The sequence below is a fragment of the Gossypium arboreum genome, chromosome 7, assembly GCF_025698485.1.
Source record: "Gossypium arboreum isolate Shixiya-1 chromosome 7, ASM2569848v2, whole genome shotgun sequence".
Classification (NCBI taxonomy): Eukaryota; Viridiplantae; Streptophyta; class Magnoliopsida; order Malvales; family Malvaceae; genus Gossypium; species Gossypium arboreum.
In genome coordinates this window covers 1,822,281-1,894,119 of record NC_069076.1, presented here as the reverse complement: position 1 = coordinate 1,894,119, position 71,839 = coordinate 1,822,281, and the positions used below count along the sequence as shown (strand labels likewise).

Genomic DNA, 71,839 nt, shown 5'->3' with positions numbered 1-71,839 from the left:
AAGTTGTCTGATATGTCCGGTAATGCCTCATAACCTCGTTCCGGTAACGGTTTGGGGTTAGGGGGTGTTACAAATGATCTAAACATTTATGTACAAAACTTAAACATATTCAAACCATCAATTAAATAACTTGCCATTTCTTTCTATATTAAAATCCTAGCATATAAATATGTCAAGTGTAAATTTGAAAACATCACCTAAATAAAATCATCCATAGCTTAATTTATACATCATTTGATACACAGACTAGTTTCACATGCTAATTAATCTTTAAGTCAAATTCAAGCATACCATTTCACCAAAAAATTGACCAATTCCAAAACAACTTATCCTTTTATACATGCCACAACCTTTAAATCAAAATAAACATATTACTCCCAATTCAGTGACAATGGGAGCTTTTGCGATGATCTAGCTCAGTAAGTTCCACAAGGTGGCAATCTAAAAAGGAGGGAAACAACAAAGTTAAGCATTAAGAATTCTGAGTAAGTTCAAATGAAAAATACTACACTTACCTTAATGTTGTGAAAGTATAAATGTAACCTTAGTTTGGCATATTGTTGGCTAGAACATAGAACTTAAAGCACAATCAATTGAGCAAATAGCAATATCCATAATCATTAGATGTTACATATAATCTAAGCATACTAATTTTCATTACTTTTGATATACTTATTACTATGATACATTCCATCAACAAACCATAAGTTCATACCAAGTAAACATGATTCAATACATTCACCTTTTTCATTTTTAATCAATCAGATGCATATATTACAAATAAATCCATTCTATGACATTCTACTTGTCTATTAAGCACAATTCATTAGATTTTCAATTTTTTAATTCCATTTATAACTTTCACTTAAGAGAACCCTAGTAAAACAGACTTGGATACACAAGTGAACTACACCACACCAAATTACTCGTCTGAGCTAAATATATATATACATCAGGTTACCCGTCCTGGCCAAACCTATATCACGACACATCAAGTTACTCGTCTAAGCTAAACATGTGTCATATAATACCCCAGAATCCACAACGAATATTGGATCTCGCTAAAATCTGTAATAATCCCCGTACAAGACGCACAAGACACTATTAGCACGTCAACCATATCCTAACATTGTACTAAGATCACACAGACATCAATTTCACATTTTTTGATGTTATCTCTATAATTATCCATATTTCATATTGTACCCTATATATAATCGCATGTTTCATTTACATGTCCTATACACAATCAAACTTTCATTTTTATACCTTACACTACTTCATTATAACCAAATATCACATAACATTTCAATTTAATTCATACTAGCCACATATGCCAAATTCACTAATTTTCTAAATTTGTTCACATATATATATAAATGGAATCAATGTAACACCCCTTGCCCGACCTGATCGCCAACATTAAACTCAATATCTTTTCAAATCGATGTATGATTCCTATCAGTCAGATGTAGCTTTCAAGGCCCCGAATAATTTTGACTCTATCTTCTGTTTCTCGCACCAAATTTGTTTCTGCTATCTTTTTTTCACCCAACTATGATCAGCATAACGGTGTTCGACATTTATGACAATATAAAGCTTCTTAAGGTGCCATTTTGATGCTCAATTGGTAGCTATTGTTGTAGGCAAATTTAGCCAGAGGTAAGAATCTTTCCCAATTTCCTTCAAATTCAATAATGTAACAAAGCATGGTGTCTTTAAGTTCTTGGATTACTCATTCAGATTGATCATCAATAAGACCAATAGGAGATCTATATGCCTAGAGTGAGATTAAGAGGAGAACCTAGGTGGTATCTTTTAGTTTAGAATGAGACAAGAGGAGATTCTTAGCTAAGACTAACAAACAATATAATTGACATAGGTTTATTAGCTTAGTTAGCGATTAACGAATCAATCAACTATCATTTTATCATTTTCATTGTCACGACATCGATGGCAGTATGCTCGTACTCAAGGTAGCTTTAGGGGTGTGTCGCGACATCCATTGGCTGTGTTGCGACACTGAAGGCAGTCTTGGGATTCTTTTGCTCTGCTCCCTATGTTGTGACATCAAACTCCCCATGTTGCAACACAACGACCAATATTGAGTTGGTACGTCTTCTAATGGTCTCTTGCACACTCAAAAAATATATTAGCTCACCCTTAGGCCTCATTCGGCCCCTAAGGTCAATAAAAGACTCAAATTACACTTTTTATTGAATGTAAATGAAATTCTAAAAACTGAACTAAAACAAAATAAAAATGTTTGTATTCAAACTCCTCAAAAGCAAAAACTAGTTTAATCTGCTACATTGAATTACGGCAAATCACTCTGGTAACAGAAGTAGCATTCCGTAACTCAGGTTCGATGATCGGGTCGAATGGGGGGTGTTACACATTCAGGCAAAACGGTAACGGTTAAGGGTGCCGGAGGAGTCACGTCGGTGATGAAACTGTCAAGAACTGTGACTGCGACGACGGTGGTCCAACGACTGGTGGATGGTCGACAATGGTGGTTCTTTAATGGTAGAGCAGTGGAAAAATTAGACTCCTAGTGAGATTCTACCGAGTAACTTGGTTTCAAATTAACTTTTCTAAATATAATATTATTTTAATGAATTTAATATTAAATTTAAGTTAATATTTATCTAGATATTAATATGAGATATTAAATTTAATTACTGGATAATATTTTATTAATTTAATATTAATGTGATTAATTCTAATCCTAATTGATCTCTCCCTAAACTCTCTCTATATAAAGAGAACACGAGTCATTACTCTCATACACTTGAATTTAAGAAAATTTGTAGAGAGAAAATTCTTTGAAGAAATTATTTCATAAAATTTTTAGAGATATTCTTGTTATTTACAACTTAACCTCAAAATTTTAGAGAAATTACAAAATTACCCCACTGATAATTTTTTGTAAAAAAATTTATGATTTAAAGCGAGCCCACGCTCGGCAAACGTGAGCTTGAGGATAGTGAAAAAGACTACTCGGCTGAAGCATTCATCCTAGATGAATCATAAAGGTATGATTTTGGTTAAGTGTTTATTACTTTAGATAACACAATCAAGTTCTTGTTTTTGGAAAAAAAAAATAAACTCTAGTTTTTCTTTTAAACCTATTTTTCGCTACATTTTCCAAACCCGACCTTCCAACAATATTTTCATACTATGTCATGATATGCATGATCCTATATAAACCTATTTTTTTATGATATGCATGATCCTATATAAACCTATTTTTTTATTCTTCTTATATTTTACATTTTACTCAATTTAGTCTCTGAGCTCAGGATAAACATAACTTTCAATTCCTAACTTCGGGTTAAAATTCAATTTCACATATTCTCATTAAGGACCTTATACGTTCTATTTCTAGCATAATTTCATGATAGATTTTACATTTATTAAATTTGGTCCCTAATGTAACAAAGTTAACAAACAAATTAAATTAAATTTACAATCTAGTCCTTTTTCATAATGTAAGCTTAAAATCTATCAATTTCAAGCCTAATTCTTCAAATAATCAACAAGGGCAACTTTCTAAAACTTTAACAGTTTATCAATTTGGTACATGGGCTAGCTAAGTTAAGCTCTCATGATCATTAATCTATAAAATTTACAAGAAAATGACTTGAATTCACCCACAAAATAAGTGGCCGAATGTTACAAAATTTGCTTAAGTTTCTTCCTTCAAGGGACGGCGAGAAGAAGATGACACCTTCCCCCACCAATTTAACTTATATAGTTTGATTAAGATTTAATTAATTTAGTTTTATTCATCTAATCATGGTTTAATTAATCTAATTTAATAATTAATCAAGTTTAGTGGAAAATGTCATCACCATCCACTATCCCCTATTTGAAAATAGTTTATTTATCATTTTAGACCTTTGGTTAATTGTCATATAAGTCCTCAAGCCTTTTATCAATTAAAACTCTATTGCGATTAGACATTACAATTTAGTCCTTAAGCCTTAATTAACTATTAATTCGACAAAATTACTAGACAAATCTTCAATATATTTTTATAAAAACTTTTAAATATTATTATTTTATATTTACGGCTCGTTTTGCGTAAATGGGGTTCCAAAATTGCATTTTTAAGTATCACTGAAAATCGAGCATTACATTCAATCTGTATTGTTGGATTTGGGGAGCTCAATTATAAATAGTGACATTCTCCCTCATTTGTAATCATCCCATTGTATTCCATTCTTGAGTTAAAGAATATATTTCAGAGTATTTACTCAAACACTTGGTGTGCATTGCTTTCTTCTAGCTTTTTTAATTCTCTCGTTGCTTTTTCGCTTTTGAGTTTGCTTCCGCTTTATTTTTGATGCCTTAGAGAATTTTCAGGAGAATTCCCACTTTTCAAGAGTTAGGCTAACTTAGGAAGATTTGAAGCAAAGCAATCGCCTAAGGCCGTGCGGTTTGCCAGACTAAAGTTCTAACCCCATGACACTAGTAAGTAGTTGATAGATAGAAATCTATACAATTATTTAAAGGACTAACTGAATTGATGTCACCCATCAACTAAATCCCAATTGCAATTGAAAAAAAACCAAAAACCATTCATTTATTAAAATAACAAACATCACTATAAAAATATTTTTATCTGTTTTACATTTTAAATAAAATCTAAAAATAGATATAATGAAATTTCAAAATCTTTAATATTTGAACTTTACAATTGAAAAGAAATTCTACCTTTTGCTACTTTTGTATAGTTTGAGTATGATAGAATATATCAAAAATTAGATACAAAATGACATCAACTTAGGCACCCCTCTTTGTTCTTTTTGGTTCATGACATCAACTTCCTTTTTCCCATCCTATAAATATTCTCTTGTGATAAAATCATTTTATTTTTAGACCACTAAAAGAAGTTACTTGTTCACACACACATATATCTATCATTTATATCTACATCTACATCTACATCAACATTTATATTTATATTATTATAATGATTTTGACAAAATTTAATGTAAACAATCAACTAACACTAATTCAATTAATAAATTTATTAAAAGAAAATATTTTGACTTTTTAATTTTTAATAATCTTTATTTTTATAAATAACATTTATGTACAAAATGTACCAAAAAATTGATTAAATTAATGTTACGAATAAATCAAAAATCAATTCAATTAAATCAATAAAACTATTTTAAATTTTTAAATAAAATTTAATTTTCAAAATTATTATATCTTTTATTTAAATTTTCTTTTGACTATCCACTATGAAACTACTTTTTTGTTCTTCTTGTTGGGAAAAGGAAAAGTTGTTTTTGGTATATACTTGGAAAAAGCAAGTGGTCATAACTCATCATGGAGTAATTGGTCAAATTGGAACAAATAAAATCAGGGTGAAATATTATATATTAGGAAAAATAAAATTTATTTTTTGGATTTTAAAATTTTAAAATATAAAATTATGTCTCGAACTTTTCGTTCTATTTTTATGCATTTTTATCTAAAGCTACTTAAATTTTTTAATTTTTATATTATTAATAATAATGATGTGAACCCAACTTCAACCTTTCATATCAGTAAACTATATGCAAACTTTAATAAATAATTTTAATACAAAATTTATAGAATACATGCATGACTTACTTCTACATGTCATCAAGATATACATAAAATTTAATTCTGGAAAAATTTGAGATTGAATTTGAAAAATCAAAAACATATACAATAACATATCAAAAATAAAAAAGTCAAATTTGCCACTAAATTAAAAAAGTTACAATTAAGTCATTGAACTATTTGGAAATTTTCATTTAAATCACTGAATTATTCAAAAGTTTTTATTTAAGTCAATGGGCTGTTAAATTTTTATTTTAAAAAGTTCCACTAATGAGCTCTAATCAACGATTCAGCGATCAATATGGTGGAATAAATACCTAAAAATAAAAACTATTTGAATTTTGATTTGCAAATTCATGACATCCAAAACTGTTTCATGAAAAACAAACCATGAATTGTAGAAGAGAAAGGGAAAGAGAGCTTTCGATTGGTGTAGACAATGTGAACAGAAAAAGTCATATAACATGGATTTCAATAGGCCAAGGACTTGAATGAAAACTTTTGAATAATTTAATGACCAAAACAAAAACATACTCATAGTTTAGTGACTAATAGTATAGTTCACCCTTAAAAATAGCCTATCCTTTTCGCAGTTTGATTACGTCCGAAAGTTTTCAAAAGGAACTTTTCTTCATTTCGAAACTGTGTATTTATGTTTTATGATTATTTTCATTTTTTATTATATTTTTTATTAAATATTACTTCTTCTTTTTTTTTATTTCTTATGTCTATTTTACGGTCCATATTCTGAATTTGTGATTGTCTCTTTCAATCATGTTATCTTCAATGAGTTGTAATATCATCGAGTTTTTTTTTAAATTAAGCCCTAATGGTGAGGAAGTCATATTTCCTTCCTCTCAACCAAATCTGGAAAAGAAAAGAGGAGATTTAGAAAGAAAAAAAAAACCGAAAACTTGAATTTTTTGTGGAATATATGAAGTTTTCGAGGTTGAAAACAGGAAAATCATGAGTTTTGTAGTGTGGAAGATACCGAGTATAACAGGAAAGAAGAACAGAGGGGGAAAATGAATTTTAGAGAAGTTTTAGTGGAAAAATGAAATTAAATGTTCTGTTTTTTATAGATGAAAATTATTAGAAAATTGCAGTATAAATTCACCCAGTTATTTTCCTTAAAGTCTTCCATCTTTTAAAATATCAGCTTTGGTCTATCTGTTTTCACATCCTCTCAAAATCCAGCCATTCCCTCATTTTAAATTATTTCATAGGTCCCTATAAATTTTTAAAGTATTGTCTTGAGCCCTCTCATTAAATATTAACTAGTATGGTTTCCACTACACTTTGCACTGGGCCAATTAACTTTTTTGAACTAAATTATATAGTAAATTTTTTGCATGTCAAAATATGTTCTAAGTTTCTATGTTCTTTGTACATTTTAAATTTAATCTCAATATTATTTTTTAAGAATTTAGTTTCTTTATTTTTATTGAATTTAAAATATTAAGCTCAGTTGTTAACACCATTAAATTTCATTTGTGAAATCTACTAGTGTTACATTGAAATTTAAAAAAAATTTCACCCAATAGCCCTTGTAACAAAAAAAAAATGACAATCTAATAGGCTAGAATTCAACAGAGATTTTAATAGTGTTGGAAATTCTTAAGAATTTACGTCAACATTTTAATCAGAATAAGGTGTTTAGAATCACCCAAAACTATAAGTTGGTTGTTATTATATAATCTCAAAAAATATGTAAAAGGTTGTGTACGTCAACATTTTAATCCGAATGAACTATTGAGACTAATTATGATATTATAAAAGTTGAAGTATCAAATTATGTCAAAGATTAAAGTATAAAAGTTAAATTTAATTTTTGAGCATATTACAAGGATCAAAACTGAAATTGGACCATCCTTTTAAAATATCAAAAAGAAGCTTTGTTTGTTTATTTGGACATGTGTCGATAAAAGAAATGATTTGAACATTCCTTTTATATATAGTGGATAAAACTATATTTAAAATTTTAGCATATTATCTAAAATTGAAATTCTACCATTCTTTTTTCTTTAAAAAAAAACTTTGTTTGTTACATGTACCATCAATAAAAGAAAGGGTAAACTAAAAATAGTCATTTATGTTTATTTAAGTTTATGTTTTAGTCAATAATATTTTAATTATTACGATTTAATCACTAACGTTATCAATTTATAACAATTTCATCATTGTATCGTTATCTACGCATAATAAAAATCACACATAACTGTTAAACATTGAGTTGGATGCCACATGTTTAATATGTATACATATAATAATATTTTTATGCATGTGGGACCCACACTACATTTTTTTCCTTTTAATCTTTCTTTTTTTTGTATTTCCTTTCTTCACTAACCCAAATGCTTTTCCCTTTATTCTTTATAAGAATAAATTATATTAGAATGATTTCCTACATCATGACTTGCCTCGATTAGGATCCCATTGATCTGCACAATTAGGCTTTGGCACACTCACATTGGATATCGACTTAACCTTAAGTTTTGCTGCTAATTTTGGTTTGTAAGCCCCTTGGCTTACCCACTTCAGAACTTTTGAAAGGGCCCCTGTGTCCTTGCCAAACCAATAAGTCAAAATGAAAAACACTACCAAAGTGTTTGAAATGAATCTCACTCATTGCAATTACTTGTCTCAACTATCCAGTTTGCATCACCACTTTTTCCCTAAAGTTTGACGCACAACCCACCTCTCTCTTAGGTGGCAGCAGATTTCATATTAGTTTGTAGCCCATCTAGCATTCCTAATGGGGTCTTCATAGCACTCCTCCGATTTACCAAGTCAATATTTATTCCCTCATGAACATCCTCAGCTAGTTGGATTGCCAAGAATATATTTGTTCTGTCCCTTATGTCTTGACTCACCGGCACAACGCATTGTTGTTGTCGAGTATCCAGGATACATATATAGTCGACAAAAGGAACCAAAAGAGCATTAATCTAGTCAAGGAAATCTAAGTCAAGAACAAATTCATAATCATCCAAGTGAATTACCTCAAAGTCTTCCTTGCCTTTCCATTGATCGATATGTAGCTCAACTCCTTGTGCTACTTCCATAGTTAGGACCTCTTTGGAATTAAAAGTCTTGATCTTCTTAGTTGATTCACTAATTGAGAGATCAAGTTTACCTACGACTTTTTCTAATATGAACAGGTTTGATGCTCCCGTATTAATAAAAGCACTCTTAAAACTGGAGTTACCAGGGTAAATCCTGAAGGGATAAGATTGTATAAAGTTTAAATCCCTTAAAACTCTCAATTGTAGATAGGCTCTAACCTTGATCGTCGATGTAACTCTCAACTAAAAATAAAGGCCTTCCCCTTCATTTGTGATCATCTCATTGTATTCAGTTATTCTTGAGTTAAGAATATATTGAAGGCATTTTACTCAAATACTTGGTGTGTATTGCTTTCTTGTTGCTTTTCAACTCTCTTGTTGCTCTTTTCATTTCTAGTTGCTTCAGCTATATTTTCAGGTGCATCAGAGAATTTTTGGGAGAATTCTCATCTTTCAAGAGTTATGCTAACTTAGGTGCATTTGACGCGAAGAAATCGTCTTTGAGAGACTAAAGTTCTAACCATGTGATAGATGCATGTGCTAGGTGTATGTATTAATTAAAATATATTAAATTATTTTTATTTTTAAAATTAAATAATATTGTGAAAAATAAATTTATATTATTTCATAAAAAATTTATTTTAAAATTTTTAAACAATATTTTACATACACCTAAAACACATCATAAAAACATTTTATTCTAATACTAAATAGTGCATAAGTTTTTAAAACAATATTCCAAGGAAAAAGTCATTGTTTTTAAAGATTGTTTAAAAACTATAATTTTTTTTATTATGTTACTAACTCAATTCTATTTTTAAAATTTTAAAATTCTATTGTTTTTTATACAATGCTTAGAACTATTCATAATCCCTTCCTAATTCTAAATAGGAGAATAAACGTATTTCAACAAATTTAAACCCATATTTTCCTACATTGACAATAACGTCAATGTCAACTAAGTTAAGACTTAACTAAATTCTATTGTTAAAATTTAACTAAATTTTAGAAAATTAAATTAATTAATTTTTAAGGCTCTCATTCTTAACCTAAAGATTCTTTCTAAGTTAATTTAATTGAAATTTTTAAAATACAACTATTATTTATGAAGTTCTAACATATTTTTGAAAAAATATTATTAATTTTAAACATGTTATATATATATTTTATATTTTGAAACATTATAAAGTTTTAATAAATTTTCAAATAAATTATAAATTTCTAATTCTTTTAAAAGATAATTTTTTAAACAAATTTTCAAAAATAAGAGAATGTATCAAATAAACATACATATATTTTAAAATTATTACCAAATTTAAATTGTAAATAATTTCTTTTTAAAAAGCATTTTAAAAATTATTTTAAAAAAATTATAAACAGTTTTAAGTAATTTTATATTATGTTTAATGTAATGAACCGAAAGTTACGGTATCGGAAATTGAGTCTTGAGTCTTGTTTCCGTGAAATTTATTCATGAATATTTATTAGAAATATTTATGAATTATAGTTGAATGGTTATTTAGTGTTTAATTAAGTGAAGTAGCTTGAATTTAGTTTAAAGGATTAAATTGCATAAGGAATAAAAGTTTAATTATAGATTAAAGAAGTAAAAGGGACTAATCTAGCAATTAGACCCTAAGTGCCATGTGTGTGAATGTATGATATAACATGTGTAATAGTTGGTATATATGTGTAATAGCTATAAGATATTTTATGTTATAGCTATTACACATGTTAATTTATATTTTTATAGGTTAATAATAATATAATATAGTATAATGAATAAATAATAATGAGTAAAGAAACATAGAAAGAGTTACAGAGAGCAAACGTGAGAAAGAAAGAAGGAAAGAAAGAAAGAAAAGAAAAGGAAAATTTGAGGATTAAGGCCCTAAAGTTTAATTGGTAAGTTGTTTTAGCTCATTTTCTTATGATTTTTATGTTTATGGATGCCTAATTCAAAGTTCTACATGTATGAGGTTAAAATGAAGAAAAATAGAAAATTTTTAGATATTGATTTAGTTGAATAAATTGAGGTTTTATGGGTTAAATTGATAGGAATTGAAGTTAGAAGTGAAAATTGAGTGATTTATTAAAAGAATTCTAAGTTAGGTTTAAATAGGGATTAAGTTGAATAGAGCTCAAAATTTATGTTTTATAATGAATTTTATGAGTTAGAAATTGTTAATGAGTTGATTAAAAGAGAATATGAAGCTAGAGTTAAAGAAAAAAGATTAGTAATGGAAAAAGGACGAAATTGGAATTTTGTAAAAGTTTGATAGAAAGTGAAAATGTGTTTTATGAATTAGTATATTGATGAATTTTAATTGTATGATTGTTAGTAGCAAACGTAGCACGGATCGTCATCAAAGAAGGAAAAGAGAAAGTGAGCGAAGATATCGATTAAATTCGATAAATAGTGATTTGTATTTCTATAAACCGAGCTTAATCGTTATTGCTATATTTGATATTTATATTGTATGAAAATGTGAATGAGGTAAGTATTTTTACCATATTGAAATGAATGTGATTTTGAATACCCTATTAACGATGTCGGGCTAGTCGGATATAGTTGACATGTCATAGGAATTGGAAGTATTGGGATATTCCGACATTGAGTCGATGAGACACTATGTGTCGACTACTGTTAAAGTTCCGGATTTGTTCCGATGAAGTACTTTGTGTACTATAATGTTAAAGTTCCGGATTTGTTCGATGAAGCACTATGTGCTTATCCCGGAGTGTGGGTTGGATCCGTGTATCCGTTAGTGTCCGAGTTATGTTAATAAGGGTAAATAAAGTAAAGGTTATTAAAGTACTGATTGATATTGAATAATAGCAATAATGTGTTTGAATTACCATGTTTTAAAGTTGATTAAGCTATTGTTTATGGAAATACCACTGAGAGTATTCTCGCGTGACGGTTTGTTTCGTCATGCAGGCTAGGTCTGAAAGTATAAGGACTCAAACATACAAGCCGATCCCCAAACTCAAATTGGTGAAGTTTCTATCTTTTTAGAAAATGGCATTGTACCTAGGATGTCTTTTGGTTATATTGAAAGTATCTAAGTTGTTAAATGATATTTTGGTATGTTTTGTAAATGTTACCAAAACCTTAAGAATGGTATGTTTTGATATGTTAGTGAAGAGTAATAAGAGGAATTGTTGGTAAATGTTGTAGAAAGAAGAAATGAAGATGTTATAAACTTAGTTATCAACATTTTATACTAAAACAGATTTGGACAGTAACAGTAGTCCAACTTTGAAAATATACCAAAAATAGTATAAAGTGAATTAGATGATGAATAAAATATGTAATTGAAGCTTAATGAATCTATTTTATATGGAAGAAACAAAATTGGTAAAAGAGTTGTATTTTATGAGATATTTACGTTTTGGTGAAACAGGGTTAGAACAATTTCTGGATTCCCTATTCTGACTTTAGAAATTCACCATAAATTGTGTATTAAGAATTAGGACTCAAACTTTATTTGTATGGATTCCTTATTGAGTCTATTTTAATTGAAACAAATGGAATAGTCATTGGATTTCTGTACAGGAAGAAATTTGATTCGTAGTGCACAAGGGTCAGAGTAGCTGAACCCTGAAACAGGGAGATTTCTTATAATAAACTGTACTAATTGGCCTGACCAAAATTCTAGAAAAAATTAGTAAGTAGATATATGAGTCTAGTTTCAGGAAAATTTACGGAATTGGATTTCGAGTTTCGTAACTCGAGATATGATTTTTTAGCGACTGTGACGCAGATGGATAGTTTACTACGAAAACTGTTTAAGTGCTAAGATAAGTTTTGTAATGTCTCTGCTTGACTCGCAACGGTCTCGGTAGGGGGACGTTACATTTAAATAGTTTTAAACAATTTTAATTTTTGCATTTTTTAAAAATAATGTTTACTAATTTTATTTTAATTTTAATATTAACAATATAATTTTTTAAACATATCTTAAATTAACTATTTTAATTTTTTATATGATTTAAATTAACTATTTTAATTCTAATTGGAAACAAAACTAATTTTAACTATATTATTTAGTAATTTAAATATGTTTTTATCATATTATAAACATATTATAATCAATTTTAAAAATGTTTAAAACAATATTTATAAAGTGTTTTAGATATGATATTTTTATCATATATAACTAGTTTTTTTTTTTACCCTTTTCAAAAACTTGTGTTAAAGCAAATTTTTAAATAACTTTTACTTTAATCAGTTTTTAATTTTAATTTTAATCTTAACAGTTATAAATTTTAAACAATTTTTAAATAATTTATTTCTTTTCTAATTTAAAAACTTTTAATGTTTAAACTATATTTCAATTTTACCTTTTAATGTATTAAATTATTATTAAAATTATGAGACATATATTAATTTAATAATAAAATGCTGACGTGTCAAATAAACACACTATTCACCTGTCATCATTTTAAATACATAACTTAGGATTATTTTTAAAGATATTGTAATATAATATGTATGATATATATTATATGATTCCATGCTTTGCTATTAAACAAAATCATTTATTATTATTAATTAAAAATTAAAAGATACATATTTTAAATAACTACTATTTATTTCTATAAAATTAGCTTGAATGAATTATTATCTAAGTTTATTTTTGACTTAAAATCTTTTAAATATATATATATTTTTATTTTTTAAATTTTAATGACATGACATTATTACATCAACAATTATAGTTGATATGAACCATCATGTCAACAGCCGTTACAATCACATCGGCAACAAAATATCGTTGATCAAAAAACTTAATTGATGCAATTTAAGAGTTCAAAAACTTAATTAATGTTTTTTTATCAAAGTTTAAAAGTTTTTTTACCCTGTAAAATTACAAAACTCGAAATTTAATCTAATCATACAACCGAAAATTTGGAAACTAACAAGGATTGTAGATATCATCGGTTCATCATCATCATATATCTGTTTGATGATGACAAGCATCTTGAATTGAAACAGGAGGATCAGATAAGGAGCCATTGAGAATGCGATTTGAAACCAACATATTAGCGGTCTCAGAGTAATGTATGCCATCCCAACTAATGTGGTTTGATGGATGATCACATGGGTTCCCATAAACTGTACCATTCACTGTCGCTTTTTTCCCACAATTTATATGGTATCCATAAAAGCTTCCACAGCAAAAATTAAATGGATCGACAAAACCTGCCCATATCAACAAATATTGCAGTAATATAGCAGTTGTCTACATAATACATAAAAGTACAATGACAATCATTTTACTAGAAGTTGAATTGTATTTTACTTATTTTACTCAAAAAGGATGTAAATTAATTCCTGTATATTAGATCAAATTATTTTTGTTAAAAATTTCATCCATTTGTTTCGTGAAAAATTGGCGTGGTTGACAAAATAACCAAAAAGTGACATATGACATGTCACTTGTATCTCATTCTGACGTAAAATGAGTAATTTGTAACAATAAAAATAGATGAAATTTTAACAGAATTACCAATTTAACATACAAGGATAAATTTGTCCATTTTTTTTAGTAGAAAAAGCAAATACAATCCGACTCCTAGTAAAATAACCTCCATAGTATTTTTTTACCTCCAACATGGATATGTACAATTTCTTTTCAAGTTTATATGGGTGTTGAATAGATAAGAGTATCAGGGAGATCATGTACTAGAAGTTAGATTGCATTTTGCCTTCTTTACTAAAAAATTGAGCAAATTAGTCGATGTACATTAAATCAAAGGGCAAATTGATCTGGTACTAGAAGTCAGATTGCATTTTGATTTCTCTACTAAAAAATCGAGCAAATTAGTCGATGTACGTTAGATCAAAGAGCAACTTGATTTTTTTAGTTAAAAATTTCATTCATTTGTACCGTTAAAAACTGACATGATTGACAGAATAATCAAACAATGACACGTGGTGTGCCACATGTACCTCGTACTGATATGCATAGTCCAGTTTTTAACAGCAGAAGTGGATAAAATTTTTAACAGAAGAACCGGTTTGATCTTTGAACTAACATACAAAGATTAATTTGCCCATTTTAGTAGATGGGGCAAAATACAATTCGACTCCCAATATAAGAGCCTCCATGATACTTTTACCGTGTTGAATACATATTTTTCAAGTAAAATGAAGAGTAAAAGTAATGCAACATATTCATAACTAACACACGTATTTAAATCCAAATATGAGATGTTTTTACCTAGTTTCTTGGCGTTGCTGACAAGATCATATTTAGCTGAATAAACATCAACATAGGTGAATTTGGCAAAAGGAAGTTGAGTTCTTAACCATGTTATCTTGTTTTTAAGTTGCTCGTTGAACTCCATGGCTGCCTCATTTTGGGCCTTCACGCATCCGTTTTTGTCGACATTTCCGGGCTTTTTGCCATAGATAACATTATATGGCAAACAACCAAGGGGACCTGTATTATGTATCCAAAAGAACCTTGCCCCTTCCTTGTATAGTATCTGAAACCAACACAGGTTATGGTTATTATTTACTTCAACTATGCATTGTCCAATATACCTCAGAGCTGAGCTAAAGCAGTAATTAAGAAACGCAAGGATCAAAGTTTGAGTCAAGCTTTGATTGAGTTTGAGATAAAAATCAACCTGCTCTAGCTTGCTTGATAAAGCTCTAGAGCCTATGTTATTCCAGCTTTCATTTTTCTTGAAGTATTAGTGTTTGATGCATGGATAAGGAGATATGACCCCTCCTAGGATCCTCCAAATGTATGGAAAAACTTAAAATTTGACCATAGTCATATCCAACGCGCAAATCTATTTCAAACCGAAACGGAAAAACTCACATGAATAGCTTTCGAAAACTCGCCTATGATATCGGGAATTGAATCTCGAACTTGTTTCTCTGACATGGTTTGGAAACCATGACCAAGATCATTTTGTCCAATATCAAATGTGTATAAAGCTTGTGAGAATTCTGCAGGCCTTGGTAGATTGCTAATGGATAAAGGGATTCTTCCTGATTTCAGAATTCACCAAGAAAAATTAATAAAAAAAAAAAGAATTCAATTTCTAATAGAATTCGTGAAAATATTAAAGAATATATAACTTCATAAAAGTTGCACCCTTAAATATTCTACCACATAAAAATGATGTATAAAAATTAAGGGAATGAATCCAGACTTAATCAAATTGGTTCCTAAGATACACCTTTATAAGTTGAGCATCCAGTACATTTGGGTTCCAATTTCACCATCCTATGTTAATCCCACTTATTTTAAAGTATTCATTTCAACTTTATGCTTATATTTAGATAAGGGTATAGGGATACCGCCCTTTAAAGAGACAGAAAAACATGAAAAAATAAACATGTATACTCAACACTCGTATCCAAATATGGGGTTACAGTATTACGAAGCTCCTTGTATTAGTTGTCAGATTACATCTTATCTCTCTCTATTAAAATATGCAAATTAATCCCTAAACGTTACATCAAAAAAGCAAATTAGTCTTTTGTGTTAAAAGTTTCATTCATTTATATGGTTAAAAACTGACTGGTTGACGAAATAACTAGACAATAGCACCTAACGTGCCATGGGTACATCGTGATGGTGTACAACTAGTTTCTAACAATAAAAATGGATGAAATTTTTGAAAGAAAAATTGATTTACTCTTTAATATAACATATAAAGACTATTTTATCCATTTTTTTAGTAGAAGCAAATTACAATCCAACTCTTAGTACAAGAACCTCCATACTTCTTTTACTCCAAATATGAGCATTATTATATCCGACAGTCGCACTCAAATCATGTTTAAGGACTCATGCATTTCATATCAAATGTAACACTCATGCATTTCATATCAAATGTAACACTTTGTTATACATAAATATGTTCTATACCTTACAACCACCCTGCACTTAATAGCGAATCAGATCCCTATACATGCCTAAAAAGGCCGAGGAAAAGGGGTCTCCTCTCCCACCTTTTTCCATCTCATTCTCCACGGCATAACCCCATCTTTTGAGATTTCACTCATCCTCTTCTCCCCCATTCTCTATCATACTTCAAACCTCCTTCCCTATAGTAAAACCCTATTCTTTTGAGATTTCACTCATCCTCTTCTCCCCCATTCTCTATCATACTTCAAACCCCGGTCTTACGGCTCTTTGCTCATCCTTACACTAGACCGGGGTGAACCGTTCCCAAGCTCCAAACCGAAAGCTCAAAAGAAAAGTTAATATACGGCATTGCCATATAACATCCATGATGTATCAGTATTACCTGTTTCAAAATTATGGTCTCTTTGAGCAAAAAAAGCAAACAGATGGAAGGCATAAAACTTACTATTGAGGCTGAGTCGATTATAGAGAGTAGTGGTACGAGCTTTGAATTGAATGAATTGTGAAATCTGAATCCCAAGATTGAATGGACTAAAACCAGGTGGTCTAACTGATGAACCACCGGTTGCAAAATTAGCACCATGCCTGAAATTTGTCCCAATTGAGTCCATATATGCACTAAGATATGGTAACTTAATACCCTCAGCTGCAAAAAGAAACAAAAACAAAATGATGTAAATTCGAAGAAGCCATAGATATTTCTTTAGTAAAAGAAAACTTGCCTATGAAATCTATAATGAGTCGGCCATCGGAGGCTCTGCCGGCGGGATGTCCAAAGAAGGTTTCACCATTTGGTGGTAGAATTTCATTTAAGGTCGCTGAGATTCCACCAGTGTCTGAATTTGAATCCCCAAAATTATATATGGCTGGAAACCCACATGAGATTGAACCATCAGCATTGCTTTTCACTGCAAATCCTAAAGCCAAAATCCCAATAACATAAACCAGTTTCCAGTGCTCCTCCATTATCATCTTACTTACTTAAAACTCAAGCTTTTTTTTTTTAGTGTGAATGGTGAAAATGAGATGTTTGTGATGGTTTCAGTTTTGGGTTTCAGCCATTGATTAGAAAAAGACAGAAATCTATCACCATTTCTTTGAACTTTAAAGCATCAGCCATGGTGGTGGTCCATATGGCCCATTAGCTTTTTCTTTGAAATTTGAAAGATTGTTTACCTTACTGATCGGTATGGGTGACATGATTAAGACAATGGTCTATTTACATTTTTCAAAGAATATGATTTTTAAATAATTTTAGAAAATTTATATTTAAGTGATTAAATTATTTAAAAAAAATTATTTACGTGATTAAGTTGTTAAGCTTTTTTTGAAAAAATTTAATTAGTAAGCTTCAAGCGAGAATTTAGCCATTAGTACGGTGGATCCGTGTTCATCTATGAATAAAAGAACATATTTTATATTCAAGTCGATTTGATAATCAGAGAATACAGAAGAAAACTTTTGGTATTTTGATTCATAAATTCATGGTGTTATAAAATTATTTCTTAACAAAAATAAAAAAAGAAGAAAAACTATACAAGAGAAGAGAAAGGAAAACTTTCAATCGATACATGCCATACAAAAAGCAATTTTAACCGTCAATAACTTAAATGAAATTTTTTAAATAGTCTAATGACCATTTTATAAATTTTAAAGTTAAACAATTAAAATATAAATTTATTAATAATTTAATTGCTTTAAATTTAATTTAGTATTTAAGTTTAACTCGATGTTTCACTCCACGTGTTGGCATCCTCCCCTTATTTAAGGGGAAAAAGATTAGAAAAAAATCACCAAATGGCTTGTTCTCAATGGTGTCATTCTATCAAGCTAAGGCTAAGTTATAAAAAATTTGAATTCGATTTAATTCTTTAAACTAGTTCAGTTTTTTTATAATTAAAAAAAATGAAAATTTTGATAATTCATATTTGTATTTTATTTTTTATATTTGATTTAAGTTTATTAAACTTCGTTTTTTAATGTTTTGACTTAAATAAAGTGGTGGTCAAAATTTTTGTTAAATGCTAATTTGGCACGAGTTTAAACGGTGTTAGCCCCATTTTTTACCCCTAATATTATATGAAAAAAAAAGTTTTACTTTTAGTAGTATCTTTTGTAGGCAAAATTAGACATAAATGTCAAATTTGAGAAAATAAAAGGGAAATATATTATTTTTTTATTATTTAAGGAAATATGTCGATTTGGATTTGGCATACTGATACATGATAAAAGTGCGTCTAGCAAAGAGTGACTTCTGTTGATGTGGTGCCTACAGAGCAAAAGTGCGCAATGTAATACATGCTTTCATTATAAAAAGTGTCATGTAAGGCATGCTTTTTGCTCTATGAGATGCCATAACAACATCTACCGTAGTTTAAAGTTGAAGGTTTTTTTTTTAAATTTGAGTTGCTTGATCAATTTTTTTAAAACAAAATATACAGTTGTTTGATTGAAATCTGACTGAAAATCGAAAAAATTTGATAGTTTTTATCCTAGAGAATCTCAAGATTACTTTCAATAAAATGCTTTTTTGTTAAAAGTACTTTTTTTAAATTCGTCCCGTCTTTTCTATATCAATTGACAAAACCTTTGAATAAAATAGATGTCGGTAATCTCAAACATAATTTTTTCAACATTTTGAAATATATTTTATATCCAATGGTATAGTTTTCCTATATACTAGAGATGATATGGAGAAGTTTTTCAGAGTTAAATTTCGAAGAGAAAATTTGCATGCTGAGGAGAAGAGCATTAATGTTAAAATTTTGAAGTTGTTTTATTCATTTGCTTGAACAAAATTCCTAATTGCTGCAGCATAAGTTGAAAACTCAAGCTAATAAACTAATTTAGTTCAAGTAAATAATTACTTGTCATTGTTACTTTGTTTATAAATTTTGGTTCAAAAATTTGATATTATATATTTATATGTAATTTATGTTGTAACAATATATTGGAATAATAAATATTTATTTTTTGTATAATATTATCATATTTATTTTTTATAGTGTGTGTTAAATGGATTTTGTTTCCGAAGATGAGTAAAAGAATTAGAGCCGGTATTTATTATAACGTCCAAATTCGTGACATTGAAATCAGAAACATTTTTGTATATGTCCAATTCATAAATTTGACTTTCAACAAGAGCGTCAAACTGAATGAACTTCTATCAAGAATCAAAAGAAAAGTTCCAACTTCAAGCCGTAGGAGAATTTCGAACTTGATATATGAATTTATATTTGTATACACAGAGTCACTTTTATAATTTTTGCAACGTAATACTCTTAAAGGAATTATTCCGAGGATCGTATCCTCGAATTGTTTGCAATACCCGACTATTAGTGGAGCAAATTATCAATCTACTCCAATATAGAATTATTGGCATAATCAAAAGAAAATCATTAACAGTACATTAAGACACTTAAGAGAACTCTAAACCCTAACAAAAATACTCTCAATTAATATTTCTTTTTCCAACAAGTTATGGTAGTGATTGATTTATCCACCTAACAACTATGGAGTGAAATTTTAAATTGATTCAACATACAATTGTTAGCACTAAATATTCACGGTCTCTTAACTCACTTCGAATCTTAAGGTTTACCATTCTACAACAACTATGGCCTCTAGATTCAACATATATCGAATTTTCTCGATTCTGATAAAGTTAATTGACTTGATCCTGATTAAGTTCTGTCTTTAATTTTCCCTAACTTAAATGAATGTTTTAAGTTGCGAAGGAAAAACATGTTAAGCTCGTCAAGTAACTCAATCAACCAAACATCTCGTCAGTTTAACATTGACAACCCAACCATAGACATGAAAAGTAAAGGAATTTGATCTACATTCATCATCATGATTTCACAATTAACAACAAGAATTAAAAGTTAACTAAAGAGAAAGATCCTTCTTAAAAAACTTGAAATTCAGCAATGTTTAACTTCATTCCATGGATCAACTTGAAGTTCCAGCATACATTCAGAGTTTGAACATCAAACGTGCGAAATGATCAAAGTAGCCTTCATTAATTTGTCAGTTGCATGCACCATCACAACTTCATCTTCGAAACCTCGCGAATTAGTTTTGATTTTCCACTCTTTACCCTTGAGTAACTGTTAGGGCTCTAATAGTTGGTGTTGAAACATCGCGACATCAAGTGATCCACGTCGTGACATGGTCACTACAATGCCTCTCTTTGGCCTCTAGACTTCACGACATTGCAACATTAGTTGCATCCATGGCGTGACTTCAGCTATTGGGTTGTCACTCCTTATTCCACCTTCATGAACCATGTCGTAACTTAATTTCATTACAACGTTGACCAGTGATTGACTCCTACTTAAACAGGGACAATTTGTCTGAAACAGGGACAATTAAGCTCTAATATAAAACTAAATACTAAAATACTAAAATTCATCACCAAGCAACTATATTAACTACACTGCAACCTAAACCCTAAAATCTCAGAATAACACTAAATCACAAGCAATTTCACTTCAAAATAAGCTTAAGCTGAGGTGGAAATGGACTGAAAATGTATAACAAGTAGGCACTTATGAACTCCCCACACTTAGCTCTTTAGTCGCCTTCAAGCAAAACCTCTTAACTCACAATCAACATGCATACAAAAGATTATTAGAACCAACACGTTTAATATGAAGGATAAAATGCATATTGTTGAAAATGTTAATGACAGTTGGATATCCGAAGCAAGGGCGTAGATAAGGAGGAAATGCAGTGGTCTTGGTCCTTAAAAATGGTACATATACCTTTTAATTCCTTGAAAAGTTTATGAAATTATAAATTAATATAATGATACAACTATAAGTTGACCCCAAAAATTTATCATTTCATCTCTACCCTAAAACAATATACTAGATTCACCCTCAGCAACTTACAGAACTGGTTGTTCAAGACTCGATAGAAGGCTGAACTCAGAATATGGCCCCTAGAATGTGTACAGAAATCGATCCTTTCCTTGGCCAGATAAATTAATTTTTTTTCTTTGACACGATGCAAAAATACGACTTGTTTAATACATGTGTTGCATTTGTTCCATATATTTCTGTACACATTTTCCCAGGTTCTGTATTCTATCCATATGGTTTGGGGACATGATCTTTCCAGGAACAGATTCCTGACATTGTAACATGTTCTTGCCTGAAAACCAGGTAATTATGTTTTCTCGCATTGAGAACAGAAGAGTTGTCGCCTCTTCAAGGTAAAGAGACCAATTGTCTAATCAAGATAACGATGCTCATATTGGATAGCACCCAACATTTTACTAGAAATGAGGATGTCCCAAATAGTTTAGCAGCCAAAAACTGGGTAAAACTTAAAACTAACATATGGTGGTAGAAGTGAAATTATATTTTGTCTTTTTTTCTTAAAATATAAGTGAATTAATTATTGTAAGTTAGCTCAAAAGTAAACTGATCATTTTTATTAAAAAAAATTTCTATTTCTATTGTTAAAAACTAGCATGATTGACAAAATAATCAGACAGTTACACTTTATGTATCACGTATGCCTCATGAACCAATTTTTAACAGTAAAATTGAATAATTTTTTTTACAAAAGAACTAATTTTCTTTTTAATCTAATGTATAGAGACTAATTTTTCTTTTTTTAAAGTAAAATGGGCAAATACGTTCTGACTTTTAATATAAAGACCTCTATAATACTTTTACCTAAAAAATTGTTACTCTAACTTTAACATATCCGAGTAAAATAAAATAAAATAAACTTAGAAAAAATTGAAAATGTACCCATATTCTGACACTCACCACTGTCCGAGTAACATAAGTAAAAAAAGGAGGCAGGTATAAGAATATCAAAATTAGCTTACCAATTAAGATAATGCATTGGAAATTTACAACAATAAAAGTTTGAAGAACCTTTAAGCAACAGGAACAACAAGAAGATTATCCTTACCTTGATACCCTTTGAATATCTTCTAAATATAACTATGCTACTCAGATTTTAAGTGTGATAGATACATGTACATAAGTGTGATAGATACAAGTATGTACATAATATATATGTTCAATTTTTCTATATTTGGAATATATTTAGTGGGTACCAAGATACGTACAAGATGGGTGTCATACACATACACAGAAACGTTAAAAAAATATGAAAAGTTAGGAGCAGTATAGATAACAATGGCTAATATGTAATCTGATAAAATGCGGTTAAAGTATTATGAAAGTTCTTGTACTAAGAGTTAATTGCATTTTATCCCCTCTACTAAAAAAATAGACAAATTAATCTCTGTATGTTATATCAAAGAGCAAATTGATCTTTTCTGTTAAAAATTTCATATATTTGTACGGTTAAAAACTAGCATGGCTGATAGAATAATCAGATCGTAACACGTGACATACCATGTGTGCCTCATTTTGATATAGAAGGGGCAAAATGCAATCTAACTCCTAATATAGGGGATTTCATCGTACTTTTACCGTAGCAATCATGGTTTGCAGGTATAAAGCATGATATGATCATTTTAAGATAAATGGAACACTGTTCTTTATTTCCATAGGAATGAATCGTAGGCAGTTAAGATGGGTGGAAGAAAAACAAAGACAATCTTAGCTTTTCTTTGAAGTTGTCCTAAATATGCCATAAAGGCAGATCTATTTCCTTGCCAAAGGTTTTTCAATGCAAGTTATGAAATAATTGATAAACTATAATGTGATAAATACAAGATTTTCGGAAAATGAATAGAGAATCAGACCATGGACTTAACTATAGGCTGCTGGTGTAGTTGCCGTGAACTCCATGTGCCGGTTGTATGGGAACTCGGGAATATCACTGTAGGTAGCCTCTTGCTTTCCTCCAAATGAGGAAAATCGGTCATGTAGTGAAGTCCACGACTCTCGTGCCTAGCGAGGGCACTGCTCACCACTAGCTTTGCGCAACAAAAGAGGTTTCTCATTTCACAAGCCTCGAGGGCAACCATTGTTTGCTGCCACCCGTGCTCAAATAAGTATGTTTCCCATTTGGCTTCCAACTTACCGATTTTTTGCTCAGCTTCTTGTAGTCTTGAAGTTGATCGAACAATCCCAACATACTTCCACATGATTGATTGTAGTTCTTTCCTCACTTCCCTTGTTATCCTTAATATTTTGTGCATTACATCACTCCCTAGTGATTTTGGGACAAGTGGACGGGTCCATAAGCTCGAAGCGCTAAGATCAAGACTAGAACTCTTCATGTGATTGATCGAGGGCTGGACAGCTCTTCGTGCAAAAACCAAAGCCTCAAGTAATGAGTTGCTAGCAAGTCTATTTGCTCCATGCAAACCTGTGCATGCAACCTCACCAGCTACATACAAGCCATGCACGTTGGTCTCTCCCTGGAGCCCAGCACGCACTCCACCACACATGTAATGAGCAGCAGGAACCACAGGAATTGGCTGCTGAGTTATATCAAGGCCATGTTGGAGGCATTCATTAGCTATGTTCGGGAAGTGGGAGAGGATCTTTTCTCTCGGTTTATGACTTATATCAAGCAACACATACTTCTCATTACGCTTTTTGAGTTGATCATCAATACTTCTTGCCACAACATCTCTAGGAGCAAGCTCAGCTCTCCCATCGTACAAAGGCATAAACCGTTCCATGCTTAAATTGTAAAGGATGCCTCCATCACCTCTTACAGCTTCGGTAATAAGAAATGAGTTTTCTCGAGTTTTCTTTGGTTTGATAGGAAGGCCTTCATCAGCCAAGGCTGTCGGATGAAATTGCACAAACCTGACAAACAATAGTTCCATAAAAACAGTCAAAGAAACTCCAACAACCCAAATCTATTTGTATATCATAAACCAAAAGATGATCTCATCTAATATAAAGAACCAAAAACAACTCCGTTACATATTATGAACTACATTGTATCTTTTACATCAAAATTCAGAAAAACGAATTAATCACATAGATGATTATGACTCACTCCATGTTGGAAATCACAGCTTGAGCTCGATGTGCCATAGCCATCCCGTCCCCAGTTGCCACCTATATAAGCACTAGTTTGAGTGGTAAAGCAACAAACAAGGGAAACAATGAAATGAAGGGAAAACTCGAAACAGCGGAGTACCAGAGGATTTGTTGTTGAAGGATAGATATGTCCTGCACCACCGGATGCGAGTAAAGTTACCTTTGAAATGAAGCGGACAACCTGCAAGAGCCAGTGGAAAGAAAAGAAAACAAAAAACAATTATTTTCGAGTTACATACATGAAATATATTCAGAAAATGATACAAATGAAAGTAGAAAAAGATTACTAAGATAAAATCATGTTTTCACCTCTTGTGTTTCAGTATTTAAAGCATCAATGCCGTGACAAACCGTGTCAGAACCATCCTGCAAACCATCAAGGCTTTCGTTTTAGCACAATGTTATACAAGTCTCAATATAGGTTGTAGTTATCAACACCAAATGGGGAGGATATGAACCTGGGAAGTAAGCAAATCGATTGCGAAATGGTGTTTGAACACAGAAATATTAGGATCATTGACAACTGCCTCGAGTAAAGCCCGTTCAATCTCTCGTCCAGTCATATCAGCAGCATGAACAATTCGGTGATGAGAATGACCCCCTTCCCTTGCCAGATGCAAATTTCCATCATCACCATGGTCAAACGAAGCCCCCATTGCAATCAATTCTCGGATTCTATCAGGTCCTTCAGTACAGACAACCTGAACAAATAGACCAGAACCTCGGTCAGGATCAATGACAAAAACCTGCTAATTGAAAGAAAGAATCCCGGAACTAACTTTGACAGACTCCTCATCGCAAAGATAAGCTCCTGCTACAATTGTATCCTGCATGTGACTCTCTACAGAATCAGATGGACACAGGACTGCACTAACACCACCTTGTGCATAGTTCGTATTACTCTCATGAGGCTCGGCCTTGGTGATAATCGCAACAGATCCATGTTTCGCAACTTCAAGTGCGTAACGAAGACCTGCAACACCGCTACCAACGACAGCAAAATCGAAATACTTTGTTGAACCATCTCTTAAGTAAGCAGAAGTGATGACTGTCCCAAAGGACTTCCAATTCTCATTCGTTCGAGATCGAAACAAATTACACTTACGGATCTGCAGAAACTTGGATACACCACATGACCTGGAAAAATCTCCCAAAAGGAATCCATAGATATAATAAGAAGCTTTCTTGAAAACTTAAAACTCTACAATAAAAATAAGATTCTTCACAAAAGCACCAATCATACATAGATATAATTAGAAACTAAATAGACTAAAATTAAGATTCTTAACAAATACCATGAGAGTTCTCTTTGTAGGCATCCATTGAATGTCACACTAGGAACCCAAATAGCTTGTTTATAACTTTGCCCCATGCAAAAGTTCACCCCATATTGCAAATGACCACCTACATAAGCTATACTAGCAGCCATTATAATCCCCTCTGCAATATCAAAAAGCAATGAAAAACAAAGATAATCAGGCCAACGGACCAAACTTTTTAATGCATCTAATCCTTTAATTTCTTCTTAAAAAACTCATTTTGGATCCAAGTTTTGCATTAAAATAATTCAGAAACCAAAAGAAATATGTATATGTATGAAAACTTTCATCTTTACTCGTAGCAAAACAAAACCCAAATCACAGAATTCAAAAAGACAGTAAGAAAAAAGGAACATTTCAATACTCACAACAAAATAAAGCAAAATCTGAATCTGGGTTCTTCTCTTTTTGGTGTTTAAAAATTGAAACTGACCATAACCAAATGAATCAATAAATAGAAAGCAAAAAACAAAAAATGGGTATTGGTTTTTTTTTCCCCCTTTTAAAATGGAGAATTTAAGGAAAATTTTAAGAAGAAAAGAGAATTCCCCCACAACGCCGAGACGCCACACCAACTGTTTATCGATTGTTCTTTCCACTAAAGAACCCACCCTCGAAATTTGGCGCCTCCGCTTGCTGCGCGGACCCTTGTTTTTCTTTTTTGGCTCTTCTCTCTTTTAATTGTAGTGTTAAAATATTATAGTATTTTAACCATATTTAGTGTTTCCTATTTAATCTCTTCAAAAATGTTGCAAAGTAAATCAAAATCTCTCAAATCATGGAAAATTGAGAAGCAAACAGAAGTTAGTCGATTCAAAAATGGAGGAGGTAGTCAACTCAAAAAAGGGTTTGGATTCTCCAATTCATACGATCATAAATAATTTTCAATAAATTTTCTCTAAAGAAAAAGTTGACTATGAATGCGACCACTTGTACTAGAATAAGCCAATGAATATATACACGAATATAGGGAAAAAATTAGAAAAAAAAAAAAAAAGAAGTGGCGCATATTCTTGTGGAAAAAGAAGAGCCAAAAATAATTTATATATTATAGTTTAAAGGTTATTGAAAAAGCAAAGTCCAAGGCAACCCAAGTGGACAAAAATACTAGTGGTGGGAGCATGGAAAAGGCTTGTTAGCTTTCTTTTTTTTGGGGTCCATTTCTTCATGAGAACTTGTGGCCCTAATTATGTGGTACCCATGAAAATCCCATGCCTCGTACCACTCTTGCGTATATGAATCAACTCCACCTATTTCTCATGGTATACCTACTTTCATATATATTGCATGAATTATAATAAAAGATGTGTAAGATGTTTGTGTTTTGTTTCTGTATATTTGGTGGTGACTTGGACTTAAAAGATAGGTTCAGGTGTTTTTTTCCTTGTAAGGCAACAGTAAGTTAAAGGAGTACCGAAACGAGGAAGCTTTGTAATAGAGAATGTAAGATAGTAGAGAATATGAGATTAGATGAACAAGATGAACCTCTATGAAGAGATTGATAAATGTGACCCTTACGATTGGTCCCTACGGTTGTTTTTTGATTGATCTGTAACACTTGCTCCTCATTTAGGTAGGGGGATGGTTATAGATGGGCTTGGTAAAGGCATGCATCAAAATGTTTGTTAAATGTAATACTTTGGCTGTTTAAGCATCTTTTGATAGATGATCGACTAGAGTTATTCATATGATGTATATGCATCCTTTGAAGGATTTGGCTCTATCAATTATATGAGAGCAAAGCTGTGAGAGTCAAGTCGTTCGACTTGGCTGTATCTCTTAAGTGATACTAGTTGTTGTTTAGGGTCTTTTCTTTAATTTGTTAAGATGTCTTGCATTGTCTTTTGAGTTTGTTGCTTCCATTAACATCTTTTAGGAATGAGGTTCCCTTTGTATAGATATAAATTTATCAATAATTTTTGTTGTCAATCTAAGAATTGATCTATTTGACTCTCAAATTCAATAGTTAAATAATGGACTAAGTAGTGCACTTTTTAGGGCAAATATAACTTTTGTTCGCATAGACCAAAAGACTTCTAGTATTTTTTTTCTAACTAAGTTCTCGTTGCAGTATCTAATTCATTTGCTTAATGAGGTTAGGTTATGCATGTTGAAAATTTTGCTTGTTGATTGAATCGTAATAATCAACGAAGGTATATGAAAAATGTTCTACAATAATAGAGCAATCATTATTTACAAAAAGATTCAAGTTATTCTTGGAGTACACAAGGAAAGATAAGTTTTAGATTGTTTTTGTACCATGTTTAGTTGACATCGTTATTGCTTGACAGCTAGCACATATAATTAGTATTCTGGTATACCACTTGTCCCCTCTTAGGTCTAAGACAAGTTATAAAGTGGCCTATTGAATGCGTGTTTATATCAACCCGTTTCTTAATGGTGTCGAAAACAGTGGTTTCGGGACCACAATTCGACAAGTGAGTCCATAAATATTAATATTTAATATTTACGAGTCAAATATTGTATTATATTTGATTTCGATATGGTAAATTATGCTATTTGAATGAATAACTAAGTTTAAGTAGTGTGTCCCTAAAGTCAAAGTGGATTTAGAAAATGAGGTATTGGGACCTCGTTTTTATAAACCAAGCTCGTAAATATTTTATTAAAATATTTAATAAAATATTTACTGATTGCTATTAGGGTCATATTAAAATTTGGTTAATTAATTTTAATGTTTAGATAGTTAATTAATTGAAAAGGACTAAATCATAAAACATATAAAAGTTGAATTCTATATGTTAAAGGGGTCAAATGACTATGAAATCTCAAATTAAAGGACTTAGTGGGTGATTATACCACATACATTAGTAGTGGGCAATTATGGACATATTTTTGTCATTTTATAAGTTAATGACATAAAGGCAAAATGGTAATTAGGTGATAAATTATGTTAAACAAAAGATGAAATAGTGTCATCTTCTCCAATTTGTTATTTTTACTAGCCGAATGTATTTTGGGAGAAAACTTGAAGCTTCAATCTGAATTCCTCCTTGCATTTGAGTGGTTTTAGTTTCCGTTTTTAGTGATTTTTATGTTTTTGAACTCGTATAAGCTTAATCTAGCTAATCGAGGGTCAAATTGTAAAACTTTTAAATGTTATAAACTATGTCATGGGTGAATTTGATATGTTTTTGAAGTTTTTGGTAGATTGTTAAGCTTGGTTGTTAAATAGACATATTTTGTTAAGTAATTTTGATGATTTTAAGGTTTCGGGACTCATTTATGAAAATGGTAAAATACAAGGAAAAATTTGCAAATTGATGATAAATATGGGCTGTTGTATGATTAGATAAAAATCGGCTAGCATGATTTATGGTTAAAAATGGTGAAATTGTAAGTTTCAAGTTTAGGGACTAAATTGCATAAAAGGTAAATTTTAAAGGAAATTTTGTGAATTTTCATTATCAAGGGCTATAAGTTCAATTAATTATTTTAAATGCTGAAATGGGGTTAATTGAATAAAAATATTTATCTAGATCAAGAAACAATTCGAACGGACACAAATCGCAAAAAAGTCAAAGTAGCGAAATAGTAGTCTGATCGTGTTAGAAGTTGTTATGAGTTCAAGTAAGTTCATATATTGAATAATTCATTAATGGTAAAATCATTAATTGCTATTGAATAATTAAGGTAAGTGAATTGATTATTATGTATTACATGGTTAATTGAATTTAATGATTAAAGTGAGTGAGTGATCCATTTAAGAACATGTAAATTTCATGAATGGTTATATGAGATATTATATTGAAAAAAGAATTAAAGTAAAGTATGGAAAATGTGAATTTCATGGAAAAATATTGAAATGCTAATGTGAAAATAAAGGTCACGAATAAGGATATAGAAAGAGACTCGTTTGAACCTTGTGAACACTTAGGATACAAATGACATGTCATTAGGGATTATATGTTTCAGGTGTTGGTCCTGGATGTCTTACCGATGGCTAAGGTCTTGCATTTGTTACGGATTTTCCACAGCTCTTGTGAACAGCATCTGTAGCCAACATCTCGACCCACAGCTCGTGTGAGCATTATTGAAAAGGTTTTGGTTATATGGAAAGGTGTTCTTGAGTATCCAATGTTATTCTATAAGGTTCAACGGGCAAGTAAAGGTTAATGGAATGACATGTATAAAAACTTAATGTTACTAATGTTCATATGAAATGGAAAGATGGATATGCATATATGAAATAAAAATGATGAGAATTTATCATGTGATGAATGAAATATGCATGGAATTTATTTCTTAATACATGTTATGTTCCATAAATATTATGTTTACTTATCATCTACTAACTATGTGGATTCAAATTAAAATAATGTATAATGGATATATATATATATGTATGTGTGTGTGATGGATGATATAGAAAGCTTAAATGCTTATTATGTATATGCCTTGGTTTACTTAGAATTTACATGTAATGTTCTACTTACTAACCTTATGAGGTGGTGTGTATAGGAAAGGAAGTTTGGCATATGACATGATGAAAATAGGTTTGGTTTTTTAATTTAAAATGTTCGGTAAGTTTAAGTTTTCTTTATACGAGCTTACTAAGCACTAGTTGTTTATATAGTTGTTTTTCTTGTTTTGTAGATCATAGGAAGGCTTGACCAGTTGGAACCTTCGTCGGAGCACAATCACACTATCTATTAACTATTTTGGTATCTTTTGAATAAGTTAAGCTAATGGTTATAAATGGCATGCATAGGGTTGTATGTTAGTTTGTTATGTTTTGAGCCTATGCCTAACATACTTGCTTATATATATATATGTAATGGCCTAAATTCAAGGTTATCGGAACAATGGTTTCGTAACCATAGATTCGATTTAAAGAGAAATTTATTTCAATATTTTTGCTTGAAAATTGATATGATAGGAAAATCGTATGAAAATATTGATAGGAAAATTTTATCGATTTAGTGATTAGTTAAAAAAAAAATTATTGAAGAAATTGAGTAAAATAAGGTATCGGGACCTCTATTTCGTAAAACCGAGTCAAAAATAATTTTATAAATATTTATGAAATGTTATTAATGTGGTATTAAAATTTCGTTAGGAAATTTTAATGTTTGGGTAGTCAATTAAATGAAAATGACTAAATTGTAATAGGTGTAAAAGTTGCTAGAGTGATTAAATAGCTTAAGAGTTTAATGAGAAAGGATTTAAAAGGAATTAGACCCAAAATTTATTTGGGCTGGACGGCAAGGGTATGAAATCAGCAGAAAAATTGATAAATTAAGGGTAAAATTGGAATATTGCAAAATTAACTAAATAAAACTAGGACTAAATAGGAAATATCTAGATTTCTCTTCATTTTTCTTCAATTCCAGCAGCTAAAAGCGCCATAGGAGGGTTATATAAGCTGGTATTTCATAATTTTTGCACCAAGTGAGTTAATCCTTGCCTTTTTCTTGTAATTTTTGTGCTTCTAAGACTTTTACAACTAGGTCCTACTATTAAATTCATTAGTTTTTGATTTCATGGATGAAATTGAAAGTCACCATGGTTGAGTGCTGTAATTTTATGATGAAATAGAATGAAATTAAAGTTTTAATTTGTTTATGAGATGATTTTATTAGGTAATTTCAATAGAAATTGATTTTTAGGACCTAATTGTGAAAATGCTTGGAATTAAAGTCTATTGCTGAAATTCTGATTCCTAAAGGTTGTAAACTAGTTTAAGGTGATAGAATAAAATGTTGATTGAGAAAAATCAGCTCAATTGAGAGGCTAATTGAGTAGGGACGAAATTATCATTTATTAAAAGCTTAGGGGAAAAATGGTAATAAACAGCTTGCACAAAAACAGTTTGGACAGCAGCAGTAGACTAACTTTGAAAAATCACCATAAATTGTAGAAATCGAATTAGAAGATGAACAAAATATGAATTAAAGCTTATTGAGTCTAGTTTCTCATAGAAGAAATATTGTAAGCAATGGATTTGTAAATTTTGAGATATAATGAATTTTGTGAGACAAGGTCAGAATGAATTCGGGTTCCCCTGTTCTGACTTTGAAAAATCATAAAAAATTGAAGAAAAACAATTATGGGCTTAAATTCATATGTCTAGAATCCTTAATGAGTCTATTTTTAGAGAAATAAACAAGAACATTATTTGAATTCTGTATGAAGAGATAATTAATTTTTAGTGAAGAAGGGTCAGAACTGTCGACAGCAGAATAGGGGTGACTTTGAAGAATAAACTGTACTGATTGGCTAAACCAAAAATTCTGAAAGTTTTATGGTAAAAATATATATGAGTCTAGTTTCAGGGAAAATTAACGGATCTTAATTTGGAGTTCCGTTGCTCAAGTTATAAATAATTTAGTGACTATGACTCAAGTAGACAACTTTGAATGAACTATAAATAATAGTTGAATTATAGAGAATGTTGCATATGAACATGAAATGTATTAAATTGATAATTAAATTTATTTATTTAGATCCAGAAGATTCAAATACTGAAGCTAGATCGAGGAAAGGAAAAAGTTCGGGATTAGTAGATTTTTACTGTTTACAAACAAGTATCAAGGTAAGTTCAGATAACTTGAATTATATTCTTAAATGCTTGAGATTGTATGTTATTGATGTGGATTGGTCTCGATTTAATATTATAGGAAGGTTAGATATTTATAAAAGGGCTATATTGAATAAAAAAATTTAATTTAGAACTCCCAGATGCCTCGCACCTATTCCGGCAATGAATACGGGTACAGGTATTACAATATATATATGTTTTGAAATAAATGGTATATGCTTGTGTTAATAGGTGAGTTTGGTCTCTTATCAGGGTCTTAAGAAGAAATGTGACTAAGTGGTATAATTTGAGAATGAAGTAACTAAATGGTGAGCGTGTGGTGTGTGTTTGGCATGTATAAGGCTCATATGTAATAGGTGTCATGAATATGTTACTTAGTCCACTTGGTTTGGTCATATCTTTTAGAGATTATGTTTGGTGATAGACTTGTAAAGCTTTGTAAATAAACGTTTTTTTTGTCACTTTGAGTGACATGTAAATGTATGTTTTAGACATGTTTATATGTGGTTGAAATGGTTGAAATGTTTAGGGTTTTAGTGAAGTAAGCTTAGGCTATGGAGTGATAGTAAATTATTTTAAGTTGAGGTGCCTTTGAATGGCATATTGGTTAGAACCTATAGGTTGATTGTTTTAGCATGCTTTAGGGGAGGTAAAGGAATAAAGAATAACAAATTAATATATGCCATTTTGTGTCATAAAATGTTTAGGAATAAAGAATAATAAGAATAACAAAAGGGAAGTAAATGAAGGTTTTGTTCATTCTTGGTTCTTCAGAGTGAAAATTGAGAGAGCAAATAGGGAGGAAACCCTTGAATATTCGGTCACCAGGAGGAGGAAAATTGAAGGTAAGTTCTTGGTACTTTGCTTCTATTTTGATGTTCATGGGTTCTTCTTAATTATACCTTAACTCATGAAGCATATTTTTTATTTTTGGTTGTGTTGTGAGCATTCGGTCATGAATTGAAATGAGGGAAATGGTTGTTGTTTCATGTTCTTTTGATGAATAATGGAGGATAGGTGAAGTTGAGCCAAGCAAATGAGTATGCATGTGCCTTAGATGCTAAGGGGGAAAATCGGCTAACATGTTGTGTGTGAACTTGGATAATATTGAGTAATGTTTGTGCTTTAAAATGATGAAATGGAGTTTATGCTTAAGTGAAATTATAGGTATGTGATGATGGATTTGTGATATGCATGTTTAAATAACATGCATGCAAGGTATGTGTGAAAGAGTGATTTGGTAATAAATCTGCTTGGGACAGCAGCAGTAACGTGATTTTGGAAAATCACCATAAATTGTGGGAGATGAGTTAGAAGCATAATAAATTATGTAATTAAAGCTTAATGAGTCTAGTTTCTTATAAAAGAAACCGTGTAAACAAAATAATTTCCGATAATGAGATATTTGAAGTGATGTGGGACAGGGTCAGAATGACTTCTAGATCCTCTGTTCTGTTTTTATAAAATCATTATAAATTGTAAAAAAAATGGTCCTAAGATGAAATTTATATGCTTAGACTCCTTAATGAGTCTAGTTTCAAATGAAATAAACAAAAACATATTTTGAATTCTGTACAATGAGAAATTTGATTCATAGTGAAGAGTGGTCAGATTAGTCAAACAGTGAAACAAGGGAAACTTTAAGAAAAATTTGGTATTGATTGGCCAAACCAAAAATTCTGAAAATTTTATGGATAAAATATATATAAGTCTATTTTCATAGAAAATTAACGGCACTTGATTTGGAGTTTTTTAGCTCCAGTTATAAATGATTTAGTGACTATTGCTTAAGAAGACAGCTTGCAGTGGAATTATGATTATGTGGTAAACATTGACAAAAAAAAAATTTGTTAATAAGTTGCTTATTGATTTCTTATAAGCTTACTACGATCAGTAGGTGTGAAAGTCGAATGTATATATATATATATATATATTATATTTTGAAAGTGATGCTTGAATAGTTGAATAATGACTAGTTTAAAATCTTTGAATTTAAGCTCAAGAGCATAGAGGGGCAAATTCAGATAAGGGAAAAAAGAAAGTAATCGAATAGCCATTGTAATCGTTCGGCAACCTTCAAGGTAAGTTCTTAAGTGTTTAAGCTTGATTCCCTTTTATATGCCTAAGAGTTAAATTAATATGGCAAGGAGAATGTAAATTTTATTTGGTTAATGTGCCGAATATGTAATGATTTAAGGCTATAAGCCGATTATGACTATTATGCTTAAGTTGAATTGGATTTGGAAATTTGATGCACTAAATGAGTGTTACAATGAATAAACTATGCCATATATGTGCTGGTAGAGATATCACGATTTGTGATTATTAAATATCTAAAGGAAACCATGATGTGTATAAAATTATTATTATTAGTCCTTTATGGTAGCCGAATATGGCTTGGCACTAAAGTGATTAAATGTGAACTTCGATGAGGTAAACTGTTAAGAGTGTGGTGCTATAAGACTATGGGCTAATACGATATGTGGATTCGTTCCGTAAAGTAAATTATTCAGGTACGAACAACTTAATTAAGTAAATGTAAATTAAATGAATTTGATGATTGGTGTGAATCGAAATGTAAATGATAGTGTTCATATGAAGCTTATATCCGAATGTAGCAAATGGCTACTAATGTGATATGTTGAATGAGATGTGTTAATATATGATTAAATATGCATGATATTTGATTTGTATCCGGGCTTAAAGACCCGCAGGCTATATACTGGAATTATATCCGGGTTAAATCCCGCAGGCTTCGTACTGGTATTATATCTGGGTTAAATCCCGCAGGCCTAGTGCTGGTATTATATCTGAGTTTAAAGTCTCGTAGGCTTCGTGCTGGTGTTATGTTCGTGTTTTATACCTTGCAGCCAAGTGTTAGTGAATTTGATAAAGTATATATCTACGAGATCCTATGCTAAGATGATAAATTGAACTCGTATTACACATTAAGTGATTCTGGTATGTGATACATATATATATATATATTATATGTGAGATTGATCTGACGGGTGAGAAGCATATGAAAAGATGTTGTAAATTCATATGTATATTTGTATATGTGTGCATTCAGTTATTATGTAAACTTACAAGATAGTTTTCGATATGCCATTTAACTATGAATGTTGAAAGTAAGTGTGGGTAAGAAATGATACACTAGTGAAATTTGAAAGAATCAAAGTTAATCCGGAAGCTTGTAAATACTATGTTTATATGAGTTTGAGTATAAACGGAGTAAAATGATATGTGTTTGTGCATAATCGGCCAAATAGTATTGTACTCGTAAAGTGTTATGTGATTTGAACATTTGGTTTGTTTTAAGTTCAACTGCTTAAATTGCTTAAGACTTACTAAGCTTATGAAAGCTTACTTTGAATGTTATGTTTCTCTGTTTATTTTGTAGATCGTTGACTCTTACTATTAGCTCGGGGATCGTCAAGACTTCGTCACACTATCTACTATTGTAGTAATCATGTGATTTGGACTTAGCTTATGGCATGTATAGGATAGACTATAAGTAGAATGATATTTTGACTATTGTATATAAGCCATGCGAATATGGCATCTTATGGAAGTTTACTTTTATAAGTTTTAAATTCGATATTTGTTTGTGTCTATTAGTTATATAAATAAATGATCTTTTATTTAAGAAAGGGTTCAAAATTTTACCGTTCTGATCCGATTCCTAATTTCTGGTAACGTCTCGTCCTATTCCGGCGACGGTTACGGGATAGGGGTGTTACATTTTCTGTTTTGATTCAAATTAGTCATAGACTATTTCCAAACTATTTTTAGGGCCCCTTAAGCTCAATTTAAGGCCCGTAAGTGTATATTTACCCTGATTTTTATAAACTATTGAATGTTATCATTTATTTTATATTTTTGTTTCTGTTTGATGATAAATGTCTTGATTCGTACTGTAACGCTCCGTAACCCTAATTCAGCGACAAAAATGGGCTAGGGGTGTTACAATCCTCTATGTAAGAGTATCACAAATCCTACTATTAAAGTAGGATTTTGAGTCAATCCATTTATTGGATAGGTATGAAAAGCATTAGATATTTATCTTCATGACCAAGTTTATGCTAAGTTATATTTGTAGGGATTAGTTTGTTGGCAAAATTGTAGCCCTTGAACAATTATTGTGAAAGTCAATTTGTTTGGGTTAATAGTATCCCTTAAGGGAGTTTTATGGAAGCCAATTTGTTTGACGTGATAGTATCCCTTAAAGGAATTTTATGAAAGCCAAGTTGTATAACGTGATTGCATCTCTTAATGGATTGGACATTATAAATTATGCGGGAGAAAATATTTGGAAGTCAAATTATCTAACTTAATTGTATCTCTTGGAGGATTAGGCTTTATCGATTAAGTGGAGCAAATCTATGAAAGTAATTATACCAGGGTAGGGTTTTATTGCTAGAGAGAAAAGTATGGAGTACATGAAGCAATACTTTGTTACTAAAGAGAATATGTTTGGACTATACAAAGCTATAGTTTGTTATTGAAGAGTAAAAGTATAAACTGTATGAAGCATGATTTTGCTAATGAATAATGAGACTTTTTTTTGCCAAAGAGAATAAGTTTACTACAAAAAAGGGAGATCTGTTCTCATGGAGGAGAATTTTATGAAGAGAATAAGTTTACTACAAAAAAGGGAGATCTGTTCTCATGGAGGAGAATTTTATGCTAAGTAGTAGAATTTTTTTTTTCCAATGAAGAGTTTATTGTTTAAGAGGAGAAGTTTGTTGCCAAAGAAGATTTATTTTTAAGAGAATAAGCATGTTGCTAAGTAGCATAAGTATGACATTTTAGAGGTTGCGATAATGAAACCTAAAAGGCATAAAACCATATAGGCAAGAGTCTAGGCCTATATACCTAAAAATAAACATTTATAGGATTTGGGCCTTTTAGGCTGTTGATTATCTTGGGCTTAAGGCCTAAATTCTTAGTTGGTACAACAATATGCCCCCTATGGCCAGACAAAGGTTATAAAGTGACCTAGTAAGGACTTATTGATGACGAAAGATTGTGCTTCTAAAAGACATTCAAATTATGGACTAGTCATTACTGAAAGTGCACGATTGACATCCTAGTAATATATTTACAACAAAATACTCCAATGTGGATGTAACATCCCTATCACCCCTTGAGAGAGAATAGTGTTATTTCAAAACTTGCATGTGTTAGAATTTTTGAAGTAAATGAAATAGGAATCATGAGTATTGGTAGAAAAGGTAGTTAGATATGGTAGAGAATTCAAAAGATTTTTGTATTGAAAGAAATTAATTTCAGGTATTGGCTAAATCGTAATAGTGAAAAAAGTGTTAGGGCAAAAGTGTGAGTATTAAAAATAAGAATGGTTGAATTAGATTGATGGGAAAAAGAGGATGAATTAGAAGCGTAATTAAACTAAGAGAGTGTTATGAATTGTGGATGAGATTGAAATTAAATGTGGGCCATTAGATGTGTATGATGATGTTTGAATTTTTTAAATTAAATATAATTAATAATTTAAAATATTAAATTAAATAGATTTTTAATATAGAAATATGTAGAAAAATCTCCCCCATCTTTATCTCTTTTCTTTTCACGTCAGTCGTCACCCTCCACTTTCTTTTTATTCAATTTTCATTTTCTTACAGTTTAATCCTTTCCACCATTTCCAACCACATCAAGCTAAAAAACTTTAAATTTCTTTCATAGATTTTTAGTGAAATCAATAAAGCAACCTCATAGCAAGCTAAGTTTCTAGTAAAGTTAGCTAGTGTTCACATTCGAGGAGAGAGAAAAATAAAATTAGGGATTTGAGTAAAAGTTGAAAGTAAGGATGATGAAGTTTCTTTAAGGATTTTATGTAATATTTCGTTAAAAGTACATGGAAATGATATGCGATTATTGTTTTGATATTAAATATTGCATATGTGTGTTATGTTAATGAAGAGAAAGAGAAAAGAGGTAATCAACAAGGGCTTGATAAGGGGAAAGAAGTAGCAAAAGAGTGAAGGAAGAAGAAAGAAGCTAATCCAAGCACTTGATTGTAAGTACTTCAATAATTTTACTTTACGTAATAAACTTAAGTGAATACTTGTTAAATTGGTTATAGTAATATTTATGGGCTTAATCTATATAAGAAAATGTTGATATGTATTGTGAAATTTATTTTAAAGTAAAGGTGCTAGAATGTGAATCTAAATAACAAAGTGAATAGCTTATGTGTAGTGTATTTGAAGTAAGAAAGGACTAAATTGCAAAGTGTATAAAAATTAGGTAAGTGAAATAAAATAATTAGATAAAGAACTTAAATGAAGTGTTAAATAATAGTAAATTAAATGTCAAGTAATATTTTGTTGATTGTTGACTTTTTATATAAATAAGGACTAAATCATAAAAAGTGTAAACTTTAAATTTTGTTTAATTGTTAAGTGAATGTAATGAATTGAAGTGTTAAACGTCCATATAGATAAAATGGGAACTAGTAGGAACTTTAAATTGCGTTTAATTGTTAAGTGAATGTAATGAATTTAAGTGTTAAATGTCCATATAGACAAAATGGGAACTAGTAGGATATATATGGCATGTCGTTAATAAATTTTCATACGGGCTAGTGATAATGACATTTTGTTGCAATTCAGTGATTTTGCACTTTGGTGCTAGTGATAATGGCACTTTGGTGTAGTTCGTTAACTTTACACTTCGATGTATTTAATTTGCAGAAAAATTGTTGCCATGGAGAAAGCAAATGCAATCTTGGCTCAAGTCAAAGATGAAGAAAATGATCCTTAAACAACACCCCAACCATAAGAGAGCCAAAAATATAAAATAAAAACGAAGGTTCACACCGTATGTCTACGTTGCTAATATAAATAATTATAATAAGATATTGTGTTGTGTCTATCGTTTTTACTCATATTGTAGTGGGCACTTTTAATAATATTTCAAACTTGTATTCTCTCTTTAAAAATATAATATGTTTTACCACTTATTGTTGTTGGTTGTAATTTGGGCTTAAATAGCATTTTGGGCCAATGATTAAAAAAGAAGAAGAAAGGTAAACTACTTAGTTGGTCCTCCAATTTTTAAGGCACTTTTATTTTAGTAACTAAAATGAAATTTTTGCAAATTGATTGTCCAACTTTTAGGCCGCTTTCATTTTAGCCACACAAACATTAAATCTCTAACGGTGGTTAACTATACACTTCACATCATGTTTTAGGTTGCTTTCATTTTAGTTACCTCCAAAATGTCTTTTTAAGTAATGATTGGGGTAAAAAAAAAAATAATGTTAAAGTGAAAAAGTGGTAGAAACTAAAATAATACACAAAATTGTCAATTTGTACTTATTTATCACATTGCCAAAATTCTAAATTTGAGTTTTAAATATAAATTCTTAAATATTAAGATTCAAAATTATAGTAGCAAATTGGTTGAAATTATTAATAGATAAAAAATTTCAACAATTTATTTAATTTATTTTGATGTTTTGAAATTATTTGTTAAAAATTATCAGTGAAATTTATTATCTTTAATAGTTGTCTACAAAACTCAAATTTCTTTTGATTATTTGATATTGAATCTTTCATGCTAATCTAAAAATAAAGAAAATCATTGCAATTAATTAATTAATTTTACCTTCCATTCCAAATATGATGTGGCGTGTACATTTAATTATCGTTAGAGATTTAACGCTTGGGTGACTAAAATGAAAGCACTCTAAAAGATGAGTGACAAAATTGTAAAAATTTCATTTTGGTCACTCAAAATGAAAACACCCTAAAATTAAGTGACTAACTAGGAAGTTTACCCAAAAGAGAATTAAACTTTTTTGATAATTTCAAATTTATTTTTAGAATTTTGATATACTGCCACGTCATAATGATGTTTTCGGCTGAAACCGTCTAAAGTCCTAAAAGACCGAGATGCGCGGGCGATTTTGCTTCAGTTCTTCTTCTTCCTCAAAACTCACTCAATTTTCACTTCTCAAACAAAAATCAAAGTGAAAAATTTTAAAACCCTAGAATCTTTCTCAGCAAAAAAAAAATGGGGAATTATTTTAATAAAGAACCGCCGCCGCCGGTGGTTCTCGTTCCTCCTCTCTTCGATTTCCCTCCTCTCGCCGCCCGTACCAGGTTCACTTCAATCTCCGCACTCAAAACTTTTTCTTTTGTTAATTTAAGGAAAATTTTGAAAATTTTCTTGCAGGATGTTGGAAAGTTCTTATAATATGTTGTTTGGGAAGCTAGGTTTGAAATGTTTGTTCGAAGATTATTTTGAAGAAGCTAGACATTTTAATACTATTTTCATGTTGAAACCAATCGATGATCCTAATGTTGATATGATGGCAACCGTATCCTTTTAATTATTGAATTGAAAAAAAAAAAAAGAGATTTAAAGAATTGATTATCGTAATAAGAAGCAATATTCCTTTTTCATTTTAATTCCTTAACATGATTAGCTTTCAGGTCCATTTAATCATAAACCTGAAGAGAGAATTGCTGGAAATGCGTCATTTCGCTGGCAAAAGTAAGTTTCAACTTTCTTTTTCCTTTTTACTTGATTTTAGCAAATGCCTTTGTAATATTCTTCAGTTGCTTCTCTTATGCGATGTAGTAAAGAATTTTGAACAATCTTGTTTTAAATAATGTTTTTATATTATATGAGCAGTGATGTGGATGATCCTCATACATTCATGGACCTTTTTGTATCAAATTCTGATCCGTAAGGCATTTCAGTTTGAAGTATAAAGTTTCACTTTCTTTCCACATTTCTTCTGGTTTTTGCATAATTCATGGTGACCTTTCGCTTCAGTGTTTTACGGATGAGGTCCTGCACTTACTTTCCGAGATATGGTTTTGGGGTATTTGGCATTTTGCCATTGCTGTTAAAGAAAAGGTAAATCATAATTTTTAAGCACACCTTCATGGTATTTCCTGCTGCTACTTTTGTCACATTTGTCACATTGATTCTGCTGATGGAATCTATAACTCCCCGGCAGAGTAACTGCTGAAGACTACGGTGTCATGGGATTGAGATATGGATCAGAATGGTTATCAACTGGAGTCACAGTTATGCCCTTTGCCAGTATGTGTTTTGGATTCATTGTAATAACTAATAAATCCCTGCTTTTAAATTTGGATTGTTATTATCAGCCAAGGTTCCTTATATTATGAGTTTCTACATAAGGAATGCAAGTGTATGGAAACAAACTTATATTTCAAAAATTTCTATCATCTGCAGTTAAAGATCAATTGCCAAGGAGTGCATGGCTCGTAAGCAAGTTGGGAAGGTTGACTTTTGGGGTTCAGTACGAGCCACAATGTAAGTTGCTCATAATCATATGCATTTTGCAAATTGAGGGCTTAGCTCATAAAAACTTATGATGCACTGCTAAATCACTCCTTGAATTTGAGAACTTGTGTGCTTGTTTGTCTTTTTGATAAACTTTAACTAATGTATATCAGGTTTTCTTCTGCATAACTAGTTTTCAAATAAAAGAAGTTTAGGGGTTCAAACAGGTAAAAAGTCAGGGGAGTATTGATTGCTAGATTTAGTGAGATGTAAAATCTCTTACTAGGGAGTTAAATTTGGAAAGGCTGCAGTTTTTACTTATACTGACAAAATCTGGACATCAGCCATTAGTATCTACTGTACTTTGCAGCCATGAGAATTTGGAAGGATTTAACATGTCCTTTATATGAAAAATCTTATATGAAAAATCTGTAACTTCTTGCTATCATCAATGAGAATGCTTTAAGTAGTGTGGTCGTTTTACACTCTAACTATGGAAATTGGAGACCATAATTATTTAAGGGTAGTTAAAGTAGAATATTCCTTACACTGAAGAGTACATCCCTTGTAATTATTTTGTGGGTTTTCTATGTAGCATATAACTTAAAAAATTGTTCCGAATATGTTGATTCTTGAATGTCAGCTCATGTTTCTTCTTTTGCATACTTCATGTGTGATCATATTATAAATGAAACTAAATGTTACTTTTTATTCTTCTATATTCAGATGGAAGTGAAGATGAGATGAAATATAAAAATAAATTAAACTGGAGCTGTGCCATTGGTTATGGAGTAGGATCAGGCTGTCCCTTGACTCCATCATTTACTTTTGGCCTTGAACTTGCCAAAAGTTCTCAGGTTTATTCACAGTTTAATATTCTGACAGATGTCTCTCATGGAGAACTGGCAATTGCTTCATTCCCTAGAACTTTAAGATTACTAATTAGGGTGAAAGGCCTTTTGATGACTTGTTTTGTAAATTTAGTCAGATTTAAAATGTTTTAGTAGCTACAGGATTTCTTTTTCTTTTTTTAGAGCCAAGGTTGCTGCACATCCAATCACTTTGGTCATATTATTGGAACTTAAACCTTCGAACCATTTCATTATAAAACTGTTTGATCAGTAAGGATACTACTTTGTAAATCGTTGTACATGCAGCTTATGGTGTCTGATTTTGTGTCCCCTTAAGTGCGTCTACAGCTGATTTTTTTTAATCTTTTATAATCCTCAACTGCAGTTCATTGCATCGTTCTATCAACATGCGGTGGTCCAAAGGAGGGTATGTTTCCCTGTCTATTTCTCCTATTTATTAAATTGATCTGTTCTTTCAACTATCAAGCTCTGTTTATCTTCTTTCAACCTGAAATTACAAATGGAGCTCATTTTTTTTTTCAATTTTCCAAGTTGCAATCTACTTTGCATCTGGCCAAACATGCATTCCAGATTCAAAGCTAATCATACCTACGATAAGCTGATATGAATCATGGTCTTATCATTTTGTGAGCATAGGCATTTTATTTGGGATCCAAGCTTTGAATTTGAAGGCTTTATACTAAATTATATGCCTCAAGTAGAAATTGACTTGCATATGGGAAGAAAGACCTTGTTCAGATTCTGTTGTTATGCCAATTTTGGTGCATAAAAGATATTTTGGAGTACAATCTGCAATACAATGGCCCCCGTTTCTCTTTCTTCTTTTTGTTTTTTTTTGGTGGAAAAGCATGTGTGTTCTATCTGTTCTATTATTTTTACTTTGTTTTTATTTTCTGGACACCGGTTTGTGGCATGATACTGACAAAAGTGATTCAATGAAACAGGTGAAGAATCCCTTTGAAGAAAGTGAAGTTGTTGGAATAACTAATTACATTGACTTTGGATTTGAATTACAGACAAGGTATTCCAATCACAGAAGTTAACATGTGATCAATATACTGAATATCTGACTTTGTAATACTTTTAAAGGATGGATGATGCCAAAATATCAAACAACATACCTGATTCCACCATTCAATTAGCTGCGTCCTGGCAAGCCAATAAAAACTTCTTACTGAAGGTAATATTTGCTGTGTACTCTTGTCTTCCCTATTGATAACTGCAACTCCAAAAGACGCATGCATTCTGTTTTTTGTAGGGAAAGTTGGGACCTCTCAGCTCATCACTAGCTGTGGCTGTCAAGTCATGGTGGAAACCTTCGTTCACTTTCAGCATTTCAGGTATCCCTTTTACATGCTAGAATTCAAAATATACGTAATCATAGGTGGTTATTTATTAGGTTTTTGTCACGATTTGGCATCTGAACTATATCCATTTTTCCACGGTGATACTCAAACAATTTTTTTTCATTTTTTGTACTTAAACTATCATTTCGTTATAGTTTTTGGTCCAACAACCAACCAATGAGAATGTGTCAAGTGGTGTTCTTTTACATATAGCGGTTGGTGATGTGTCATACTGTCATTCATTAAAAATATTCAAATTTAAAAATATATAAAAATATTAAATAAAAATGTAAGTTTTAATAATATATAAATTTAAAATATATAAAATATTACTAATTTATTAAATTTAAAAAGTCAATTTTTATAATATATCAATTATATAAAATAAAAACGATTTATTAACAAAGTAAATTCTATAGATTCTAAAATATTTAAAAATATATATTAAAAAGGTCAATGTCGATCAAAGGCCGATCAACATTGGTAAACCCCGGTCAAGGGTCAGCGGCCACGTTATCAATCAATGGTCGCATCATTGATGATAACATGTCAAAAAGTTAGAAGCGTGACGCATTTTCATTGGTTAGGTGTGTCACTTTTTTTTAATACCATTAATGTTTTGAACAAAAATGTTCAAAAATATAATGGAGGAATAGTCTAAGTACCAAAATGGGATAAAAAAATTTTGGTACCAAAATAAGAAAATGGGTATGATTTGGAGGTCAAATCGTAATATATGCCTATTTATTACCATTAGGGGCGATAATGGTTCATATCAGATTGGTTTGAAAAAAAGGTTGCAGTTAATGTGAAGTATTTTGTTTTTTAAAATTCAAACCGAAACTGAGCTGATTACCAAAGATAACTAAACTTAGTTGAGCTGAATTCTCCTGTTTGAATCGCTTCAATTCATTGGTTTCTAAATTTTTTGAAAGTAACTTTTATTTATATTTTGAAGTTATTTTCACTAATTTAATATCAAATATTTATTTTTATATTAAAATTTAAAATTAAATAAAAATTAGCATTCGGTTCGGTTCAAATAATTGTAGATTTTTTACTTGTAAACTAAAAACCAAATCAAATAGAATCGAATACAATTAAGTAATAACCAAACTAAACTGGTATGAATTTAGATTAGAACAAATCAGACACTATAGTATGAGTCTGTCTCAGTTTTCTTGTTCAGCTCTAATTACTATATGGTTTTTAGCACTTACATATTTTATGCAATTTGTAGCAAATAGGGATCGCATTTCTGGAACTACTGCATATGGATTGGGCCTCCGCATAGAAAATTTAAGAGAAGCCAGGTTCATTTGTTTCTTTCATTTGTTCAATTAAGTGTACTACCTTGTTATATATTGATGAGAACAGTCTACTCAGTGATCTATATGTATGTGATTAATACTAGCATGTCTATAAGTAATGATATATCTTTCTCTTCTTATTCAGCTATCAAAGAGCTGATCCAAATTTCGTAATGCTGACACCAAACAAGGAGCACCTAGCGGAGGGCACTGTTTGGAAGATTGGAAACAGGCCAATGCTAGAGGCTGATGTAAATGCCGGAAATTTTGATCGTTTACCCAAGGAATTGAGACCCCAAGGAAGAATTTTGTAGATATTAGTTCTGCTATTTCCACACCTCAAGTAGGGTATTACACTCTTTTCTTTCTCTCTTTCTATTTAAAGTCTTTTTAAGAGTTAATCATTTGTGAGAAGAGTAGATGCATTAGTGAGATTAGAATCCTGAAATTCTTTGAAAAAAGAAAAGGGAAACCTAGGCGAGGAATACTTCCTGTTGCAGTTGTCTGTGGTAATAAGACTAGGTGATTTTGGAACCGATCGCCATCTTGTTACGTATAGAGGAGGTTCATGTTAATGGTTGGAGTAACCTTTTGGAACTTCTCATTTTACTGGTTGGCTTATTCCCAAGGAGCAAGAACTCTATTCTAATTAGGCACTTTTGTGTTCCTTTTCTTTGACAATATAACACAACTAATAACGCCAACTGGTAATCTGATATGGGTTGATTCATTTTAATTTGAATAAAATATGGATCTTAATTTGTGAATCGTATGCAGTTCGAGTCATTTTAGAATTAACTTGGAGTCTAGTCATTTCAAGTTGAACTTTAGATCATTTTGGATTTGGATTTAGGATTGCAGATTCAAATATTTTTGGTTAAAATATGCCATAAGTCCTTGTACTCTCCACAATCCACATTTTTGGAATATAGTCCATGTACTTCTATTTTTAAGAAATTAGTCTCTTTATCTTTTTAATTCCAAAATTCAACTGTTGACACTTTTAAAATTATTTTGTTAAATTTAAGTTCACTGCAATGTCATTGTTTTAGTTAAATTGATGCTAGAGTATTTATTTTATTTCAAAATGTCACACCACCAAATTTAACGGTGTTTGACAGTTGGATGTGAATTTTAGAATTTGAAAAGTAGAGGGATTAAATTCTTAGAAATAAAAGTACAGGGACTGAATTTCAAATTTGTGAAGAGTATAGGGACTTATGACATATTTTAACTAATATTTAAAAAAAATAATTTTGAACCATTTTAGATTGAGTTTTATTAATTTGAATCCAAATTCAAGCCCTATTGAAACTAAACTAAATTAATATGGGTTAATACAACCTTCTACACATCCTTCAAAGAACATAGAGAAAATAGAACAAGTCTATGGAACATAGTTTATTAGTAAAGGAAATGTAATGGAGAATGTACAGTAATCTCCATCGTGAACAAAGATGGTAGTTAAAACAAAGAGATGCAGAGATAAGGAAGAAAGAGGGTGTCATTGATTTAAGTGGATGAAGGTTGCATGTTCTTCTCTCATATATTATGTTAAAAATACAGATCATAGTGCGAGAGAGGAACTGAGCTGGAAGTCAATAGTCCAGAGCTGGAAATTTCCTTTGATGAAATCGTAGTATCCGCCCCTTAGAGTTAGGGTGTTGTTGATCAACCCATTTCTCACAAATGGATAACTTAGCAGGTTTCCAAGCGATACATTCACTGCTTCCTGCAATATCAACCATTTTCACGCACACATCTATATCAATATTATCTTAGCAAAGACTAAGACCTTGGTTCCAGGGACTTGTGGATCTCTAGTCTCATCACTTATTAGTTTGATAGATCGATTGGTTTTAGTTCGGATTATTCTAATTTTCAGTTCGTTTGTGTTTTGTGTTGATTTGATTATATTTTCTAGTTGTTCTAACTTATTTTAAAAAATTAAATTAATTTTTTAGTATTTGTAAGGAGCTAAAAATATAAAATTTGGACTAAGTCTCTTTGCTGAAACCACGTAAATTGTAGTGTCAATTTTTGCAATGTTATTTGAACCGGATTAGATCAGGCAATTAGTCAAACAGTTGGGCTTGGAATTGATCCTGTTAGAGGGATTAGACTGTCTGACCTATGGATTGGATGGACCAATTGAACAAGGTTAAAAAATCAATTGAACTAGGTTTCTCTATTTTCTAATTTTTTCTTTATTTTTATGATTTATTTAATTAAACCAGTTTCACTGGGTTTTAAAACCTCTTAATATTGTTATTATTTTCCTATCTGGATTAACAGCATTATTTAATTGTAGAGATTTTAAATTTAAGATGATTACCTTCTCACAAAAGGTGCATCGAAGCCCCAGAGGCTCCCCACGATTTTTTGCATTAACCTTCTTCCTTGCAGGCAGTCCAATTTTAACCCAATCTTCTATGAAATCACTGCATTATTCTCATTCATAATACTTTATTAAAATCCACCATTTTCACAACTTATTAATGCAAAATTTAATGCATATTTAGGGTTAGGGCTTACGTTGAAGTGGTTCCGTCGTACGGGAATGACATCAGCCCCTTGATTCCACCGCAGGCACTGTGTCCGATGACCACGATCTCTTTCACCTGAAAACAGGTCCATCAAATCGTGTTGGGTATCCAATTTTAGTGCATACTCGAATACAACTAATACTGATCTCTAAATACATAAAATGTAAAACAAATTGAACATAGTCGTCTTAGATACGGTAAAAGTACCATTGTAATTTTTGTATTAAAAATTAAACTGTTTTTCTCTCTTTAACTAAAAAATTAGGCAAATTAAGAGTAAATTGGTTGTTACTACTAGAAGTTCCATTTGTTTTACTAAAATTAAAGTCATGTACATGGATCAAAATCAAAATTGATGAAAATTTTAACAACAGGACTGAATTGTTTTTTATTTAATATACATGGATAAATTTATTTATTTTTTGAGGAGTATAATACAATTTTGACTTTTAGTACAAGGGTTTTTAGATATGTCTAAATATGAAGTCTACACCCAAATTCAAATAAGAGAAGTTGAAAAGTGTTCACCTTGAGATGCAACACTGCGTATTCGATAGCAGATCCAGTTCCTGAGTACTTGTTCTGCCGTAACATAAACAATGAGTTGACAAAATCTCAGTTCTATTTGTCATTATTATTTACTGTAATTGAATCATATAGATAGAGAACCTGATCATATGGTGGCACCATATTGGCGACATTGCGGACCACGAAAGCTTCACCGGGTTGTATGTTTAGAACATGAGAGGGGCACACCCTTGAGTCCGAGCATGCCACTATCATATACTGCATGCAATCATTTATTCATATTCCAAATTAACTCAAATCTTTTTCCTATTGGAACCTCCAAATCAATAAAACAAGGTTGAAAATATATATTACCGTTGGGCTTTGACCCTTGGCAAGCTCACCATACAGAGCAGGATTCTTTCTGCAAAAGATTTTGAATTTGAGCTAGAAGATACTACGTACAGAGAGGGATATAACCGGATTGAGTTGAGCTCAAGTTGTAAATACCTTGAGCTTGAACTCAAACTTAAGTTTTAACAACTCGATTAATACTCGAACTCGACTTGGAACGAAAATATACAAGCAAAGAAGGGAAATGGGGGGATGAGAAGACAAACTCGTATTTTTCAGTCTTGAAGTAAATGAAGCCTTGTTTCAAGCGGTCAACAGACTCATCGGAAGAAGCAGCAGTCTTCAACTCAGCTGTCACTTGCTCTACCTTTGCCGTCGCTGCACTCTTCAATTCTCCTTTCTCACTGCATTCAACGAATTCCTTCCCTTGCTTTAACTTTTTCATTTCTCACCAATTAAATCAAATATTATCCCCCCTAAACATCAGTACCTAAATATATCATCCCAAATATTAATTTTCTTCATCAGCCAGATTGTAGCTCTTTTTTTTTCTTCTCTTCGCCTTGGCTTATTTTTGGTCCCAAATTTTGAATCTATTATTCGATTAAAATATTAAAATAACAACTTTTATTAATATTTATATATTTATAATTAAATTTAAATAAAAATATTTTTTATAAAAAATAATTATTTAAATTAGACCCGATTTTGAAATTAGTTTAATTGTACCTTATCTAAGGCTAAATAAATATGCTTAAGTTGAATGTAAAATTAATAAACGATTGAAAAACTTGTAAGTATTGTGATTAGATCGTTAAAGGGGAGTTGGATGTGAAACTTGTCAAAAGGTAAAATTATTTAATAATTGAATCGGAGATTAATATATTTACCATATAGATTATATCAATGAATCATCTTCAATATATAAAGATCTTGTGAAATTACTAATGTTAGAATATTTTAATTATATTGAAAAAAATTGAACAGTAATGCAGTTTTTCTATATAATTCTTATTATTACTTATAAATCTTTAAATTATATGAAAATATGTATTTAAATGCACTTAATTCACGGGACAACAGTAATGTTGGCTAAATTAAAACTCAAATCGCAATATTAATATAAATTTAATAATGAAAGACAAAACAGAAAGCAATTAAAATTAAAGATGAAAATAAAACATTCAGTATTTTTGGTTTTAATTACTTGAGCAGTTTCTTGAGAGCTTCAATGGCTTCCTCGTATGACTGGTCTCCCATGTTTTCTTTCTGCAAGTTTTCAAAAACCCAATAAAGTTCAGACACATTTTGTAACTTTTACTTGGTACTGCTAATGAAAACATAATTATCCAATTATGTCTCTACATCAATTCAGTTGAAAAATATATAAAAAGTATCAAACAACATTAATATATTTTGGCAAAAAAATATTAGTCGATTTATATAAGTACATAACACTATTTGTTTTATGTATCATGTCAACAAATAATTTAAAATTATAATATATTTAAAATTAAAATTTAAAAATATAAAAGATTCATAAATTTTTAAAAAATTAACATAAAATATAAATAGATTGTCATATCTAAAATTTATCGTTTAATTAATATTTTGTTAAAAAATAACAATAAAACTCTTTTTGAAAAATTAATAATCGAATTCAACTTTTTTAAAAGATTAGAAGTCCAAATTTAACTCATAAAATAATATGAATCAACCAGATAAAAATGTATATATTAAAGAATAAATTTATAAAAAAATTAAAAGAATCACCAGTATAATTATAAATGAATACTACATCTGAACATGATACATAGAGGAGCCTAAAGAGATTTAAGAATAAAATGAGAAGAAAATCCACGTATAATTTGGGTTAATCACAACCACAGGTATCATCGGACCAGTAGGACGCTTATGTGAGCAATTAGGACCATTGATAAAGTACCACGTGGTGCGCAAATTAAAAAAAAAACATAAAGTAAGGCAATCGACGTCTTCAAGCCATGCATAAATTTTCATGGGGAAACTCACTTATTGCCCACATTAAGAGTTAATCCTGCATGACAATATGAACCAAATTCTATTTTCTATTTTTATTTTATTTTATTTTTAATTCTAAAAACCCAATACTTAATCTCAGTTAAAATGCTATCTAATATGCAGTTAAAATATATCTCAGGCCCTTGTACTCATCATAATTATTTTTTAAGAATTTAATCTTTTATTTTTAAATTTTAAAATTTAAATTTAATTATTAGCACTATTTTTTTAAAATTATTGGTGTAATTTTTGAAATAAAATAGAACTCACTTGATAACAATATAAATAAAAAATAATACTGTAATGAACTTAAATTTAACTAATAATTTTTTAGTGTTAACAGTAAAGATTTGATATGACACATTTTAACTCTAATATACACAAGGAAACAAACTTGTTCATGCAAAATTGTAATCATATTTTGGTTAATATTTATGTTACTCTGGTTCTATATTTTCTCTTAAATATGTGTCTATTGTCGAAACGTATTTGATATGGCTGCGAAAATATGATTTTTCAAATAGGAAAAAAATATAAATGTCTATATCAAACACATTGGTACCCGACATTTGAACTTACAGGTATGAAAAGAGAGAGAAAGATACCCAATTGGAAGGAGTGAGCAAAGGAGTAGGTGCTGCGAAAACGGGTTGATTTCGGATGAGTGTAGGAGGAGAAGTGGAAGAGTTGAGGTTGGCAACGATGGAGGGCCGCCGCAATGTGGGTTGCCAGAGTGCGTTAGAAGGAGAGGTGGTGTTGGAAGTGAGGCAGAAGGCGGAGACCGAAGCCGTGGACATTATTACCGCCAAGGGATCACATTCATATATAGAAAACACTAGATTTTATACCATACTTTTATTATCAAACAATTCCTTATAGGATATAATATTGAAAGCGAAAGCTTAGTGGATGAGAGCTTCTACCTTTGTAGATGAGGTTTCAACGTTGGAGATCAATTTTCGCTCTCTTTCTCCCTTCATCAGTTTAGCTTACACCTTTAAAAAGGAAAAATAAAATAAAATTGTTCATCATCTTAATATATTTATTTTTATTTTATTATGCCTGTTGGGACATGCACGTAATTAGTAACCATAGTCTATATATATATATATATGAAACAAGCAAGAATAGCAGCACCTATTTATATATCAAGGTTTCGTTTCAAGTATAAAAGAACTTGCAAACCTAAGAATAAGATAATAAATTGAAGATGTTAACATTCAAGTTTTAAATTTATAAAGTAATTAAAACTAAGTTTAAAAAGTAATTTTTGTATTTGGTCTGGTGGCTAAGGGATGTTTATCCATAGAATCCGCCTTAGTTGCAAGTGGTTTACCTTTTATTTAAGCAGCTCCCTTTGGACATAGTGTGTGAATGAAGTACATCCCTACCAAAGAGAAATCACATTTCTTATTTTAAGTTTCTGAATAATAGTATATATTACTTTGTATAAATTCAAACCATTATTATATTCTTTACTCTTTACTTTTAATAGACAAATATATGAACCAAATCCAAATCCAAATTCAAACCCAGACAACCCTCTCTTTTTCTCCCACAACACCTCATTAAAAATGATCGGTTTTGGTATTTGTTTTAAGATTCTTTTTTGTAATGTGATATCATCTGATTCACTAATAGTGCATAGATGTATATGCTATTTGTGCATCAAATACAAACCCCAAAAAATAAAAATAAAAATAAAAATAAAAATTGGTGTTTGGACTAAGGGTCGGATAATCTTGAATGAAAGGGGAAAAAAATCAATGGTGTAGGAAGAAGGGACATGATAGGTGAATAAGATTTAGAGTGATGGGTAGTTTCATGGAGAATTGGAGATAAGACCCTATCTCTAAAACATGGCTGTTGGCTCATCTGTTTGCTACAAATTAACTGTGTCTGGCTCTGCTTCTCTTTCAAAGATTTTATTTTGGATGTCAACATTCTAGCTAGGGTCTCTATTTGCAACCACATTTTTCACTATCCCTAATCCAGTGGGGGCTCACTATACCTTTTCCTTTCTCTAAATCTATTGTGATGTGTAAAAGAAAAGTAACTTCTAAATTTTGCATCTTCTGAAATTTAGTTTTATCGTATAGTTTAACAGAAAAAAATTAGCCAATGGTATATAAATACTCCTTAATTCGGTTTGGTTTATATAATTACCTTTAAGAGATCTTAGATAGCTTAGAAATTCAAATCTCAATATCTGCAACTCTTACTTCTGTCCTCAAGTTGTCCTCGTGTTATGACCTCCCTTGTTTAAAAAGAAATGGACATTATCCCTTTGATAGGAGAAAAATAATAATAATCTAATGATTCAACTACAAAATAATAACTTAAGAAGCTGCTATGTACCTCAACCATTAAATTAAACAATGTTCTTTACCAAACACAAATAAAACCAATAATCTAATCATTTCGAGCTTACCGAATCATGCTCCTTGAAGGTTTAATTATTGATCATCTGATGCGATGCCCAATAATCAAACATAGAGGCAGAGCAGGAAGAAAGACCAACTTCAGTTACATCGTTGTGGGTTGCCTCGCGAAATAGCAATAGAGCTTCTTCAGACAATTTTTAAGTCATGATTCAACCCAATGAGTCGGCCGAGGATGGCTTAACCCATCTCCCCCTACAAAGAAACCACTAGAGCTGCATTATAAATTTTCCTAGTTGAGTACTTGAAGTCTAACATTGTGAGTACACAAACTTTCTTTCCAAGAAAATGATGGATCTTTTATTATTAGAAAAGTTAGATTTTCTTATATGTGTCATATGGTATTTGTAATAATGTCAACATTATAAAGCAATGAAAACTATTAGGCCAAAATCTTTGTTGTCATCTTTTCAACTTGTCTAAAACACAAAAGAGGGAGTTGAATGCGGTTAGACCTAGAAATATATGCTTACCTGCTGTCACATACCTCATAATGTTGTCATGTAATTGCCATGCCCTTGGGGATCTATGGGCTGAAGAACAAAATGCACCACTCCAAGTTGGTTAGGTTCTTTTGAGCCCAAAGTTTAGCTCAGTTGGCTACCACCCCTGGCATCTAGCAGATCCAAACTCCGAATGAAGACATCTACAACCTTCCCCTATTATTAGGCTATGGCATCTTTTGTACAAAAACATAAAAGGCAGTTACATGTTTTATAACAGTTCTTAGAATTCAAAACAACAAAATCTATTGAAGCAGTTAGCTTGTGCAAAAATCACCCAGACATTTAACAAGTACTTTGACTACATATTAATTGATAAAAATCTATATAAAAATCACTTGGATATGCTATAAGAGTAGCAGTTGACCTTTCTATTCACAAAGAGACCAATTAAATGTATACAAACAAAATTCAGCCGTAAGAATTACATTGGACAGATCTCTTCATACCGAAGGGCAAAGACTATTTTGCACAAGGAATTGGCATGTGCTAATGTATTTGAGATTCAAGGAGAGACCAAAGCACATTCCACTTGGTGGAATTGCAGTGACAAAAACTACTTGGGGACTAGTCTGATTGGACAGACAGAGAATGCAATGCAACGAGCTGCCTTGGCCAGCATGAATCTTTCATTCTCTGTCAAGGGCCTCTCTATCACCTTTATAAGATTGGCATCCTAAGACATCAAAGGCAAACAATAGTCAGCAACGATATATAGAAACCTTTCCCCCCCCTGAAGTTACTGGAAAATGTTAACATAGACTAACCTTCTGTTGTGGTTGAATTGTGGGCCTCACACTTGCAGTGTCACCAATCATAATCACATTGTTAATGTTCCCTCTTTCATCCCTTTCTGTTGGTGAAGACGTTGAATGCCGCCAGTTCCCGTTAATAATATACTTGTAGTAATATCTGAAGTTAATAGAGACACCTTGTTTTAGTGTATATATAACATATTATCCAATTGCATGATGAGCAGCAGCGTTTGAAAATTCTTTAACCATGCATACTTAATATTAACAATGAAAAGCAATAAATTTTGTAGATAATCGACCATATAGGTTTTCATTCCCAGGTAATAATAATTTTTATAGTAAGGAGCACTAGGGAAAACAGTTATAGAACGAAGACTACTTACTTTCCTTGGGGAAGTCTGATTTCAACTTCATATCTAGCTCCACCTTTATGGGTTGCCTTTATTGGTTCTTTCCAGTTTCCTGTAAAATCTCCAACTAGGCAGACATCCTCCCCCTGCATGACAAAGACAAGAACTTCCTGAAAAGCTTCACAAAGACCAGTCATCTATGCACACTCCAACTTTAGAACAACCATGACTTAAAATCGTGGATGCCTCAGAATTCTGACTTCATTATAGAGTAAGTTCTAGATTTACTTGGAAAAGCCTTTGGGACTGAAAAATTGCAGGAAGAGGATGGTGCCATTATGGCCAATAGGATAAGGAATTCAAAATTCCTTACCCATCAGTGAAGGAAAACCATCTTGCCTATTTCTTCCTGTTGTGTAGCATTGCTGAACACAGAAACAAAAAGAGACAAGCTTTAACAAATTACCTCGTTATGGCCATTCCAAACAAAGGTCAAAGCATGTGTTGCAGGTCCATCATGTCTACCACTTTCTACCATAGCTATTAGATCCCATGTTGCCCAAGCTATTGCAGGCCTACATGATGAACACGATGCACCAAATATTAGCAAAAGACGCACATATTTAGTTCCCAAAGGTGTACCAATGTAATTATAATAAAACATTAAGAGATCCATAAAAATTCCTTCATATTTCAGAATGAAAAATGTATCAACTTATTCAAAATACTAGTAAGTTTTTCTTTCATCTTTTAGAAGTTTCTCTTTCCATTTTGGACAGAAAATATTAAGAAATACACTAGACTCCATGAAATAAGAAATATAAGACCAGGAAATTGATTGCAGAAGCAAGGGTGATATCTTGCGCTAAACACTAATCATATTCATTAATACATATCTATCATATATGACATATGAGAATCTATGCAGCAGTCAAGCATGAACGGAAGAGTGCTGAAAGAGTGGAGATAAAGCTGTGATTAAGCAAATGAATCTCTATAATAGTGAATCAAAACAAGGAATGTGAAAAGTCACAAGAAAAGCTCATTGATAAGTCAAGCATAATCATATGCACTAGAATGCTATAACAAAGTACCTGTCCGGCTTGCATGTATGCAGTCCAGTGACAAAATTATGAGCTGCATGAAGTGGAGTATCAGTCATCCAGTGAAGATATGCAATCACACAAGCCGGGGATCGGTCAAAACCAGTGGTGCAAGTAACAAAGACGCGGTGGTTCTTTTTCAACAAGCGTAATAAAAGCCCAACAGAGAACGGTAATCTCTTCCTCAGATCAAAGGAATCTCCATCCCTGTAGAAGGAATATGGGTAAATTATTCAGCTATATCTGGCTAATATGATGTAATGCTGACAATGTATATGCTGGATCATTATGAATTCCTGCAACAATTTCCCTCTTAGCACAGAATACATATTCACAAGTTTAAGGCACATGAGAATATTGAAAAATATGGTAAAAGATGAAATGTTGCACAGAGAATCTCTCAGAAATAAACAGAACATTACACCATCACTTTTGCTTACTTTATAGGATAATTGATCATTAGGATATTCAATCTTTGGCACGACTCATTGATTGACTTGGAATTGATTCCCCAGTTTTCTGCTTCAACCCCGCACTGAAAATTTAATACAGCTGTGATTCCCTGGTGCCAAATTCCAAGTTATTAAATGGGAGGGGTATAGAATGGAAAATATAAGAATTTGATGCTATGAAAACTCAATTGACTTTAAAACCCCCATCAGGGCTGAGGCCAAGAAGAAAGGGAAAAATACGGAAATTTGATGCAACAGTAACAGCATCTTTCCAAGACATCTTTTAATGTGAAGCAGGAAAAGCACTGATCATCAGACAATCATCTACATTCACTAATCAAAAGCAAATACAGCAGAGGCAATTGTATAGTATAGAGTAATGCTCATGATTCGTTCTCATTGAGACCTATTATTAGTGTTTGGTTCCCATAATTCCAGAACAAGTGAAGAAATGATGTGCCAAGCATATCATTTTCTTTATGAAGTTTGTTTAAAAACTCTTAACAAAGTATATAACATATTAATCAGCAGAATCAGTCTCAAAATGAATGCATCATACGTCAAGAAGTTGGTAAGATGAATAATCTAATATCAGACATATGACAGGAAATGATTCTGCTCAAATAACAGGTTTCTATGCACTCACCGCATCAGACAGAGTTTTGACATCAGCATCTGTCTGTATACATGACCCCACATAAATCTGCTCTGTAATCTAAATACAAATAGTGGTTCAAGAAGAGGTCAATGAAAAGAGGGGGAGAAAATAAGAAATGTGTGCGAGAGAGCAGTTTATTGTGAGATGGTCAATAAAACTCATTCCTTGAAAATGCTATCAAACATTAGAGAGATGTACACTGTACCTTGCTGTAACGCATTCCAAGAGAGTGGTTATAGTAAAGCTCGCCTTTGGAACGTTCGAGTGCCTTAATATATTCCTCCAGAGGGAAGCTTCCATGAGCCCATTCTCCATCTCCAGGCTCTTTCTCAGAAAAAATACAAACAAGTTGACTAACTGGCGAAGAAAGAATGTTCTTCTGCAATCCGGAACCAACATGTCCATTTTGATCATTCAAGAACTTTAAAACTGGTGATGCTAGAAACTTTGAGGAAAATACTACAAAACCAGAATTTCCCCCACCCTCAGTTGTTTGTAAAGTAGATGCCAATAAAACTTTGTTCCAAGTGGCAACTGGCATACGACCTCTATTAAACAAAATGTCAAGATCACTCAATTGATGCAATTCATGAATCGGAAAAGGTGAGAAGGGTCTCTCAAGGACAAGGCTAAAAGATCCTGTTTCCTCTGTCAGCATCTCCCTAAAGAAACCAAAACCAAAAACTAACGAATGATGTATCATAATTAACTTCTTTATTCATCTTTTGATCAAAACAAGCAGATTGCACAGATTAATTATAACTGGCTTTTGATCTTTAATGTTAATCAAAAGTTAGCTTAAACAAAAGATATATGGCAAGGTACAATCAACAAAATTTAAATTAAACAATTAGCAGAAATTAACCAAACTATCAAATCTATTCACTTCAAACATTTTTCACATTCAAACGAAGTTCATGCTCATAATTCACGAACTAAAAGAGAGAATAATTTCAGTAATTCCATTGAGATTTCCTAAAAACAAAAGCAAAATTGTATGATATGAAGAAAAATATATATATTTAGCATCCAAATAAACTTTAAGATATTTAGCCATTAAAAACTAATAACAAAGCATCAAAGAAACCAAAATAATTTTCAAATATATCTTACTGAGCATCGCCGAAGTTCTTGATCTCAGTAAAGCTTCCACCAGACGAATCGCTTGTCTTCTTCAACGTATCCCCTACCATTATTATTCTCGATTTCTCCGCATTACTCTGTAAAAAAAAACATTTTATCACAAAAAAAAAGTACCACTAAAATAGTAACTGATTTTTCATAAAAAGGAAAAAAAAATTGCATTACTCCGCGTTTGAGAGCATGAACAAAGATTCTTCCATCCAGTGATAAACCGAAACGAATACCCAAAGGTTTCTGTAAAGTAACCATATACTCATTCAAGTTCATCTTCAACATTGAATTATCACTCGACATTGCTAAAACCTTGAGCTGCTTCTTCTTCCTCGTGGTCGTCGTTTTAATAAAAACTCCATTAATGAAGCTCGAATCCCTGCTGTGAAAATAGTGAGCTGCTCTGCAACTGACGAGTTGCAGGGGAAACGACATCATTCGGAAGGAAAAAGGAAATCGAAAATGACGATTGAAGATAGAAGAGATGAAATAATGAAGAAGAAATAAAAAATAAAACTAAAAAAAGGCAAATCAGGCACGTGGTCGATTGTGGGCCCGGTTTGCATGAGGGTCGTGAAACTTTTTTATAAGCTAAGCTGCCACGTGGAGATTTTTATATTCGGTTTGATAAAAAATCTTTTTGGGTCTTTGGATGTCCTAAGAAATTGACTTATAGCTAATTAAGGACTGACACGTATGCTGTTTTCTTGCTTTTGTATTTTGTTAAATTTTTTCCTCCCTGAAATTATTGGAGGCAACTTGAAGAATTGATAGATGGGATTATGGAAAATCAAATATAGGGCATTAGATTTAACCATAAAAACTAAACATTATATTTTAATTAGGGTAAATTACAATAATGTTATTAAATTATTAATAACTTTACCTTTTGATTATTCAACTTGAAAAGTTACAACATAATTGTTAAACTATTAATTTTAATTTAAGTTATTGGGCTGTTAAAATTCAAATAATTTTTTTCTCTAATTTCTAACATTAACTATCAAGTCGACTTAGATCTGAAATATATTTTTCTATTTGTGAATGAGTACTGATCCACAATATTAATCATTGAATTGTCATTTAAAATTCACTAATTAAACTTAAAAAAGTTTAATAACATTTACTTAAAAAATTTAAAATAATTCAATAAATTATACGAATACTTTGAAATTATATAATAATTATTTTATAATTTTTAAAATTTAATATACTAAATAATTTAAAATGCAAAATTGGTAAAATTTGACATGATCCTCGTATCTCGGATCAAGAGGGATGACATTAAATATCCACTTTGCTTCACGGCTACTCAAAAGAATTACTTTTGAGGCATCAAAAAAGGGGAAAAAAAGAATTAATTAGTGGTATTGGGCCAAAACCCCAAAATCAAAAGTCTTATCATAAGATGACAAAATATTTCTTCATCGTAGCCCAAAAGTCCAAGGCTAGACCTAGAGTTTACTGTTTGGGCTTCTTTTTTTCCTTGGAAGATTAACATATTCCATTCATATGTTGGAATAGCTACATTAATTTAAAATTTGAAAATCAAATTAGATATATATTTGACAATGCAATGTAAAAATTAAAAAATTTTATACATTTCCATAATTATCTTTATATTAAAATTAATGATTCAACAATTAAATTTATCAATATAATTGTACTTACCATACATATAAAATATACAATCCATTAATATTATAAAATTGAATTATAAAACTTAAGCAAAATATAAAAATCAAAATTGAAATTTAACTGTACTTATATAATTATTAGTTTAATGATTTTTCACAATTGTCAATTGAGTAAAAAAACAGATAATTCAGAATTTATAATCAAATTATTAAAAAATTATTTTCCACAATTATTTCTTCCTTACTAAGTTAGAGCCTTGACCAAAAGGGTGTTTATTCATATATAAAATTTATAGTCAATGTTCCTAATTTATAATTTCCACCAAAACTTGTTATTATATTTAGATATTTTAGTTATAAATAGGAAGCAATAATTGAATATTCTTTGATTATCTTAGAATATTAATTATAAGTAATTAAACTAATCTTAGTGGTCAAAAATCATGATGATCTTCTCCTTATTAGTTAGGTAGAAACTTTGGTGGGAATGAAAAATAAATAAATTATTCAAAAGAAAATATAAGATAATTGCTTCCATAAAAGTTAAAATTCAACTTTTAAAAAAAACCATTTTTAACTCATTTAATAAATTTCCAATTTAAAATTTCAAAATGGATTAAAAATTTAAAATTTAAATTGAATTGAATTTATTGAAATGATGGGAAGATAAAATTGGTTGTGATCTGACGTATTGATAAATGTAAATGTTTTTCATATACAACGTATAGACATATTGATATTAATTATTAATAAAAATTAAAAAATAAATTTATATATTATACATTAAATTAAATTTTATATATAATTATTAATTTTATTCTTCTCTATATCCAAAAATAAAAGTTAATATAATATTTACATTCGAATAATCTGACCCTTTTTTTTTTTTTTTTACAGATGATTTTATTTTTTCTCAAGAAGAAGGGGAATTTCTACTTAAACCTTAATATTAGAAAAAATTCCAACCAAGTCCTGCCTGTACGGCAAATACGACCGTCGTTTATCTCCTTCCTTCAACACTTTATTTCCGACGTAGAAACTTTTAGCCGCCGGCGATTTCTCATCTCTCTTCACCTTCGTCGTCGCCTTTGCTGTTTTTTCATTCACTTTTTCTTCGTTTTTATCTAAATTCAAAAACGAAAATGACGAAGAAGACGAGACGTTGCCTGCGCTGTTACTTCTCTTAAGCAAATCCTTAATGAAACGCCACCGTTTCGAAGAAGATGATGATCCCGCCGACGTACTCTTCTTACAACTGTTCGGTGACGATTCCGGCGATTGTTTCGGTTTCCAAACGCAGTAGGTATCAGCTGGCAATCCTCCAAGCTCATCCGCCTCCGACGAAGATGACGACAATGAAAACGGAATATCTCTGTCGCCGATGAAAAGATCTCTCAACGGAATCCGGATAGCTTGTTCCACGTTATCACCATCCCTGCGGTTGAAGATTGGAAACGACGAAGAGGACATTTCAGGATTCTCGGAAAGAGTATTAACGAACTCGAATTCTTCATCTCCAGTAACGGCGTCGTTTTTGAAATTCCGGCTAACGGTATCGGCGATATCAACGAGATTATTGTTATCGGAGGAATAGATGTTAAAGCTGGGACAAAACGACAATTCCGAGCTGCCGTTCTGCATCTGAAGCTTTCTGATAATAAATAAATAAAAGAGGTAAAAGCCTAAAAAGATATTTCAAGTTTTGAAGTTTCTTTGAGAAGCGTGTGAACCTATTTATATACGAGAGAAAATGAATTATTAAAAAGAAAAAGAAAACAAGGGTAATATTTACAATCTTCAAAATTATTATTTTATTAAATAATATTAGTATTATTAGATTTTATTGCATTATAATAGTCCACATTTTAAATTCGTTTTAAACTTTTAAAATATTTTAATGACATTCTTAAATTATCGATGTTATATTAATTAAATCTTTTATTATCAAAATTATCAATTTAACCATCAAGTCACACGTAAAATCTTATATAACATAATATAAAATGAAACTTTTAAAAAAATATTTTATAACTTTTAAAATTAAAAATAAAATAAAATCGAAAAGAGAGAGTGAATGGCAGTTTTGTAAAAATTTTGAAAACTTTAAATTCATGATTTTTACAACATCCATTTTAAAATATTTATTTTTCTTGAAGATTTTATTTTAAATTATATTATATAAGATTTGGTACCTCGTTAATTATTAAATTAATAATTTTAGTAACAACGGTATCTTATTGGTATAACTAGGGCGTAGCTTGGGTGGTAGGGTCAACCCCTCTAAAATGGAAAACTTTTCATTTAGGTAATTTAAAATTAATAAAACTAAAATTACACTTTGCCTCTAAAAATAATAAAAATTGATTAATTTTTAAAATTATAAAGATATAAGCTATTTAAATAGTGAAATTACATTTTACTATCATAAAAATTACAATTTAATTTCGACCTCCTTAAAAAAATTTGCTTTGCCCTTTGGTATAATATTGATAATTTGATAATATAATTAAAATATTTAAAAATTTAAAAACAATTTAAAATGAGGATCATAAATGTTTGGTGTAATTAACTATTATTATTATTTATTCACACGTGTGATAGAATATGAAAAGCTAGGTTGGATTAAAAATTTATATTAAAATTTAAAATTTAATTCAAAATAAAAATTAAATTATAAAATTTATTTGATTAGCTATTTATTTATCTAGCAAAAACGAATTCAGAATCTCAAATTCAATTATTTGTATTTGAATTCTTGCAAAAATAATATAAATATATTAATTAAAAATTGCAATTAAGCTTTTATATTATTTTAATAGCTTAAACCATTCTAAAATTATGATAAAGGTATCTTTATTATAAGAATTTATCAAATTAGTCTATCTACTATTAAATGAATCAATTTAATCTTTATATTATTAAAAAGAATCAAATAAGATTAAATTAGAATAGGGTCAATATTGAATATTTAAAAAGTATCAATTATCGCTAATAAGATTAATATTTTTAAAGTTTTTATAGTTTTATAAATGAAATCATTTGTTTGGAATTAAACTATAATTAAAAATAATTTCAATATATTTTTATACAATAAATGTTAGCTTTATTACAATTTGGAGTTATTTGATTCTTTTAAATAGTATAGGGACTAAATTGATTTATTTAATAATCAAGGAACAAATTTGATACTATTCTTATAATAAAGGGACCTCCCAATATATTAATCGATTTTTTGTTCTAGAGAAAAGAATTGCCGTAGACTTTCTAGAATGTAAGGCATTGCTTAAGGAAGCTAAGGCATGACGTTTGGTTAAGGGAAAAAAATAAAAATAAAAATAAAAGAAACATGTTCAAGATCAAGAAGCAAAGGCAAGTTGGCCTCAAATTTTGGGAAACAATTTTTAAAAATATATAATAAGGTTACAAAAATTCTTATATCAAGGGATTATGTTTGATTTATTTTGTTTAATAAATTGAATTTCAAAATAGAATGAATTATTGGTATAATGATAAAAATTAAATTTAAATTTAAATTATCGATATAATGATAATTCAGTTGGTATTATTATTGTTGTAATAATAAAAAATATAAATTTAAACACGTTTAAATATACATTATCCTCTAAATTATAAGTGGGAGTAATTAAGAGTAATTTAAATCTTTGTATAAAAATAAATTATTAGCATAGTAATAAATTTGAGATTATTTTTAAAATAAACTATTTGAGTTGTAATTTCTAGATGGCTTTGAGTGTGACTTATTTTCTACCTTATAATTTGTTTTCCACAAATCAACACCCATCGGTGCACTACATTGCGGAGGATGCATGAACTCGTTAATTTTGAAGAATCTAATGAATTTCTCAAAAGTTAAAAAAGGTAAATTACAGAAACACCCATCATTAGAAAATTTAGATTTATTCAAAGATTAAATTCTTCATTTAAATTTAAAATCAATTTTGGTATTTAAAATGTAAATAAATAAAATATTAAATATGAATCTATACTATTATTTAAGAATTTGATTGAATCGGTATTTTTATTAATCGGATTTAATTTAGTTGTGAAATTACTAATTAAGAAAAAATATTTTAAGATATTATTGCCATTTAATATAAAAATATATAAAGATGAAGGATTTAAACTCACGCCGTCAACCAAAACCAACTTATATTTATATAATTTTTTTATAAATTTGTTACATATATATATTTTTTATCATAATCTAAATTTATAATATTATTTTTAATATTCAAAACTTTAAAAGAAAAATTAAACATATAGAATATAGGCTTTATTAACAAATTGTTCCATAGAACATATCTTAATCCTCAAATTGGTATATAATATCTCAAAAAAATAACAAGTCTAATAATAACGTACCTTGTGTCATATTATTGGTTGGTATTGATTTTTTTAATAAAGTGTAACAAAATTGATATTTTTATACAATACAAATTTAAATTTACACCCTCACGCATTATATAGGTAAATCTGCAGATTGAACTTTAGTCTTAGGTATAAATGAAGTCACTTCAACCAATGAATCTATAAGTCAAGTTTAACAAATTTGATATTTTAACTTATGTTTACCTAGGGCTTGTTCTGTAGTGTTTAAAAAAAACACTTCCGGCTCCAAAAACACTTTTTAAAAAAAAGTTGTGCTAAACAAGCTGCTTTTGGTTGAAATTTTTAGCTTTTTGAAAAGGAAAAATTAAAATTTTAACTTTTCCTCTCCTAAATTACTTAATTACTTTTTCACATCTCCAATAACATAATACTTTCCTTTTTTTCTTGATGCTTAATTGCAAATGTGTTAAAATTTTAATTAAAATAAAAAATATTTTTAAAATACTACTTAAAATATTTAATGGTTATATTTAAATATTTAAAATATAATTTTATATTCTAATTAAATTTTATAAATAATTAATATTTATTGCTTAAAATATTTAAAATTTATATTTCATATATTAAAATATTAACAACAAGTTATAATATTTTTTATATTTTTATTAAAATATAATAATATTAACTAATTTAAATATTATTTAAATGTATATTTATTATTTGATAATAATATGTCTAAAATGAACATTTTATTTCTCAAAAGTAATTTTTTACAGAATGTTAAATATTCAAATTTTAAATTAAACTTTTCAAAATACTTTTTAAAAATATTATAAATTAGTCCCTAATGTAATTTATAAGTCAATATATTAATAAAAGGTAAAATATAAAATACAAACCCAAAATAAAATGAAGAAAGAAAGCTTTTCACATCCCACCACGAATAACATAAATGAAGTTTCTTTTAAAGCAAATTAATAGCTAGCTAGCTAGGTGTCATTTTCAGGGTTGTTATCAGTTTAGGGTATAAGTGTGGAGCACGCAGGTAATGGGCGGGGGGAACTGAGAATGGAAATAAACGAAGGTTCATGCATCCATGAAGATATTAGCCATCAGATGTTGGTAGTGCTTTTGGATAAAAGCCATATAACTGAATCCACCAATAACATAAGAATAAGTGTCAATCCATGTCGGCTTTGGCAATAACTCAAAAACAAATGGAACCGGGGACAGTTGTATTTATGCTTATGCAACAAGAACACTTTTGCTCGATGTAGTGGACCAAATAATAAGGGGGATGATTTGTTGGACGTTGCTTCTTTTCAAGGGTACAGAAGAACAGGTGTAAATGTTATCTTTACTTTTTCAAGATGTATTTTGATAAATAATTTTAAAATTTTAGCATATTTTTTATAAGATTAACGTTTTAAAATTCAAGAATTTTAAATAATGGCAATAATAATTGTATTTTATGGATAATTTTTTGTTGAGACAAGTTTTTAAAGTGGTTGACGGTAGTGGTCATTACGACTATTATTGTGACATATTCTATTATTCATCATATTTAAAGTTGACAATTTCTAGAACAAAATCTTTGGGTTTGAATGATGTTGATATTGTGAAAGTATGCAAACTCGTCTTTAAAGATTAATCCATTTGAAGCAACTTACCTCGAAAATTGAATTGGGTTGAATCAAACAATTAGATCTCTTGAATTGTGGAGATTGGATCGGGATAGCATTGAAGATATATCTCTAACAATTTGCTTTACACTTGTCTTTATTATTATATTATATCTTGCTATTTCAGATGTTGGTCTAATAGGGAAAATTGATTGTAATTGGTCTAGTATGTTAGCAAATCTTGAAATCTTTATATATTTAAAAGACTTGTATTAGGTTTTTACTGAGTATTTTGAGATACACTTTTGTTCATTGTGAAATGTATTCTTGAGAGTTCATTTGAGAGAGAACAATTTTTGTTTATTGCCTAAGTTCTAAAGGAGAGAACTTAGAGGTGAGTGATATATTTCTTTAGGTATAAAAGCGAAGTAGCTATACCAAGGTGTGATGGAATTTGAATCACTTATTGTATTGGGTTCAAAGATAGTAGATTTACTCACTAAGCTAAGCTCTAAAAATTTAGTGAAACTAAATTGTGTAAACAATTTATTATGTTATTATTGCAATGCTACCTTTAGTGGCCACTACAGCCATCATTTCCATTCAACACTTTTTTCTTAGCATTTTTCTACTTTTCGTTCCATCCCACTTAACATACCTTGTGGTGCTTTTTAGTGTTGTTAATTGCAAAACATAGAAGAACCTTTAGTTGCTCGTCATCCTATGTTGAAGGTTCCAACTATGTTTATTGTAAGGCAAGGTTGAAAGCCTTCATCAAGTTCACTAATGAGAACGTTTGGTGCTTTGTTCTCATTGGATAGCAACCACTTATGAGTGTTACGGAAGCATGAATAAATCATAAATTTGAGTTAGCTTACACCATTGATGAAGAACGACTTGCAAATTTCTAAAGCTTTCTATACTATATTTTATGGTGTCAATGCATAAGAGTTTAAAAGGATTTCAAACTGTATAACTATTAAGGAGATATGAAAAATCTTTGAAATTGTTCATGAAAGAACTAGCAAATGCAGATGTTAACTACTAAATTCGAGAACTTAAGAATGTAGGATTCAGAAATTATTGGTGAATTTTATTCAAAGCTTTGGGGTCTGTTTAAATCAAGCATTTGCTCTTGAAGAAGAAGAATCCAACTCAAATTGATTAGAAAGGTGTTGAGATTGATGAACTAATTGGATTGTTGTAGACCTTTGAAATAAAGCTAGAAGAAGTCAAATGAAACAAAGCCAAAGGAGAAAAGAGTATTTCTTTACAAGTGACAGATGCAATGCCTACTGCCAACTCCATTACGATTGAAGATCTTAATTATACCATCTACCCTGCTTACACAAATCTTCAACAAAGCCTTTAAGAAGCAACCCAGAAGATCTAAGAAGTTTGAACCCACTAAAACCATTCCCAAGAATAAAACCAAAGGTGTGGTTATCATTGAAAAGGTTGAGAGAGAAAATAAGAAAGGAATCTAATCTATGTGTCGAAACTATTTTTTTATCGAGTTTTGGAAAATGGGAATCGACTTTAAAAAAACGAAAACGGGAGTCACCACCAATCTTTTTAGGCGTGATTGAACCACCTTATAAAATGTTTTGTTTTAAAACATTAATTTTGGTCTACGAAAGTCGAGAAAACAGATTCGGGAGTCGGCTACGTACTAGGAAGGGTTAGTACGCTCGTAACGCCCAAAAATTGGTACCTAATTGATTATCAAGTGTCTTTAATGTCGGAAATTTAAAAATTTTAAGATGCAATCCTCTTTTAATATTTTTTTATTTTGAAAATTAGGGTTCATTTGTATCAAATAAATCAAAATATTACATCCAATAAGTTAGGACATAATATTTTTAAGATATCTGACACTAAGTTAGCCTTGTTGGAAATCCCTATCTCGAAACAACGAAACGCCATATACAGTAAGTTAGGGCACAACGCCTTGAAATTCCGAGACAGTTGCTTGCACTTAGAAAACCTTAAAAACTTAGAAGGGTGCTTGACTATTCGAACTCAACGAGAAAAGTTGCAACCCAATAAGTTAGGGCATTAATTTTCTCGAAATTTCCAAACACCAAGTATTGCCTTTATTTTTGAAAACTTTAAAGTCTCGTTTTTTAGATCGATGCATGAAGGAGCATATTAACATAACATACGGGATAACATGTTATAGTAATAGGTAAATAAAAGCACAATAACTAACATATACATATAAGAAACATGGCAAATTTTAAATAAGTAAAATATGCATAAAACACGATACATATTTAAGAAGAATAGGTAAAAACACATAAACATGTAATTCATCATATATTTAAACATATTGATAATGAAAATGATGCATGATATACAATTTGACACATATATATAATAAAATACAATAAAAATAATAATAAGTCAAGCACTCAACATTTAATAAAATTATGAGACCAACATCTAATATAATATATATATATATTAAAATATAAAATCAGTGAGTAATTATTGATAAAAAATACCTAAAATATAAATTAAAAATGTTTAAAATAAGTTATGTATAATAATATAATATGAATAAAATATAAGGAAATATAATATAAAATAATAAAAATATAATAAGTATTTTGCATGTAAAAATATGGTAAAATAGTTAGTATAAAAACAAAATAAATAATATATAATAAAAATATATATGAGAAAGATAGATATTATAAGGAATATTGAATAATAAAAATATAGTATGAAAAATAATATGGTATACGATAATAATAATAATAAAGTAACAAATATTTTACATATAGAAACATAGTATATAAAAATATATAACATATAATAGAATTTAAAAATATATATGATATATAGCCCATATTATAGGTAAAATATACAACAATAAATAGGATATGAGTAATTTTCATAAGAATATTATAAAATAAATAATATACATATATAAAATATATAAATAAGAAAAGGTGTAATATATAAATGGAATATGAATATTATTATAAATAAGGATAATATATATACTATTATTTATTAATATTTTTTAAATTTATTTGCAATTTACAAATTGAGTAAATAATAATACAATTTTATAAAAATATATAAAATAAAATATATAATATAATATAATTTATAAGTAAAATATATGACAATAAAAATAATGGATAATAATATTAATATATAACTAATATTTTTAAAATATATATAAAGTATTTAAAGTAAACTAAAATATAAAAAGGATTAAAATTGAATTTAATTAGAAAATCTAAGGCTAATTTGCAAAATAATAAAAATCCTAGGCCTGATTTGAAATACGCATTAAATTCAGAGGACTCACTGGGCAATTTGCCCTAATCCCAGAAAACGACGTCGTTCCTCAGAATAAGTTTTAATGACCATTAGGACTAAATTGAAGTAAATATAAGAGATTAGGGCTGAATTAAAATAATAATAAAATGAAATTATAAAGCTTAAAATGCGGAAGGACCGATTGAGAAATTAGCCCATTTTCCAAAAACACGCGGATCCTCCCCGGGTCTCGGGTCAACGCGCGGATCCTAGCTTTGGTACGACGTCGTTTAAAGCTAATTGGTTTTAAGCGAAACGACACCGTTTCGTTAGGGCTATATAAGCCAAATTTCAGTTTTGAAATCATTTGGATACCTGGTTTTGAAAAAAAAACTTAAAGAAATCCTCCGTAGGAGGATTCGGGGTCGGCCTCAGAGCTCGTCGGACCCTTGTTCTCAGGCGCATACGCGCCCACGTGCCACCGCGAACGTCGCCACGCGTGGTGGTCGGAGACTGGGAAATTTCCCGTTTCAGCGCAGATCGAAAGAGGTTCATCTCCCTTTTCCTTTTTTAATCGCAATATATATATGTGTATGTATTTAAAAGAAAATTTCACCTTTGTATATTCAATCGACTGTGATGCTTTTTGTATATGTGCGCAAGAATAAATTCTTTTGTTGAATCTCTATATTCTCTTTTTATTGATTCTCTCTGTATATTCCAAGAACGTAAGTCCCTTTTTTACAAATCGGAGGAAAGGCTTTATAGCCTTTAGACTATACATGTTTAGGAAAGAAATCTTTGATTTTTTTCTTTATTGGTTTCAGTTTATTTGCTGCTATTTGGTTTCCTTTTCTGTTTCGTGTATGTTGGTTTCTTTTGTCCTGTCTTGCAGGTATTCGCGAGATCATCACGGTGATGTCGATTCACGCGATGATCGCGGCGTGGTACGAGGCCAAAGCCACGGCACCGATGGAGCCCACTGGAACGGCACGAGACGAAAGGTCATGACGCTTGGGATGCTTGCGGCGCCTAGGGTTTCTGAAACCCTAGGTCTCTCTGCTTTCTGTTTAACAAATTGGGCCACTTGGGCCTCATTTATTTTTTGGGTCTGAGTGTAACGGGTATGGGCTATCAGGTTGTAACCGGGCATAAGGTTTAGGTATTTGGGCTGCTGGGTTTTAATTTTTTATTTTTTTTTGGGTTTGAAAGTTATTTGGGCCTGTGTTTGGGCTCTTGTAAACTGAACTTTTAAAATAAATAACATTTATTTATTTATTTTATATTTCTGTTTTGGTTTTAAGGCCTGGTCAAATTTGGGCTACTACAGCTGCCCCTTTTTGCTCATTGATATGTGACGGGAATCGAGCAAAGATTTAGAAAGACCAAATTTGACCGGTCTTATCAAATTATGGTCTTCAATCTGCTTCTTGTAAACTTATGATTGTCATGTTGATATCTTCGATCTGCTCTCCGCCGAACACAGAGACGCCAAATCTGCTTTTTCGATTTGTTCTCTGACAATACAGAGATGCCAAATCATCTTAGATTTGCTTCAGCGTAAGCACGCGAAAACCAAATCAGCTATGTCTTCGATTTGCTCCTTGTAAACACAAGGATACCAAACCATCTTTGATCTGCTTCAATCTAATCATCTGAAAGTTAGATCTGCTATGTGTCTGCCCTCCGTCGAATATGGAGACGCCAAACTTCGATTTGTTCTCTGACAATACAGAGATGCCAAATCATCTTAGACTTGTTTCAGCGTAAGCACGTGAAAGCTAAATCAGCTATGATTTCGATTTGTTCCTTGTAAACACAAGGATGCCAAATCATCTTGGATCTGCTTCAGTCTAATCATCTGAAGGTTAGATCTGCTATGTGTCTGCCCTTCGTCAAATATGGAGACGCCAAACTTCGATCTGCTCTCTGACAATACAGAGATGCCAAATCATCTTAGATTTGCCTCATCGTAAGCACGTGAAAGCCAAATCAGCTATGTCTTTGATTTTTTCCTTGTAAGCACAAGGATGCCAAATCATCTTGGATCTTGTTTCAGCTAGATCTGCTATGCTGCGGCCTATTACCCTACTGCTTAGGGTATTAAGGCGCGTCGTTTTTGATAACCTGTAGAATAATTATGCCTGAGGATTAGGATGCCATGATCGAAGTGAGTCAAATGTTCCTAATTAAACATGTTATGATGTAAAATGTTGTGAACATGACCCCTATCCTAGACGTCACCACTCATTCCTTCATTTGTCTTTTCTTTTTTCAAAGTATTATTCTTGCTCAGCCTGTAGGCCTGTACCCTTCCTCCAATGCTACGATCCACTGAGAATGTCTGTAAGATAATCTTTCCTTAGAATTGAATCGTTGGTTTTGTCCATTTTCCTTTTGGACTGGAAGAAAAAAATTCCTCGAATTCCTTCATCCCTTATTTATGTGAATTTCTCGAACAATTGTCCTATTTTAGTTTCTTATATTATCTAGAAATTCTAGAGTAATGCGCAAAACTTTGTTTGTGAACATATTTAGTTCATCTATCATTATTTTAATGTAACATACTTAAAGAATAATGGAAGATAAATAAATCTCTAAGAATAATTGGATTTGAATGAATTATCGAAAAAGATACAAAGGAAATTAATCTGAAAGCCTATCTTTGAGAAGAGAGAAAAAAAATCTAAAGATAGCAAACAGGCCAAAAATTAGATGCCCTTGATATCGCCGCTTGAGCGCTTATACATCAACTTCACGAGGGCATGTGTTTAGAAGATTCAAAGTACTGTCGATGCCCCAAGATGCAACGTTCTTCGTTCTTTGTTGAGCAAGATTACGAATGCTTCAAAA

General features: G+C 30.5%; 6 protein-coding genes across 12 annotated transcripts; 1 reads left to right on the top strand and 5 right to left on the bottom strand.

Annotated features, from left to right (window-relative positions):
- Positions 1-13,476: 13,476 nt before the first annotated feature.
- Positions 13,477-17,756, bottom strand: LOC108488312 (GDSL esterase/lipase At3g27950). The gene is made up of 5 exons (XM_017792624.2): positions 17,290-17,756; positions 17,013-17,213; positions 15,509-15,681; positions 14,900-15,167; positions 13,477-13,878 (listed from the first exon to the last, which is right to left on the bottom strand). Exons 1-5 carry the CDS (start codon positions 17,537-17,539, stop codon positions 13,628-13,630), a joined length of 1,143 nt encoding a protein of 380 aa, XP_017648113.1. The 5' UTR covers positions 17,540-17,756; the 3' UTR covers positions 13,477-13,627.
- Positions 17,757-23,070: 5,314 nt separating this feature from the next.
- LOC108466198 (L-aspartate oxidase 2-a, chloroplastic) lies at positions 23,071-27,079 on the bottom strand. 3 transcript variants are annotated; one of them, XM_017766550.2, is made up of 8 exons: positions 26,249-27,079; positions 25,857-26,001; positions 25,341-25,698; positions 25,020-25,262; positions 24,871-24,927; positions 24,662-24,742; positions 24,518-24,579; positions 23,071-24,321 (listed from the first exon to the last, which is right to left on the bottom strand). In XM_017766550.2, the coding sequence occupies exons 2-8, from the start codon at positions 25,988-25,990 to the stop codon at positions 23,298-23,300; spliced, it is 1,959 nt and encodes a 652-aa protein (XP_017622039.1). In that variant the 5' UTR covers positions 25,991-26,001; positions 26,249-27,079; the 3' UTR covers positions 23,071-23,297. The 3 variants fall into 3 exon arrangements, with proteins under 3 accessions (XP_017622039.1, XP_017622048.1, XP_017622043.1); XM_017766559.2 differs by having other exon boundaries at positions 26,492-26,947; XM_017766554.2 differs by having other exon boundaries at positions 26,435-26,937.
- A 13,230-nt stretch (positions 27,080-40,309) lies between these two features.
- On the top strand, positions 40,310-48,085 carry LOC108450942 (uncharacterized). Of its 4 annotated transcripts, none has more exons than XM_017748713.2 (15): positions 40,310-40,571; positions 40,645-40,789; positions 40,898-40,965; positions 41,107-41,160; positions 41,251-41,334; positions 41,438-41,523; positions 41,680-41,760; positions 42,457-42,587; positions 42,967-43,008; positions 43,547-43,623; positions 43,692-43,782; positions 43,861-43,942; positions 45,189-45,261; positions 45,404-45,601; positions 47,781-48,085. In XM_017748713.2, exons 1-14 carry the CDS (start codon positions 40,483-40,485, stop codon positions 45,570-45,572), a joined length of 1,272 nt encoding a protein of 423 aa, XP_017604202.1. In that variant the 5' UTR covers positions 40,310-40,482; the 3' UTR covers positions 45,573-45,601; positions 47,781-48,085. The 4 variants fall into 4 exon arrangements, with proteins under 4 accessions (XP_017604202.1, XP_017604196.1, XP_052887202.1 ...); XM_017748707.2 differs by having other exon boundaries at positions 45,404-45,606; XM_053031242.1 differs by lacking the exon at positions 47,781-48,085 and having other exon boundaries at positions 45,404-46,914.
- Positions 46,636-53,426, bottom strand: LOC108450960 (carbonic anhydrase 2-like). 2 transcript variants are annotated; one of them, XM_017748718.2, is made up of 13 exons: positions 53,137-53,426; positions 52,872-52,962; positions 52,042-52,092; positions 51,629-51,700; positions 51,311-51,540; positions 49,873-49,934; positions 48,932-49,069; positions 48,687-48,735; positions 48,474-48,590; positions 48,333-48,386; positions 47,794-47,879; positions 47,594-47,699; positions 46,636-46,990 (listed from the first exon to the last, which is right to left on the bottom strand). In XM_017748718.2, the coding sequence occupies exons 5-13, from the start codon at positions 51,500-51,502 to the stop codon at positions 46,826-46,828; spliced, it is 969 nt and encodes a 322-aa protein (XP_017604207.1). In that variant the 5' UTR covers positions 51,503-51,540; positions 51,629-51,700; positions 52,042-52,092; positions 52,872-52,962; positions 53,137-53,426; the 3' UTR covers positions 46,636-46,825. The 2 variants fall into 2 exon arrangements, with proteins under 2 accessions (XP_017604207.1, XP_052887204.1); XM_053031244.1 differs by lacking the exons at positions 51,629-51,700; positions 52,042-52,092; positions 52,872-52,962; positions 53,137-53,426 and having other exon boundaries at positions 51,311-51,576.
- Positions 53,427-53,869: 443 nt separating this feature from the next.
- LOC108450931 (phosphoglucan phosphatase LSF1, chloroplastic) lies at positions 53,870-58,652 on the bottom strand. The gene is made up of 10 exons (XM_017748698.2): positions 58,276-58,652; positions 58,081-58,187; positions 57,173-57,629; positions 56,956-57,024; positions 56,298-56,419; positions 55,849-56,064; positions 55,221-55,329; positions 54,788-54,900; positions 54,417-54,561; positions 53,870-54,325 (listed from the first exon to the last, which is right to left on the bottom strand). The coding sequence occupies exons 1-10, from the start codon at positions 58,537-58,539 to the stop codon at positions 54,206-54,208; spliced, it is 1,722 nt and encodes a 573-aa protein (XP_017604187.1). The 5' UTR covers positions 58,540-58,652; the 3' UTR covers positions 53,870-54,205.
- Positions 58,653-60,531: 1,879 nt separating this feature from the next.
- Positions 60,532-61,467, bottom strand: LOC108484541 (uncharacterized). The gene has a single exon (XM_017788365.2). It carries the CDS (start codon positions 61,377-61,379, stop codon positions 60,675-60,677), a length of 705 nt encoding a protein of 234 aa, XP_017643854.1. The 5' UTR covers positions 61,380-61,467; the 3' UTR covers positions 60,532-60,674.
- Between the last annotated feature and the right edge of the window lie 10,372 nt (positions 61,468-71,839).

Coding starts and splice junctions, on each gene's coding strand:
- LOC108450942 (XM_017748713.2), top strand. CDS start 40,483: ATGGGGAATTATTTTAATAAAGAACCGCCGCCGCCGGTGGTTCTCGTT. Junction 41,524..41,679: donor CACAGTTATGCCCTTTGCCA/GTATGTGTTTTG, acceptor TATCATCTGCAG/TTAAAGATCAATTGCCAAGG. Junction 43,624..43,691: donor GGATTTGAATTACAGACAAG/GTATTCCAATCA, acceptor ATACTTTTAAAG/GATGGATGATGCCAAAATAT.
- LOC108450960 (XM_017748718.2), bottom strand. CDS start 51,502: ATGTCCACGGCTTCGGTCTCCGCCTTCTGCCTCACTTCCAACACCACC. Junction 48,736..48,931: donor TTCAAGACTGAAAAATACGA/GTTTGTCTTCTC, acceptor AATCTTTTGCAG/AAAGAATCCTGCTCTGTATG. Junction 46,991..47,593: donor GATGCACCTTTTGTGAGAAG/GTAATCATCTTA, acceptor TTGATATTGCAG/GAAGCAGTGAATGTATCGCT.
- LOC108484541 (XM_017788365.2), bottom strand. CDS start 61,379: ATGCAGAACGGCAGCTCGGAATTGTCGTTTTGTCCCAGCTTTAACATC.
- LOC108466198 (XM_017766550.2), bottom strand. CDS start 25,990: ATGGCTGCTAGTATAGCTTATGTAGGTGGTCATTTGCAATATGGGGTG. Junction 24,928..25,019: donor TCGATTTGCTTACTTCCCAG/GTTCATATCCTC, acceptor GATGGTTTGCAG/GATGGTTCTGACACGGTTTG. Junction 24,580..24,661: donor CTTCAACAACAAATCCTCTG/GTACTCCGCTGT, acceptor GTGCTTATATAG/GTGGCAACTGGGGACGGGAT.
- LOC108450931 (XM_017748698.2), bottom strand. CDS start 58,539: ATGATGTCGTTTCCCCTGCAACTCGTCAGTTGCAGAGCAGCTCACTAT. Junction 57,630..58,080: donor AAGAACTTCGGCGATGCTCA/GTAAGATATATT, acceptor TGGTTTCTTTAG/GGAGATGCTGACAGAGGAAA. Junction 54,901..55,220: donor TTTGGAATGGCCATAACGAG/GTAATTTGTTAA, acceptor TTTGTCATGCAG/GGGGAGGATGTCTGCCTAGT.
- LOC108488312 (XM_017792624.2), bottom strand. CDS start 17,539: ATGATAATGGAGGAGCACTGGAAACTGGTTTATGTTATTGGGATTTTG. Junction 17,214..17,289: donor ACTCATTATAGATTTCATAG/GCAAGTTTTCTT, acceptor TTCTTTTTGCAG/CTGAGGGTATTAAGTTACCA. Junction 15,682..17,012: donor TAATCGACTCAGCCTCAATA/GTAAGTTTTATG, acceptor TTCTGAAATCAG/GAAGAATCCCTTTATCCATT.